The 68,896-nt window shown below is 37.6% G+C and overlaps 4 protein-coding genes and 1 pseudogene across 6 annotated transcripts in view; 4 read left to right on the top strand and 1 right to left on the bottom strand.

The window, feature by feature from the left end:
* Positions 1-903, top strand: part of POLH (Y-family DNA polymerase H) — a 9,303-nt gene extending 8,400 nt beyond the window's left edge. Inside the window, exons 9-10 of the mRNA XM_089985814.1 lie at positions 293-398; positions 501-903. Coding sequence (XP_089841940.1) covers positions 293-398; positions 501-784 — 390 coding nt within the window. The 3' untranslated portion in view covers positions 785-903. The remainder of the gene's footprint in view (positions 1-292; positions 399-500) is intronic.
* A 4,517-nt stretch (positions 904-5,420) lies between these two features.
* LOC149844673 (UDP-glycosyltransferase 88B1 pseudogene) lies at positions 5,421-6,851 on the top strand (annotated as a pseudogene).
* Positions 6,852-20,037: 13,186 nt separating this feature from the next.
* On the top strand, positions 20,038-21,575 carry LOC149844674 (auxin-repressed 12.5 kDa protein-like). Its single transcript, XM_089995074.1, has 3 exons — positions 20,038-20,198; positions 20,420-20,630; positions 21,264-21,575. The coding sequence occupies exons 1-3, from the start codon at positions 20,093-20,095 to the stop codon at positions 21,298-21,300; spliced, it is 354 nt and encodes a 117-aa protein (XP_089851200.1). The 5' UTR covers positions 20,038-20,092; the 3' UTR covers positions 21,301-21,575.
* Positions 21,576-28,436: 6,861 nt separating this feature from the next.
* LOC149844675 (uncharacterized) lies at positions 28,437-29,760 on the bottom strand. Its single transcript, XM_089985836.1, has 4 exons — positions 29,641-29,760; positions 29,070-29,288; positions 28,872-28,928; positions 28,437-28,670 (listed from the first exon to the last, which is right to left on the bottom strand). Exons 1-4 carry the CDS (start codon positions 29,758-29,760, stop codon positions 28,437-28,439), a joined length of 630 nt encoding a protein of 209 aa, XP_089841962.1.
* Positions 29,761-51,036: 21,276 nt separating this feature from the next.
* Positions 51,037-53,539, top strand: LOC149844676 (uncharacterized). 3 transcript variants are annotated; one of them, XM_089997297.1, is made up of 6 exons: positions 51,037-51,357; positions 52,056-52,140; positions 52,489-52,640; positions 52,724-52,799; positions 52,904-52,965; positions 53,232-53,539. In XM_089997297.1, exons 1-5 carry the CDS (start codon positions 51,163-51,165, stop codon positions 52,918-52,920), a joined length of 525 nt encoding a protein of 174 aa, XP_089853423.1. In that variant the 5' UTR covers positions 51,037-51,162; the 3' UTR covers positions 52,921-52,965; positions 53,232-53,539. The 3 variants fall into 3 exon arrangements, with proteins under 3 accessions (XP_089853423.1, XP_089853422.1, XP_089853424.1); XM_089997296.1 differs by having other exon boundaries at positions 51,039-51,357; positions 52,056-52,405; XM_089997298.1 differs by having other exon boundaries at positions 51,044-51,357; positions 52,056-52,098.
* The last annotated feature ends 15,357 nt before the right edge of the window (positions 53,540-68,896 follow it).

A 68,896-nucleotide genomic window follows, 5' to 3' on the forward strand; every position in this document is an offset into this window, starting at 1 on the left:
TCAGAGGCCATGCATCACCCATAACGCCAGTAACTGGAATGCGTGTTTTCTTGAATCTTTTAGGGTTATTATGATGCACTTGTTGTTCCCTTGAAAAGTTAGTGTTCTTTTATGTAATTTTTCTTTTCTAGTCATGTTTTGAACTACAAAATCTAGAGAAAAGATAAAAATAGTGCTGTGGAGAGCACCTGTCAAATACATTATTCTCTACATGACTCGTATGGTATTTCTTCATGGAAAATTTGTATGATAAAGTGCTGTAGCTGGTTCTTTATACGTCTTCAATTCTCAGGGTGTAAAGCCAATAACAAAATATTTTCATGGCTGCGATCCTGTATGCTCTTCATCAAAACAGCCCTCAGATGCTATCCAAGAATCTTCATCCTTGTTAAACTTGGGTATTTTTTTCTCGTTGCAAAAACTACCTCCTTTTGACATTTGAGTAATGCAGCTTTGCTTCAGAAAAAGAGAATTTTGTAAAGTGTAACATTTCCGTGCAGTAAGTGATGATGAAGCTGGAGCAAATCAAATTGAGGAAGAGGCACTGATTTCACACGAAGTGGTCAGCAATGTCAGTGACTTGGTTAAATCCAATGAAGTTTCAAGTGACAGAAACAGCTCATGGGAATATAGCTTGGATAATATTGACCCATCTGTACTTGAAGAGCTCCCTTTGGAAATCCAGGAAGAGATCCGTTCCACAGTCCGTCCAGCTAAGCGTGCTAATAAGGCTAAGCGGGGTTCAAGTATTGTTCACTACTTCTCACCTGTGAAGAAGGAATAGGTCATCTTTCTGCATAGTTTCTGATCACCTTGGAAATGATTGTCGGCTTTTATTATTTACAGAGAAATAAATGTTTGTAAACTTTATTCTGTGGTGAGGCTGTCAATTTAAGTTTGGATGACCAGAAGGCAGTGATGGCTAAGCAAAATTAAGGCCACCTCTATGGGGGTTTCAACTTGATTGGTGAATGGATGAAGGTGGAATATAAAACCCTCAAACTTGTCAATACTATGGAATACATGAGACGAGGTTGAGATGAGGTCTTGGGTGCACAAATCAGATGGCATCGTCTGTATTAATGCTATTTATCTGTGCGAAGAATTTGCAGAAACACGAGGAAGAAACCAAATTATGTTCATGGTCAGTGTGGTTATCTATGCCAGATCACCCATAAAGAGTAACATTTAGAAATCTCTTATGGTGCAAAGGTGATTGCATATAGAAATTGACATGGCGCCAATTTGACTGGTCTGTAAGTAGGGAAATTCTTCAAATGTTGTATTATTCATTTTATGGGTAGCGTAAAGCAACTCTACTGATTCGGTACATGTCACTGATTGTATGTATTCATACTGCTGTTAAAGCATTGACTTTACTGAACCCCATGGTGTTATTAATGTCATAAAGTTTTCTTTGGTTGCATGTTATGGGAGACTTGCTTTGAATATAACATGTTTGCAATGGAATAGATAAAAGTATATTAATTTACACATGCAAGCTGTGCACTAGGCTAAGGAAAATCTCACAAAGTGTGGGTGCTGAAGGTCTAAAAGATAATAGATGATTGACTGGGTCAGGTCACTTATTTATAGGTGTAGGACCGGGTCCTGGACCTAGATCTAGGAGTTTCTGAGCCAAAAGAACCAATCCATGTGCTATGCAAGAGTATGAATATGATTGGCTAGAAGATTGACGTGGTGAGCTCCATAGTGACAAGCTTTTTTTTTGGCAAAATCTTGTTTTTCAAAAACTCGTGAGAAATTGAAAAAAATTCATTAATCTTGTGTTTTTTGGGCAAAATTTCGGCAATAAAAAAATAAATTAAAAAATATAAAAAAATATTTTTATAAGAAAATATTAATAAATTTTATTTAAAAATAAAAATACACAGTTTTTCATGATAAATAACCGTTTAAAATATAAATATCGTATGTAAATCATGGTATTTATGTTTTTTCATAAATCTCACGATATTTTGAAAATCTTGCAAGAAAATCACGAGATTTTCCATAAATCTTGTGATATTTGTCACTATGCTGAGCTTTTATTGGTTATTGATCATTTGATCTAGTTTAGAGGCTAACTTTTGAGATTTATGAAGGTTTGAGGGCGATTTTCAAGGTTTTGGCAAGTTTTTAAGTCCAAAATACCTATCAAGTGTGAACTGGGCTCAATATGATAAGTTTTGGCTTGGGTGCCACCCTGACTATTTGGGCGACAACTGAATAAAATGGGTTGGGCAACAACTTGGACTACACAAGCGGCAACTCATACTGAATTTGATCCCGATCCAAACATCATGAACGACAACCTAGTCTGGATGACAACTAGGCTTGGATCTAATCCCGATTCAAGTAGCAAGGGTGCCAAGTGAAATGGATATGATCTAAGTCCATTCAGTTCCAATAACAATTTGGGTCAATCCATGCTTGAAATGATAAGTAGCGTCCAGATCCAAATATCAATGATGACAATTGGGGTTTGGAAGACAATGTACAGAGATAATTGAGCTTGGGTGACAACGTAGAATGAATCTGGATCTAGAACTAGATCTAAACATGCTGAAAAACCTTGTTTTGTCATAGCTTTTGATTTCAAAGTCCGTTTGAGACAGTTTTTAGTGCATTGAAAAGCTTACGATGTCCTCTTCAATTCTTATTTTGGATAAAATGCCTGAAAGCATCATTTTATAAGCAAAAACTGCATTTGAATTTTGAAGTGGATCTAATAGTTTTGAACAAAATATATGAGTGTTTTGAGAAAACAAACATTTTGGACAAAATCCATGAGGCAATAATTAGTCAAAAAGCCACTACTCTGATACCATACTAAAGCCAGCATGAATCAAGAAGCATAAGACAACTCTTAACATGGTTCGACAGAAGTGCTTACATCCACAATCTCTAATGCCTCTCTATCTCTCTCTCTCTCTTAACACTCAACGTGAGAGATAGAGGTTCCTTTAATATATGAAACATTACAATCCTTCTTGTTTAAGACTTTCTAAAAAACATGCTTAGATACATGAAGTATAATCTTTAGAAACTCTTTTTACAGGAAGGACTATTTCCTTCTCATTCTCAATAGAGAGCTAGCTTGCCTTCTAAAAAAGAATTCTTGGGTTCCAAGTTTCCTTATTCTAGACAAATATGATGCTTAGGATTTTGGATCATTCACACATCTTGGGTTTGGACCACATCTTGGATTTGGATCATATTGACAAAATATCGTAAGATTTATGAAAATCTCATGATAATATCGTGAGAAATTGCTTGAAAGTTTAAAACGGCAATTTCTCGCAAGATTTTTGAAAAAAACATAAATACTTTATCGTGAAACGGCTATTTATCATGAAAAAACCATGTATTTTTATTTTAAAATATTTTTTATTAATATGTTCTTATAAAAATACTTTATTTATTTTTTTATTGACAAGATTTTGCCAAAAACATGAGAGATTTATGAAATTTTTTCAATTTCTCACGAGTTTTTGAAAAACCAGATTTTGCTGAAAAAAAACTTTTGTCACTATGGTTTGGATGGCTAACAAGATGAACCTCTGTGGCACTGTATCCATTTAAAATTGGCAAAATCTGTTCATTTTTAAGTGGAACAAATAAAAAGAGAGTCAGATTAATTAGACCCGATCCAGACTTGGATTCAACCATATTTGCTTATCCAGTTTTGACCAGGATCCTATCAGCTGTGGGGCCTAACATAAAATGGTGGGTGGCTGGGTATGGCAGCACACATTTTGTTGCAATGTGATTGCACTTGATTTCGGTTCTACATTCTCACTTAGTTGTAGACTGATTGTAGCTTTCCATATCAGAGTTGTCAGTCAGAGAAACGGAAGCGAGAAGCGATTCGGAAAGCAGAAGCGAGATACTTTTAAAGTTTTAAGAAGCAAGAAGCTCAGAATAACTTAAAAGTGAACCAAGAATTATCTCGAAAGCAACTTAGGAAATGAATCGAAAATGGCCTAAGAAAGGAGGAAAAGGAAATAAAATAAAATAAAAGCACAAAAAAATGATAAAAATAAGGAGAAGTGAGAGGGAAGCTAGCTTCCCTAAATGCGAAGCGCACTTTTCAAAAAAAAAAATTTGTGCTTCTCAACACGTTTAAGAAGTGCCATATTTCGTGGTTTGAGAAAGTGCGTTTCTCCATGCCCTATGACGCTTCGGATAAATCTGATCCAGATGCATCAGCTGGACAACTAGAATGGACATTTTGGTATCCTGATGGGAACCTTTTTGCTAATTTGGGCTCCAAATCCCTCACGAGAAAAGCTAACTGCAAGGGACAACCCAACATAGACAAACTGTGCAAGGCTGAAAAAAACGACTTAATAAAAAGCTACTCATTTTATTCATGGATGCTAAAAGAAACTGAACAAGACTTCCTAGAAGGAGCAGATCAAGGTGCAATGTAATTGCACAAGGTTAGCGTGCTACCTCATTTCTCTTTGACACGTGTCATGTACCTCTATAAAAAATGTTTAAATAGTGGGACCCACATGTCCTATGAGGAGATGGCTCGGCACATTGCACCGGATCCTCCTAGCACCGTAATGGTGTATAAGGGACCTTATACTACAAACATTTGACTGGCACAGGGCTGTCTCAACCTGAACCAAACCCTATAGGGTCTGAGTATGGTGACAAATAATTAAGAAGACCCGATTAAGACTCAGGTCCAAACCCGAAGGTCCGATTAATACATGGACCCAAGTATAGTTTGTGAAATTTTATACAAGACTGAGGCCCGACCCAAGTTTTGATTAAGGCCTGCAAATTTTTAATATAAAAATGATAAAAAAATTATTATAGTCAGGATCTGCTGGTTCATGTAGTTCTTATCGGGTTCGGGTATGGTTTCTCTTATAGCATACCTGATTAGACCTGGATCCGGACCCAATATATATCATACCAAAAAAATCTAATCCAATTTTGATTTCACTTGGGTACGAACCAAACCCTACCCGTTGACACACCTAGATGTAGCTCACAATGTGAAAAATGTTTACAGACTATTGCTTTTCAACCTCACCTTCTGCCATTTTCTTGAAAGACAAGTAATGAAATTCTGACTTAACATATAAGACAAGAGCTTAGCCCGCCAGACTATGGCAACATTTTGATGCGTTACGTACTTTATGTAAATTGTAACGTTTCATTTCTGTCAAAAGAATCAAACTATAACGTCCGATATGCCTCTCTATATATATATATCTCTCTCAAGCTTGACAAGATTACAGTATCGATGAACACGTTACAGTAGGCGGAGGGTGACTTGTCCGAAGCTCATACTGGAAATTAAAGTCATCACCAGACTACTCTTATAGAGTGGCCATTTCCTTATCTCAAACAACAGAAGAGAGGTTGTTGTTAGGTAGTGAGAAGAAAAAGAAATGAAGATGGAGAGAAGCGTGGTGATGTTCCCTGCACCCCTAGTCAGCCATCTAGTCCCAACCATCCAGCTCGCCAAACGCATAGGCCTCCGCAGCCCCAGCCTCTCCATCACCATCCTCCTCATGCGCCACCCCTTCTCACCCACCGCCACCTCCTCCTTCATTGCGGCCGCCACGGCCGATGCCACCGCCTCCGGCCTCGGCATCTGCTTCATCGAGCTCCCTCTGATCCAACTCGCTGATTCGGAAGGCATGCAAGGCCTGACTCTCCTCTCGGTTTACTCCAAAATGCACAAGCCTTATGTTCTTGATGTACTCCGATCTCTCTCTTGCACTGCCACCATCTCTGGCTTCATCGTAGACTTCGTCTGCACTGCCATGATCGACGTCGCTGAAGAGCTCGGCATCCCCGCCTACGTCTTCTTCACTTCAGGTGCGGCACTGGTGGCTCTCATGCTCCACCTTCCTTACCTCGACCTCAAAACCGAGTTTGAATATAGAGACTCAAGAGAGAGTATTGAAATTCCAGGTATATCACCCGTTCCACCTCTGGACTTACCATCTCCTCTTGTAAATGGTAGGGAAAGTGAGGACTACAAGTGGTTTCTCTACCACTCTCGTCAGTTGTCCCATGCAAAAGGTATTCTCATCAACACTTTTGAAGAGTTTGAGTGCAAGGCCATGCAGGCTTTGTCCCAAGGAAAATGTTCGCCAGATGGCTTGACCCCGGAATTGCACCCAGTGGGTCCTTTGTTGGCTCTCGAAGCCGGGCTTGATTGTTCGGACCACGACTGCATCAAGTGGCTCGACCAACAACCCCACTCGTCGGTCATGTTCTTGTGTTTCGGTAGCATGGGCGTGCTGTCGGTCGAGCAGGTGAGGGAGATGGCTCGCGGGCTCGAGCTCAGCGGGCACAGGTTCTTGTGGTCGGTCCGGTCGCGGCTCGGTCAGGGTCATAGGTTCATGCCATGTGACACGGACCTAGACGAGGTGTTGCCGGCCGGGTTCGTGGAGAGGACGAGGGAAAGGGGGTTGGTCTGGCCGAGGTGGGTGCCACAGATCGTGATCCTATCGCACCCGGCGGTCGGCGGGTTCGTGTCACACTGCGGGTGGAACTCGACTCTGGAGAGCATCTGGTTCGGGGTGCCCATGATAGCTTGGCCGCTTGACGCCGAGCAGAAGATGAATGCGTTTGTGTTGGTGAAGGATATTGGGGTGAGTTTGAACGTTTGGAATGAGGGTGATGAGGTTGATGGGTTGGTGAAAGGGGAGAAATTGGAGAAGGTGGTGAAGAGTTTGATGGAGGGAGAGGAGGGCAAGAGAGTTAGGGACAAGATGAAGGCAATGAAGGTGCTGGGGAGGGCGGCAATGGAGGAAGGTGGCTCCTCTTTCTCCAAGCTGGTGTCTTTGGTGGAAGAATGGTCAAAGGTTGCATGAGGCTTCTGTTTGATCGCCATTCATGTCCCTTTTGTTGTGTTTGTCTTAATTGCTTTGGCTCTTTTTTTTTTGAACATTTTGGTTTGGTTGATGTTTCCCCTTTAAAAAGGTATAATTCCCTTTCATTGAGCACTAAAAGCATTTCGTTCCTTGAGAGAAGGTAGGCTCATATTGTATATAAATGATCGTTAGTTATATTTAATCCTCACCGCACATCTTACCTAAGATATATGAGAGTGGAGCCCATGCACACTGAGGTGCAGTGCTAATGGAATATATAGCCAGTAGTTTGGTCATATATGGTATAACCGTAAGATTATGCTGAGAGATATGGTGGACCAATCTACAAGGCATTGCAAATAAAATGTGACCTAAGACATTCTTATTTAAATGAAGACCATAGGAATATAATACTGTTTAAAGAATACCACTGTCCTTCAGCAGTATCAGTGGAAGATTACAAGTGTTGCAATCAAACTACCACTAAGCTATTTGCCAAAATCAAACTAGAACAACCAACATGATTTAGGCAACAAGGAAAATCATGACATGAAATAAGCAACAAGTTATAACGAAGGGAAGATTCATGGTTGCTTGCTAGTTGCTACAATGTTAGGCTCAAAAAGGTTGTTGCAAGAGCGTGTTAACCCTCTAAAATTGTAGAGTACTTTCTCTCAAAATTGTCCCAAAACTTTGTTAATCTCATGGCTGCCTTCAAGACCATGCAAGCATGTAGTCAAGGCTGACGATGTTTTCTCGAGCATCACAATTTTCAAATTCAGCTGCACACTTTCTGAAAGAAGCACGGCTGCTACTACATGATATTTTCATAATTTTTAGTTAGGGGTGTCAATAGAAAGGAGCTTCATGAGGCCAGAGTGAGTCCAGGCCCAGATCAGTCTCTGAGGTGCTGGCACGGGGTCTGGACTTGGATCGGAAGAGACTTACCATAGAAAAAACATATACAGGTTCCATAAGGATCCAGTCCATACCTGGTTCATACCCAGTAAAACAGTACTTTTATGCTTTTTACATTGAAAACTTGCAGATCTTAAGCGGAACTCAGGTCAGACCTGGGTCTGGTATGAAATTTCATAAACCATGCTTGTCTCCATATACTAATCGATCTTTATGAGTCTGACAACTCTGACCTGTATTCTTAATTAGATCTCCTTCTTTATTAAGAAACCCGGATCATTAGGCCTTTCCCTACTGGGACTGAAATGTGGGTTCCCTGTTTTCAAAGATAAACAAGGTGCACTATCTCTCCAGGGTGCCCCTTTCGTCGCTTTCAATGGAAAGTGGGTTCCCTAGGTGCGATATGTAACAAATGCACCCTTGAAGCTGGTCCTCAGAGAACTCAAGCCCCATCATAGTTTCATAAGCTAAAACAACATTAATGTATCCATTAATTAGTACAAGTTAGAAAAAATAGTCTTTGCATCTTCCTCATATCTTTGCTCCTCTTTTTTCCAAAAAAAAAAACTCCAGATCAAGTATTGCTATGCATTAGATCAGATGAGAACTGAACTTGGTACACTAATTTGGATAGGTTACTTTTCGATCGAATATCACACAAATTTAAGTTCTATTTTGTCTGTAGTAAAACTCATCATTGTCGTAGAAAGGGCTACCTAAGCTCGAGGTGAGACTCGTGTCCACATGTTTTCTTTATTTATTTGTTATTTTATTCAAAATAAGTATAGATTTGTCTAACATATAGTATATTCGTGTATTTGGAATCTTTTTCGAGTATTGACGGTGTTCCTACACCACCACTAGCTTACCTTTCTCTCAGGATTCACTTACAAGGTATGGTACTGCACACTAAAGCCAAGATCAAAGGAGTGCCGACATTCCTAGTGAGGTTGATCCCTTCTCACCTAGGATCCAAAATTCGGTTTTGTCTTGTATTTAACTGTGCACACTTTGCACAACCATATCTCAATGTTTAGGTGTACGTTATTCACTTTCTAAGAGTCATTAAAAATCTTAGTTCTCGTACTTTCTCTCTTTTTTTTTCTTGTGAAGTCAGATTCCTGCTCTAAGGTGCCCAAAATTGCATGAAAATCCATAAAAAAAAACTTTTTTTTTTATGATAGTTTCTATTATTTGAATCATATCTCAGCCTCTATTTATCTTCTACCCACATTTTATATCTCGTTGTAAAGTTGAGATTCATGGATTTCTCTTTTCTTTTGAGTATTTTTTCAAAATCATCTGTTTTACCCATATTTTCTGCACCCAAAGATAGGTCAGAAATATGTCCTCTGCTTCTGTCATAACAAAATAATTTGTCTTCCTGACCCTCTATCTCAACAATCCTTGGACAGAATACATTGATTTGGAAATCTAAGCTTATTGTGATCTTCACGATCTCTACTGTTAACCTGACAGACCTTTTTTCTATGGCTTTTGATGCTTTTCTTGATTATGCATCTAGAGTCATATTTTTGTCCTTTTTTGTTATGGATAGGCATTTTATTGCTTGTATTTTCCAGTTTTAGGCACATAAACTGAGACATGTCTCTGTCCTTATTTATCATCCACTGAAGAAGCTAGTGTAATTGGAAAGATTAGAGAGTTAGCTTTCCTTTTTTTTTTTTGGAAAGTTTTGTCAAATTTTGTCTCTATTTGGTGTGATAGCAGCGAGCAGTTTGCTATCAGTTTCTAGACTGCCATCATTTTTATGCAATAGTCCTCTTTCTAAGACCGGAATCCGGCAACCCAACCACCAGAATCTGGTGATTCTAGTGGCATTTGACTTTTGGTTCAAATTTTGATATTCTCTATTTTTGGTAATTTTTGTGCTGCATGAAATATGTTCCTAATTTGGGAAACAAGTTTTGATTTGGTAAAAGTCTCGCTTTTGAACCACTTTCCTAAGATCAATTGCAACTCCGGTCCTATGACTTTCCTTAGCCATGAAAGAAAATTTTAAATCAAAAAACTTATTTTCTTTTTCAAAGTCTTTAGTTTTTTTTTTTTAAAGAAAATTTTGTGGTGCTTTAAATGCCTTTTTTAGGTATAAACCCTTGCGTAGGATAGTAGGTGCTTTAAATGCCTTTTTTAAAAACTCGTTGAGTCAACCCAGTGACTCGGTTGACTCGAACCCAGTAAATGACCCAAAAATGAACAAAACTTGGTCGAGTCATGGGCGTTCTAGGAGTCAGCCAAGTTTTAGCATGACTTGGCCGAGTCATACATATTATATTTTGTATATAGTTGTATATATTATATAAAATATAATATAAATATTATGTACATTATATATAAAAATATGGTTATACATATATTAATAAAATTATACATTGAATATATTATAAAATTATTATATAATATAACATACTATAAAATATACATGGTATATACATATATTTACATATTTTATATAACATATAAAGTTAACATCACCCGGCCAAGTCACGACTCAATCAAGGACGAGTCACTGGGTTTTAAAACTGTTGGACATATATAGCGTGGCTCTTCATGTCAATTTATCACAAGGACAACACATTTCGAAATACTATTGGGCTAGATGAAGGACAATTGTGGCTCTTCATGTCAATTTGGACCTGTCAGCCTCCTATATGTGCAAAATTGCAGCCTACTGAAACATTGTTTCAATATCATTAAAAGAAAAACTAACCGAATTATCACAAATACCTACCTAACATTTTATTACATCCAATTTCATTAGTTGTATAGCTTCTATCTCAATGATCTAGTTCGCTCAAAAATAATCCAGTTGGATTTTAATGCATTTGTGTTTGCAATGAGATACTAAGTGTTTATCACAAATACTAAGTATTTTTTTAATGAATTTTCAAGCTTTTGCTTAAAATGTGTTGTTTATCATAAATACTAGGTGTTTTTTTAATTAATCTTTAAGCTTTTGCTTAAAAATGCATTGTCACGTATATGCTTTGTAAAAAATACAAGTGGTTAACAAATAACTGCAAATGTGATTTAAAAATAACATTAAAAGTTCATAAACAAAACATTTGTTTATACTTGGTTCCATCATTTAAAATTTTCCTTTAAAATTTAATATTCTATCATATAATGGTTTTATAAAAAATACTCTTTATTTTTTTTATATGAACAATGTGTTTTGATAAGAAAATTTTGATTTCGTATTAGGGAAAGCGATTAGTTTTGTACTTTTATTTTTACAATTGTACACTCTTTCAATTAACTAAATTTTCAATATCCTCAAAAGAAAAAGTGTAATTTAAGAAACACTACCTGAATGATCACAAATACCTACCTAACATTTCAATTATTACATGTAGCTTCCATAGTTGTATAATTTCCATCTCAATGATCCAGTTGGCTTAAAAATAATCTAGCTGGATTTTAATGCATTTGTATTTGTAATGAGTTACTAAGTGTTTTTCTTAATGGATCTTTAAGTTTTTGCGTAGAAATGTTTTATCACGTATATGTTTTGCAAAAAGACACATAAATTGTTAACAAAAATTAACATAAAAAGTACATAGATAAAACATTTGTTTTTAATTAATTGTATTTCTTAAGATTTTTCTCTAAAAATTAATCTTCTATCATATCTTAGATTTATAAAATACACATTTAAAAAAATAATTTTTCATATGAACAGTGCATTTCAACAAGAAAAAATTTGATTTCATATTAAGGAAAGTGATTAGTTATGCACTTTTATCTTTACAATTGTACACTCTTGAAAATAAGTTTTCAATATCTTAAAAAAAAACACATACTTGATTTACATAGTTCTAATCACCAAAATCAAAATCTGACCTTTGGATCATGTTTAACATGATCAATTTACTATTTTCATATAAAGCTAATGCCAACATGATGTTTTTTTGTTGTTTTAAACCACTCTTATCTTCATAAATTGTGAGATGTTGATTTTTCTTTTTTTCAGAGAAAAGAAAATATTTCATTCTCAAATAAACATCTTACACAAAAGGTTGTGTTGATGAGAATTCAACAAGAAGAGAGTTAAACAGCTGCAGAAACAATCTAAAGAATGGGTATCCTGCTAAGATTATAAAATAGAATATTGTGGTACATCTAGCATAACAAAACCTCATGTGTTAAGTACATATGTACTGTTAGATCTGACATTGTGTCATTAGATCCATAAAAACAAGAGTATGCTTAGAAATACGTGAACTGAACTATGTATTTTCGGTGCTATTTTCGCAAACCCTAATTGGTAGATGTGTTCAGCATGGTCCATTTGCTAAGAATTGACTGTTGGTTTGTGTATTTTTTTTATGAAAAGTGTGATTTTTGAATGCTTGAATACTTTGTGAAAAATTTGAGCCATGGATTTTCAAGTCTTAAAAATCTTGCTTATGCATCGTAATCAAACAATCTAAGAGCCGGTTCCCATAAAACCAATCATGTATATCGCATACATACGGTGAAATTTAAGAAAAAAAAGAATGAGATACATAAAGTTCGATTTACAACAAAAAAAATCCAAAAAAAATATTGAAAGGTGATTTATACTCAATAGTTTTGTAACTTCAATGACACCAATATTAACTCTCTCTCTCTCTCTCTCTCTCTCTCTCTCTCTCTCTCTCTCTCTCTCTCTCTCTCTCCGTGCGGGAAGCACCATCGCCCGACCAACTCTGTAGCGACGCCCATCGCCGCTCAGGAGCCACCGTCGCCAGACCTCCCCTGCACGACGCCCCTTGTTGTGCCAGAGCCACCATCACTCGACCTCCTCTCCAACTACGCCCCCATCGTCGCCCAACCTTAGGATCATCCTCTGCAGTGTCGTCCCTCACCACATCGGAGCCACCATCGCCCGACCTCTGCAGCGTCGTCCCTCACCGCATCGGAGCCAACACCAGCTGCAATCGCCCACCATCCCTCAGGCATCAAGTTCTTTGGTGTTTTGGGGGTTTTATTACTACCGAAGAGGTTGACCTCCCACTACAACCGTCCACCATCCCTCCGGCAGCCGAATGCTCTCTCTCTCCTTTCTTCCTCATGAGTCGCTCGTCGCGTGTTTTTTAGGGTCTTGCTTCTGATCGCTCTTTAAGAGCAAATCGGAGGGCCCTCCATATCATTCAAGATGCTCTTAATGACTGGAGCGCAACATTCGTCCTTCGACGGTGGGGTTTCGATGTTGACCTGTCGTTCAGACTCAAACATCGATTATTTTTCAATCTCTCAGATGTCTTCAGTTCATGCCTGGATGCGGGCTCTCTTCATATCTCGAACGTCAGAAAATTTATCTGTGCTGTTAGAAGAGAGTCTCTCGAAGCTTGTTCTGTCATGGCGTTGCTTGACTCGACTTTCTTTTTTCGGGAGCTTCAGCATTGGGTCACTGATCGGGGCTGGCAGCAGGTTCAATCTTCATGGCAACACTCTTTTTGTGCCCTTCACACAAGATCTCAGTTTCATCGCGCTAGACCAGGATATTGGTGGTGTGCATCATATTTTTCTCTGAATTTTCAGAAACGCTTTGATTGTCATAGGTCTGGTTCATCTTTTCTTGCTCGTCGTCATCCTTTTTGGAAGTCAAGGCGAATAAATGTTCCTTGCCACCATTCAACCGGGAAGCCTCTTGACTCGAGCGAATCTTCTATGTTGGGGAGCCAATTTGTTTGGCAGAGTTCTAAGCGACTTTCGCGACATACTTCTTTTTCGCCATGGGTGCAGATTGGAGATCTTCAGGAGCTGAAGATTTCTTTTCATGCCATCAAGATTGGGACTATCTGGGTCTCGGTCTAGTTATCACATGCTCTACCCAGACAGCTCACCGGAAAATCCCTTTCGACTACGGTTCCGACTATATCACCTACATCTCCGACGTACGTTGTCATACCCAGTACGTCTGTTCGACTTCTCGTATCTCACTTTTAACAGCTGTCGAACGTGCTGCTGGGGGGGGCCGAGATATCTGCCGCAACTAGTTTTGATTATTATCCTACCGGTGATAATTCCATCATTATTCTCCATGCTCATGCCCATCATGGTTTCTCTGTCAGTGACTCTGTGCCTTACACGACTAGCGCCCCTTCTCGAGGTGGATTGGCAGCTCGGTTAAACAGTCATGCAAAAGGTGGGAAAAGGTCAATTTTGCCCTCATCCTTCATTATTTTTCTATTGAGGCATTTTGATTATATGGCAGTTCACATTATGGTGTTTAATGCTTGTTCCACTGAGGCTCACAGATACATGATTATTGGTCTATCGGTTCCTTTTCCTTTATCGTCGATCGTCATTGAGGCCGCTACTACTGTCACTACTGTCATTGATTATGTGTGTAGTTCTTGGAGGTGTGTGGCTCTCCCTTCCGCTCCACTCGTTCCTCGACAGTCCCCATTTGTTGCCTTTGGGTGTTGAAGTTGAAGAGGCAGTCTGAATGCTTAATATTTCTCTCTCCTCATCGCAGCTGCTTCATATAACTGTCGATATGGTATCTACCATTTCGGTAGTCTCTACTATCCTAGGTGGCTCCTTAGGTCCTTCACTTGATGTTGTCTTTAATCTAAGGGGTGATTCTCTCGATTCTTTGAGGGCTACTGAGCGTATGGGGGTTGTTCGGCACCGGCACGTTAGCAGTGGTAGTAGAAACAAGAGGAGCAACCCACTTAATGTTACGACTTTAGATGGCAGGTCTTCATGAAGGTCGACGAGGCCACACACTCCACGGATTTTTTCAGATTGTGTGTCATGAAGTCGCTTTGTTGGAATATCAGGGGCTTGAATTGCCCCTCTAAGCGTAGGTTTCTGGCTAATTGGGTTAGACAGAAGAAGCCTGACCTGATTGCTATTTATGAAATTAAGATGGATGAAGTTTCTCGTTTTGTTGCCTCTAGTATATGGAGGGGTGCTGACTATTTTTTTAAGCCTGCGATCAGCCATGCCGATGGTATCCTTATTTTGGGGAAGCAATCTTTAAATATTTCCCAACTAGACATGGGTTTGTTTTCATTGTTTGTTGCATTCACTTTGCAAGACAGTGGCAGGAGGGTTGTGGTCATTGTTATGTATGGCCTTAATCACGCTGTCATGAGGCTTGCTTTCTGGAATGACTTAAATAGAATCATCATCTCAAATGGGGAGTTTCATTTTCTTATGGGGGACTTTAATTGCCTTTTGTCTATTCAGGATTCTAATAACCATGTTCTTCCTAATCCATCTATGCAAGGTTTTCAAGATTTTGTTCATCAGCATCACCTTTACCTAAATCCTTTTATTGGGGAGCGTTACTCTTTGTCAAATAGGCGGATTCGCCCATGCTGTAGAGTTCTTGACAGGATTTTTGTCACTCCGAATTTTCTGGACCTCATTCCCGATGTCAAGTGTGTCTTGTTGGCTCCTTCTATCTCAGACCATGGTCAGTTAATCACTATTTGGGAAGATGGTTTTAAATACGCCAGGAGTTTTGTGTTTGAACAATGGTGGCTCCCGGAGTTAGACTTTCACACTATTATTTCAGACACTTGGAACAAGCCCTCCAATGAGCAGTGGGCAGCTATCCGATGTTATGAGAAGTTGTCTCGTCTCGCTAAGGATATCAAAGCTTGGCTTCATAATCGAGATATTGTTAAATTTCAGCAAATGGCTGCTTGGGAGCAAGAGATTTCAGCATTGTATCAAACTATGTCTTCCCCAAAGTCTCTATCTGATTCACACCTGTAGAGTTTGCAAGCCAGATCTATTGAGTTATCAACGCTTTTGAAGAACTAGAAGGTCAAAGAGGAAATTAGATAGAAGCAACGGGCATGGGTGAAATGGCTTGCGGCCGGAGACGGTAATACTAAATTTCTTCACTCATATGCTTCTCATCGTCATAGGAGGAATGTCATCTCATCAATCACCATTGGGAGTGTTTTGTACCTTAATCAACACGTTATTTCAGTTGTCACTCAGTATTTTAAAGATTTATATTTTGTTTCACTTACTGCAAAGGGTGTCATTGGTTCTGTTTCTGTTGGTTCGATTCGGCAAGATCAAGCCAGAATTATGCAAATGAAGTTCTCTGAAGATGAGATTTTTAGGGCCATCAAAGGTTTGTCGGGGTGGAAAGCTCTAGGTTCTGATGGGTTTCATGTGGATTTCTTCAGAATTTTTTGGTCTTGTGTGAAGCCTGATGTTATTAACATGTTTGATGAGTTCTATCGCAACTCCAGATTGCCTATTCAATATTTCTTTAATTTTCGAAAGATGATGTTGCCACTGATATCTCTAGGTTTCACCCGATTTCTGTTATGAGTACCCTTTATGGAATGATTACCAAGGTGTTGGCTAATAGGTTGAAGGTCGTGGCTCACCAAATTTTTTTGAACTCTCAGTTCGCCTTTATCCACAATAAGAGGATTCACCATTCATTCATCTTGGCCTCTGAAGTCATTCACTCCTTACATCTTAGTAGTCAGCCCTATTTTTCTCTTAAATTAGATTTTTATAAAGCCTTTGATTCTGTGCATCAGCCCTTCTTATTTCAAATGTTATCCAATTTTGGCATTGGTCATCGTTTTTCTGGGTGGGTGAGGGAATTGGTCTCTAATGCTCAGGCCATGATTAAGATTAACGACACTAGAGGTGGCCAGATCAAGTTGGGGCATGGATTAAGGCAAGGTTGCCCTCTCTCGCCTTTGTTGTTCAATGCCATTGCTGAGGGTCTCATGGTGTTGCTCAAGCATGCTGCGAAGAAGTGCCTGATAGATCCTCTAGATGTTCCAGATTTCTCAGACCATATTCTTATTTATGCTGATGATATGATTATTTTTGGGCGAGCAAATGTGCAGCAGATACTTAGATTCAAACTTATTCTCCAGTTCTTTCTTTCTTTTTCTAGATTTTCCCTAAATGATAGCAAATGTTCTCTTACTATGTTCAATGTTCAGTCTCCTATGCTTGCAGTGGGTCAACAGATTTTTAATTGTGCAATCTCTGAGTTGTCGATGACGTATTTGGGTCTGCCGTTACAAGTGAAGCGCCTCTTTTTCGTTGCTTGGGCTCCAACTATTCAAAAAGTGAAAAACAAGTTTTTTTTGTGGCAGGGGTCTTATCTCTTCATCGTTGGCCGTCTCACTTTAATCAGACATGTTCTTTCTTCTATCCTTGAATTCTTCATGTCAATGTTCGTGATGCTTGTGGGCGTGGAGAAGCAGATTTGTCATTTAATGACGAATTTTCTTTGGTCTGGGTGTCAACTTATAAGTAAGCGTCATTTGGTTGGTTGGCGAACGATGGTGTTACCTAGGCGTATGGTTGGCTTAGGTGTTTTTGCTCCAAGATAGAGGAGTATTGCTCTTGTGGCCAAGCAATGTTGGATGGCCCATCAACCAGGTTCTCCATGTGCTCGTTTGCTTCATGCTAAATATGGTGCTCCTGATTTATTTCATTTTTGTTATGTAACCCGGGGGTTGGCGATCTCGCACTTGCGAAGCATGTGGCTGAGAGCCTTATCGTCCTTCAGATATCAACATGAGGATGCCAGAAATTATGATCAGTGGTTGCAATCGGCGATTGCACCAAACGGTACGTTCCACACCCACAAAGTGTATAGATCGTTGCTCCTCCCAGGGGCAGATTGGTTCCCTGAGTGTGCGTTATGGGGTAAGGGCCCTTCCCCAAGATCTCGGGTCTTGGCTTAGTTAATTTTGCATGACAGGGTTCAGACTCACAGTTATTTAAAGAAGTTGGGCTTTAAGTTTTCAAGTTGGTGTGTGTTGTGTCAAGCTGCTGAAGAAACTACTTTTCATTTATTCTGGTCCTGCCCAATCTTTGTGGCCCTATTTAATAGGACGTGAAGATCTTCAGACGTAATTGTCAAAGAAGAGTCTTTTGCGCTTGATCTGCTCCTAGGCTCTATTGAAATTAGACGATGCAAGCGGTGGAGACTGGTCTGGAAGGCATGGTTGCTTACTACTTGGTGGTTTGTTTGGATGGCACGCAATGATGCTACTTTCCGTCAAATTTCGGTCATCCTTAATAATCTTGTCCATAAAATCCTGGTTGATGTATATTGATTTTACGTAGAGACCTCTCTTTCTGGCTGAACAACGTTCACTCATCGGTGGTTTCTTCTAATCGAGCGGATCCTGGTTGAGCTTGGCTTTGTTGTTTGTTGCTAGTTGTTTGTAGTTTCTTTTTCTTTAGCTTTTGTTTTTCTATATTTTAGTTTTGTTTCTTATTTTGTTCGGTTCATGGGTTCAACATTTTGTTGATCATGAGTGATAATGTTGATCTTCTTTCGGCTCTCTCTCTCTCTATATATATATATATGTGTGTGTGTGTGTGTGAACATTTGACAATGTTACCATTTCATACAAATGCTTCTGGAGCCGCATGGCATGGGTTGTTTTGCTCCAATCAATCTGGCCTCGTGGATGTATTTAGCATATTTAAAAGAGTGAAAACTGGCTTTTGGATTATGAAAAAATCTGAACTTATTATTTAGAAAAGTATTGCACATTTTTTACCATTGATTTTTTATCCCTGTGCCATAATCAAACGATATATAAGAGAAGATTCCCACTTAGAAAAACATGTTGATCACATATGTTCGGTTAATTTCATGAAAAGCAACAAAAAAAATGACAAAAAAATAGGTGGTTGTACCTCATGTAGCTATTACCAAATGTTTATATTAGTAAAATATGTCTAGGAAATATGTTTACCGGAGCATAAAATAGGTATTTCTGATGCTTTTTCGTGAATCTGACCCTACAGATGCATTTGACAGTCTGTTTGATAAGAATTGATTGTTAGATCATGTATTTTTTATGAAAAAATATGAATTTTTAGATACTTGAATATATTTACAAGAATTCTAATTGATTTTCAAGGCTTACAAGATCTTATGCATTGTAATCAACTTATCTGAAAATCGGTTTGCATAAAACTGAGCTTATAGATTGCATTCATATGGTGAGATTTATGAAAAACAAAAAAACCCATGAAAATTTTGCTTCATATGGTAAACATATATATATATATATATATTCTTTTCAAATTGAACCTTTGGAAATTGGAAACTGGAAAAATCCTTCAAGGGTGCATTGGAGTGCCATAAATATCTAAGGAGATTCATGAGCATGCAGATCTAGACATCAGCCCTATGCCTTGAATGAAAGATGTCAGATCCAAAGTATAAGGAATCCTAATTTTAGCCTAAAAGGCTTCAAATCCACAATTCAGTAGTCCAAGAGTAGGAGTGGCCTAGCGTAGATTTAACCATGAATCGAATCCTCTTGGGTATTAGACCAAGAGATGATGCCCGGATGGACAGCACCGTCAGTCGATTGAACAAACTGTTTCGGTGAACCGGTTCGGGCAGGGGCTCCCAGCACTCTAACCCGGATATGAGTGTTTTGGGTTCGAATTCGAGCCAGTTTTGACCCACATCACATCGGTTTCGGGTCTTATGGGTTCGATCCAGGCGGTCCCACCTCTATATTGGGCTCAGTCCTTTGATTTTGGTTTGAGTTATCTGATCCAAACCCAAACTGGACTTAATTGGATCCTCAAGTTTCAATTTGAACCGGGTCAAGGTCAGACCCAACACAATTTTATTTGGATATGGATTGGGTCTTAACCGATGCCTGGCAACATTGGGTCCGGAAATGAAGGGGGTAAGATGTAAATGAAAAAGCACTCGAGGGTACACTCGTCCAAATCGCTTGTAGGAAGATATTTCAGTTGATTCGTACCGCCTTACAGATACGTCGAACAGATCCAATGACAGAGGGGCCCACCGGCCGGGCCCGCGCCTCGTTAACAGCGCTACCGTAAGTGTCTGCCCACAGCTTTCGGTAAACTCCGCCACATGCCAGTCAACCTCAAAGCGCGCCGGTGCCAGCGGGGCGTCCTACGGTGTATGTGGTCATCCTTATCCACCACCTCGGCTGATTAACCAGACGCCGAAAGATTCTTTTATTCGAGACCGCATTTACAATTGAACTGCCTACTTCACCGAAAAAGACTACTATGCCCCCTACACCTCGAGTGCACACGTGGAACCGTATTCATTTTGTCAGGCTCAAGCACACTCTTCAGCCGTTGGATCATTTAACTCGACAAATCGAAACAGGAAAGAGCACAGTCCCGGCAATCTGATGGATGTCATTTAGCGGCGCCGGGATAAAATAACATCTGTATAACGGTATTTACGATATTTTCTTTGAATAAACTTTTTCAGATGCTATAAATTGAGGGAAGGGAGGGGAGGAAGAAGGTGGCAGTAGTGAGAAAGAGTGAAAGCCAAGGAAGGAAGGATGGTTCTGTTGGAGAAGCTCTGGGACGATGTGGTAGCCGGTCCTCAGCCGGACCAAGGCTTGGACAAGCTTAGGAAGCTCAACACCAAATTTTTTGCAACCAAAGGTCTTCATTTTTTATTTGTTTTTTCCTTTTGTTCCATTCTTCAAACACTTTCTAAGATCTAAACCTACTCTAAAACACTTGACAAAGAAAAAAAAAGTTGAATTCTAGTGCTCCGTTGCATATTTGGACGTTGAATAGTGTTTGTTATGTTGGTGCTAACTCTATTAACATCTCTGATTTTGTGTGATGTTTTTTTTTCTCTTGTTTGTTGGTTGAAAAAGATGAAGGGGAGGGAAGCAGCAGTAAGTACCAGAGATCGCTATCCATGCCGACGACGCCGGCAACTCCGGGGACGCCGGCGGGCTCGCCGAGCCCCAGGAAGGAGAACGTGTGGAGGAGCGTGTTCCACCCGGGGAGCAACCTCGCCACCAAGAACCTCGGCTCCGATCTCTTCGACAAGCCCCAGCCCAACTCTCCTTCCGTCTATGACTGGTGTGTTCCTTCTTCTCCTTCTTACCACTTTTTTCATGTATCATGGGACATGAAATGGAAGAGTAGATCCAGGGCTCGAGACCAAATACTCAACAAAGTACTGGGTCCGCACAAACAACAGAAGATCGCTGAGTGCAACTCGCAGCAAACACAAGAAAATCACTGAGCGAGGACGTTCATTGCGTCGTAGTGATTTTATTCCGCCATTTTGTGTGTTTCACATGAGTCTCGCTTAGCGCGTTTGTGTGGGCTGAATACTGATACTTGGTTTCAGTAACTGGATCTGCCACTGTGGTGATTACTCTATGTGGTCACCAGAGTCCTGTGTCAAGCTGAAGGCCCAAGGTCGAATCTCTGTGGCAGCATGGGAGCTGCCGTTGCTTTATCACGGTTGGGGCACGACGTAATTGTCCTCAACTCGGAGTTTTACCTCGCAAGAAGGCAGGTCCATTAAGTGACCCTGTTCTCGGTGAGGGTTCTCCTTCATCATAAAAATAAAAAATAAAACAAAAGAAAAATCACTGGATCTGCTCTCTATCTGGTGGGAAAATTGATACTTTTCTACCTCTTTTTCTATGAAAGATTCTGTTGTTTTTTTATCAACTGACTGTTGTGTGCGCGCTCGGGTGACAGGCTCTACAGTGGGGAGACTCGAAGCCAGCACCGTTAGAAGCTGATGGATGCAGCCTTCTCTTTTGTTCCTTTTTTTTTTTTTGTCAGTTTTATAAATATATTAGTAAGTTGAATGAAGCTTGTAGCTTTGATGTGATGTCGTTCGTAGTGGCTAGTTAGTTGTTTCCAGATTTTGTACATAAATATGGGACAGTTTGCTGGGATGTGGACATGATGCTTATCTCCTTTGCTTTTTTGTCTGCGAGTAATAATTGTACGAGTTTGTTGTTGATGTGATAATGGAAAAATATAATAGACTTGTTCACTCGCCAATCTTCTGCCTAGCTAGTTTGTGAATGTTATGTGGTTAAAAAAGCTAAGTCCGGTTGATCATAATTATGTGGTGCGTAATATGACAGATCTGAGACAAGATATTATGTTCACGTTTCACGTGGGATATGGGTCCAGCTAGGGGTGGCAATTTCTGACCCGACCCGCCAACCCGCCTCTTAGGCGGGTTCGGGTTGGGCTTAAGCCAACCCATTTAATAAATGGGTCGACCCGCGTAACCCGTTTATTAAACAGGTCGGGTTCGGGTTGGGGGTATGCCAACCCGCCAACCCGGCTGACCCGTTTATTAAACGGGTTAGGCGGATGGGTCAACCCGTCTGCCCGACCTGCCAACCCGACCTGCCAACCTGAAAACCCGTTTACCCGACCCAACCCATTTATTAAATGGGTTGGCGGGTCGTGTCGGGTTACCCGTTTATTAAACGGGTCGGGTTCGTGTTTGCCACAGCCGACCCGTTTATTATAAACGGGTTGGGTTCGGGTTGAGGTATGCCGACCCGCCAACCCGACCCGATTGACACCCCTAGGTCCAGCTAGTGATCGAAGAAATTATACGAGGCTCCTTGAACATCTCGGCTCACAAAACTTGGCGAGCCTATTACGAGCTAACTCGTGTTCTCTAAAATACTATTTTAAAGTTTTTTTTAAACTTGATAATATATATAATATATTTAATACATATAATAAATATATATATAACACATGTAGAGCATGGTTTTGCAGATCCGGCCCTATAAATGTGTGGTTTATGCCTCTATATTGGGCATGGTTTATTTACTAAGAATCTACGCTTGAGTTTAAAAAATTTACAAAGATTTTGAACCGTTGATTTTTTTTTAACTTTATAAAAGCCCAAAGTACTTAAAATGCTTCAAGAGCTGATTTTTATAAAATCAAGTACATAGATTACATCTTTATGGTCGTACCGTAAAAATAAAATGAAAAAAAAGCTCAAAAAAAACCTATTTAGTAAACGATTTAGCACCAAATGGGGTTTATCACCGACCCATTACTGAACACGTGTATATTATATATACATATAATGTGTATAAAATATATAATATTTAAGATATAATTTGTAAAACGAGCTAATCCTAGCTAAGCTGAACCGAACTTGCTTTGTTTAATCTTCGCTCTTTTACCTAAACGAGCTGACTCGCTCTGGGCTTGTTGAGCTTAATTTCTGAGCCAAGCCGAACAGCTAGCTTCAAGGCTTGTTTTTCAGCCTTCAATCCTCCTCCATAGGACTTTGGATCAATGGATTGGATGGTTTTGGCTTGTTTTAATACTTTTTTTTTGCAAATTCAACCATGTAATGTGTTTGGTATGGTGAATTTGTTAAGGAATAAAACTGGAATGCTTGAATGTTTCTGAAGATCATGAGCGGTTGATTTTAAATCATTAAAAAGTCTTGTTTGTTTATGCATCATAATCGGATGATTGATGAGCTGGTTCTTATAAAACCAAGTGTGTAAATCACATCTATAGACTTGAAAAGATAAAAAAATTGGCAATTCATGAGGTAGTTCAATGTCTCAGAACATGACGATCTAATCATTTTTGTTGAGTGATGTATCTGCATAATTGTGGATCTTCTCAAAGATCCATGGCAATCAAACACCTTTAGAATACATTATTGCTATTTCACTTTACGGAGTGGAGGCTGTCGTCAGACTCAGTTCTGGCTCGGAGTACATTATTGTTGCAAGTTGTTTTGATCAAATCTGTTGAGTGAACAAAAACTAAAGTAATAGTCCATAAAAATCACGTTTTATTTGTATTAAAAAAAAAAGACAATGCTAAATCGAAGGACAAGGTCAGATTTGATCAAAGAAACTTGCAGTAATGAGATCCTACAAAGGGGTATGACAATAAGGATGATTTTTGGAATGGCTGGATTCCTTTGGGACAATATGGGTTGAGCCAGGGTGCCAAGGCACAGCCAAAGCTGGAGGGCAGCTCTTTTGGGCTGGACTAACAGTCAGGAATCAAAGTAGCCTTTACAGGGAACCTCTGTGGACCTTAGAGCGCAGATTGATTATTTCCTAGACTTGGAAAGAGTTGAATATCGCTGTAATACTAGCTAAGCAAAGTGATCTAGTGTGAAAACAGTGATTAGGGTTGCAGTTGCTTCAAATGTCCCTTATTCACATTACGGGCGATTGCGCTAAATGGTGTGTTTCACACCCACAAAGTGTATAAATCGTTGCTTCTCTCGGGAGCAGATTGGTTCCCTGAGTGTGTGTTATGGGTTAAGGGCTCTTCTCCAAGATCTCGGGTCTTGACTTGGTTAATTTTGCATGATAGGGTTCAGACTCAGTTATTTAAAGAAGTTGGGTTTTCAGTTTCTTAACTGGTGTGTGCTTTATCAAGCTGCTGAAGAAACTACCTCATTTATTCTGGTCATGCCCAACCTTTGTGACCCTATTTAATAGGACGTGTAGATCTCTAAACGTAATTGTCAAAGAGGAGTCTTTCTCGTTTGATCTGCTCCTGAGCCCTGTTAGAATTAGACAATGCAAGCGGTGGAGACTGATATGAAAGACATGGTTGCTTACTACTTGGTATATTGTTTGGATGACACGCAATGATATTATTTTTTGTCAAATTTCGATTGTCCTTAATAATCTAGTCCATAAAATTTTGGTTGATGTATATGTGATTCTAAGTCTGCATCTTAGAGACCTCTCCTTCCCTCTCACTCATCGGTGGTTCCTTCTAATCCAGCAGATCCTGGTTGAGCTTGGCTTTGTTGTCTGTTGCTGTGTCACTAGTTTTTTTTTCTTTAGCTTTTTATTTTTCTATAGTTTTATTTTTGTTTTCTATCTTGTTCGGTTCATGGGTTCAACATTTTGTTGATCTTCATGGGTGGTAATGTTGATCTTCTTTCGTCTCTCTCTCTCTCTCTCTCTCTCTCTCTCTCTCTCTCTCTCTCTCTCTCTCTCTCTCATGTGTGTATCTATATAAGTGTTAAATAGGCTCACAAGGGCTCAGCACACTTGGCTACTTGGGTTGGCTTAAGGTGTTCACGTCCTTTGCCATAATGCCCTAGGCTAAAGGAAAATATAAGGACAATATTGATGAAGTTTTGTACTACTGAGATTGAATCAAAGCTACAGTAAGGTCATGTTTGGGAGGAGGTTGTCTTGCAGTTTTTGCCATGCTCTCATGCTCTCATACTCTCTTGCTGTTTGGGAACAGTGGCATCGCTGAAGCACTGCATTAGAAATGGTGTTGGGAGCTCTAACACCATTCACAAGAGAATGTTTTTGGCAACTCCATCTCTCAACATCACACATTGCCAAAACAATATTTTGGCTACACTGAAATCTTGTTTTTTTTCCAATGCAAGGCCCCCAAACATAGCCTAAAAGTGACCAAACCAGATAAAGTCTTATTCTGTTGCAGTCACTGTTTTATTTTTTATTTGGATTTTGCAAACATGATATCAGAACCATCAATTTGTCTACCCCTAAATGGCTGTTAACCTCAAGGACTAATTTGCAAGGGTTAATCAAAAGGCAGGAAATTGCAAAATCTCATAAAGGACTCTTTTGTAAATCGCGAGTAAGGCAGAGACTATTTTGCAAAAAAATCCAAGACTAAATTAGCATTATCTGCAAAGGGTAATCTGTATGAAAAAGATGGCCACTAGGGTCTTTATCTGCAATCATATTAACAAAACTTAGGGCATGTTTAGAATCTGTAGCTGGGATGGGCGTTTATGGAGTTTATGCATTTGAAGAAGTGGCAGCTGCCAAATCCATGATTTAGTGTAAAAATACAAAGGAGAAAGGACCTCACTTCTCATCCCAAATGCATAAACTCCCATCTCAAGGCCGAGATTCTAAACAGGACAACCAAGTTAGTTTGACCAAGATTTTATCTCCGGACCACCAAATGCATAAACGCCCATCCCAACACCCCCTTAAGTATCGAACAACAGCGTTTGGCTTTTCACTTGATGAGGAGTCAAGCCTAGTCTCACATAAACAGTTATCGACTTCCATTTTACCAGATCAAGTCTTGTTTTCCACTTGGATGGAATTGTAATCCGATCTCATGAATAATACATGGGTTCAATAGGTAGACATGCCATCCGTTGCCATGTAGCTGATAGATCCTCTTTCATATATTAATTTCTTTTTTTTTTATAGGCAAGCCTGGGGATAACCATTCGAGTCTTGACAACCGTCGGTTTTGATAGTGCAACTTAACCAACCAGCCATCTCAAATCAATCCCCCAAATTAGGGATGCAAACTGACCGGATCCAGTATGCCACTTTTATGATTTTGGGCTGTTCCAACCCAATCCGCATTCGACTTTCCTATGTATTCACCTGATCCTATTCCTGATCCTGATCCGATCCATTTGCAGCCCTACCTCAAATACTAAATCTTTGTTTGGATGCATTTCACTATTTTTCAATCAGGTCTAGTTACGTGTGGGGCTGACAGTAGACATGACCTGCTGTGGTTACAATCAGAAATGCCAACCGGGCGCCTTATTTTTCCATGATACACAAGTCCCAATCACTAGTGATGAGTTTTATAAGTAGGCAAACCTTCATATCTCTCACTCTTTCATGACCTGGGAATCGAGATCTCCATGCCTTCATGCGATGGATCCATTTCTTATTGTTAGAATGGACCCAGACTTTCATGTGGGGCGCAGGAGCCATTTGGAGAAGTTCTTCCATTATCGGTATTTGGGGATGGATTAGGTCCTCAAGGAATTGGCCAGCGCCAATAGCCAAATGATTTCCTTTGGTAGTTGCCCCTAGGCTAGATGTTTAAACAGTTTGCAGCGGCTTCATGGATTATTTGCATCACTGGTAGTGCTTTAGTACCTTTTTAAGGTGAATATATTAACCCAAAGATGTCTCCCATTTTCACATATCCCAAGGTTCTCAAAGTGTGATGTGCGGTGGGGATTGAATATAACGTCATATACAATATGACAGTAACTGCTGTCGATGGCATACATACCCCTTGATGGTGGTAATTAGTTTGTAAAACTTCCATCTAATTGTATTGATCATCGAGTTGCACAATTGCACTACACCTCTCCTTCTCAGTTACTCTTACTAGTGCTACATGAAACATCATAAGCTTTTTGTTGCATTGAATGTCCCCACCCAAGTCTGAAAACTGTCCATCTCTTATGTGTCTTATGCATTTTTTATTTTTATTTTATTTTTTTCAACAGAGAAAGTTGGGGTTAGGCAGACCGCTATCAGTTATACAACCATGTACCATTGAGATTCGAACTTGCAACGTCCCAACACAAGGTGACGTGCACTAACTGCTCCTGCAAGACAAGCAGAGGACCCGTTGGTGTTATGCATAAATTAGTATTAACTTAATTAGGTTTCTTAAATCATTGACCTTGGCTGTGATGCTGTTGCCTCTTAGAATGGTTGCTTTATGCCGAATGATAAGTAGGATGATTTGTGAAGAGAACAGTTGAAAACTAGACAATGCGCTAGAATATTCCATATTGATGAGTTACACCTTGTGATCCATAGGTATGTAGCCTTTGTTTTCAACTTTGTTAAGGCTTGAAATGGTTTTAAAAAAGTCCTTTGTTTCTCATGTTTTTCTATTTCATCTCATAGTTTCTAAAGTCGGTTTTTCATTTAGGAAGATGTTCATTAGTGGCTATCATAGAAATAAGTTCGGTAAGCCGAACACAACAACGAGTATTTGTCTCACATATAATCGTTAAATTTATTTTTACGTATATTTGATATATTAGAGTGTAGATGGTTAAGTGTTTGGCTTGCAAGAAATAAGTTTAAGAGTTCAAATCCTATTTCTTATAGCTTTGAAACAATATATCAATTTGTAAAAGAGTTAGTTTGAGCTTAGCTCAAAAGGTTTAGAGTCCAATTTATATTATTTTCAATCTCAAAATATGTTTTTTCCTTAGGTTAACAGGCTAACTCGAGCTTGTCCTGAGCTTGAGTTATTGAATCGCCACAAGAATGAGCCGATCTTGATTACCCTCTATTCTGTTTGTTTGGCTTATTTACCACCCTTAGATCCCAATGTCCACAAAGCAAAAGAAGGTACTCCCTAAAATCAACACACTTTCAAATATGTACGGCTCACACACTGTCATGGGCCTATTTCTTCAATAAGCCAGTGTGGCGTAACGGTCCTTCCTTACCACTGTAAGCCTATCCGGTCGCTCGTTTGCCGTTGCAGAAGCTTTGAGTATAGAGTGCAAGAGAGCGAAAGAGAAGAGAGGAAGAGAAATTGCAATCACTTGAAGGTAATCAGAACGAGGGTGAACAAAGAAAGCTCAATGCATTTGCATTCATTCACTATTTTGCTCGAGGGCATCTTACAGTTCAGATCTACGGGCTAACCCTTCGGGGTATTGATAAGCCTAAACCGAGAAACAAGGGTGGTCTGGAGAAAGTTACAAGTGACTCAACCCTTACATCATGACTCAACCAAAAAGCAAAACAGACTCTAAACACAACTGTACAAAGTAGGTCACACGAGAACATGCTCTCCCATTCAAATCATACGCCGTCCTCGGTGCCATTTGCTTTATGGTAAGCCCTGACTTCATCTGGATAGCGGCTCTTCATACGAAATGTTGGCTCCCATGTCAGTTCTGCTGCCTCCTCCCACTACGCAAAATACTTCTTTGCTTTGCCCAAGTAGTTGACATTATGACGAAGGATCTTGCTGAGATACTTTTCGACTCGTTGTGTTGTCGGGGCCCTCTACAGAATAGGAGTACATTGTGGCATGCTATGTTCTGGATCTCCCATCCGCATAGAACGGTTTTAGGATGCATACGTGAAATATCGGGTGCACCTTGAACTCTCAGGGCAGGTCCAGCTTGTACACCAACTTGCTCACTCTCTTGGTGATGGTAAACGGTCCCTCATACTTCCTGATCAATCTGCGGTGCCATCCACGGAAGATGCATGTGTGATTAGGATAAAGCTTCACCAACACTTGGTCCCCGACACGGAACTCAGCAAGTCGACGACGCTTGTCTGCCCACTTCTTCATTCTCTTAGCCGCCTTGTGCAGAAACGCCTTCGCCGGCTCTGTCTGCTCATGTCAGTCTCAAACAAACTGATAGGCAAAGAATGGACTTCCCTTCTCCTATACGGCTAGAGTATGCAAAGTCAGTGGTTGTTGCCCCATGGCTATCTCAAATGGGTTGTGGCCAGAAGACTCACTCTTCTAAAGATTATAGCAGAATTAGGCCACGTCTAGGAGCTTCAGCTAGTCTTTCTGATTGGCACTAACAAAGTGCCTGAGATACTGCTCCAATAGTCTGTTGATGCGCTCTGTTTGCTCATCTGTCTGTGGGTGAAAACTTGTTGAAAATAGTAAAATAGAGCCAAGTAGCCAAAATACTTCACGATAGAATTTGCCTATGAAGTGAGCATCACGATCGCTTACAATGTTTCTTGGTACACCCTAGTGCTTCGCAACATGCTTTACGAAAAACTCTGCAGTCTTCTCTATAGGGCACTCCTTCGAAGCTGGGATGAAGGTGGCATACTTAGCAAAATGATCCACCACCACTACTAGGATAGATCTGAAGCCATCTACCTTTGGCAGACTAACAATGAAGTCCATGAAAATGTTTTTCCAAAGACGTTCTAGAATAGGCAGAGCCTCAAGGAGGCCGACAGTCTTCTGGTTGATCCCCTTGTCTTGCTAGCAGACGAGGCATGTCCACGCATAGCTCTCCACATCATCTCTCATTTGTGGCCAATAGTAGTCACGCTCAAGGAGTGCTAAGGTTTACTCCTGACCTAGATGATCGACCCATAGTGTATCATAGCACTCCTTAAGCAGTTTGCGATGAAGGTTTTCCCACCACATCATGAAGAAGCATCTTCCTTTTATCATGAGGAGGTCATCTCATAGTCAAAATCATCGAGTCTTCTTCGCTTACGCAAGAAAGACAAGGTATTGTTCCATTATGTCTTGTTGTATGCATGCCTTCGCAAATACGGTCCAGCAACACACCCTCCAAGTGAACTTCGAATGGCTTAGCCCGCACAACCGTCAATTCAACTTTGTGACTCAAGGTATCAGCAACAACATTTATCTTTCCCACCTTATACTCTAACGCGAAGTCGAACTCTACCAGAAACAATTGCCATCGAGCTTGCTTGGGCGTCATCTTCTTCTGTGTTTGAAAATAGCTCGTGGCGATATTGTCCATCTTGACAATGAACTAAGCACCCAGAAGGTAGTGTTGTCAGGTCCTGAGGTAGTGCACGATGGTCGTCATCTCACGTTCGTGCACTGTGTAGCACCTTTCAACATCCTTTAACTTTTGACTCTTGTAAGAAATCAGATGTCCTTCTTGCATGATAACTCCACCAATGGTAAAGTCTGAAGCATCTTTATAAACTTCAAAGGGTCCTGTGTGATCTGGCAATCGCAGTACAGGTTCCCTCACCAAGGCTTTTTTCAATCCATCAAAGGCATCTTGGCAGGCTTCTGTCCAGAGCCATACTTGATTCTTCTTAAGCAAATCCATGAGGGGCGCAACAATGAGGGAGTAACCTTCAATAAACCACCGATAGTAGTTTACCAAGCCAAGGAATGACCGCAACTCTTGCACTTTGGTTAGCGGACTCCATTCCTGAATGGCTTTTATCTTCTGCTCGTCCATGCACAGCAAACCACGCCCCACAATGTGGCCAAGGAAATTGATCTTCTCTTGTCCTAAAAGATACTTCTCTCACTTGACACAGAGGTCATTCTCCTTCAGCACCTGAAACACTGTTCGCAAATGCCTGACATATTTCTCCATGTTGTTCATGCGCTTCTGAAATGTCCTGATGTAATCTATTAAAGCTCCAGTGTGCTTCAATTCTGACACCATTCGATATGATTGTCGTTGTACATTTTGTGGTGTAAAGTAGTTTCATAGCTCAATTTTGAAGGCCTTAAAAGTATCAATGACGCAATGCCCTCTTTTCATGTCGCTACATTTCTTTCTCCACCAGGCTATAGGATCTTCATCAAGGAGAGTTGTTGCAGCCTTCACCCTGAGGTCATCGGCTAATAAATTCTACTACAAGAAAAATGTTAATTAGTGATGGACATTTGCGATGGATTAGCAAGAGAAAACTAGTCATCCCTAAAATTAGAATTAGTTACAGAATTTGAGACAGAAAAATTCTATCTCAAAATTTGTCGCTAATTAGCAACAAAATGTAATCCAGCTTAAACTCTATCGCAACTTTGCGATGAATGAGCGACAGAATTTTTTTGTCTCCAGATTCTAATTGGCGATAGATTTTGAGATAGAATTTTTTTGTCGCTAAGTCGTCGCTAATTTCCCCTGTAAAACCATAATGCAAGTCCTTTTCTTTCTCTTTTTGTTTCATCCCTCGCACGTCGCACGTCGCACGTCGCACGTCGCACGTCGCACGTCGCCCGTCGCCCGTTACCTCCTTCTTCCATCATTTCTTCTCTCTCATAGTCGTGTGCCACCGTTGTGTGCCATCACCGCCCATCGCCCGTCACCTCCTCATTCTTCCCTCACTCCTCTCTCATTGTCGTGTGCCACTGTTGTGTGCCCTCGCCTCCCGTCCCTCGATTTCTCTCCATCACCTCCTCCTTCTTCCCTCACTCCATCTCTCTCGCCACTGTGTGTCAACGATGTGTGTCGACCTCCTCTTCTTCCTCCCCCAACTCGAGTTCATACTGCATGAAGGATACAAAATCTTTTAGATTGACGCATAAAAGGAAGTCATGCTGGTTTGATTGTCACCATCAATTTCTACCTAGCGACCATTTGTTTCGACGATAAAGAAATGTGTTCCAAGCATGCACAATTGAAATAGAAGGTCCACCTACATGGTTGTCTGGCATAGAGATTTTAAGACAATTGTGATACTTTCTATATCGACTGACAGATGCTCGTAGTCCGACGCCCTTCCTTGGATTTGGAAAGGATCATAATTAGATAAAAAATCTATATTTTGGGAACTATCATATTGGTCGACCTTATTGATATGACATAATTTGAATGTGATGCATGTATTGAAAAATATGTTTGATAATGTGTTCCATACAGTAAGGAATGTCAAAGGAAAAATGAAGGATAATTCGAAGGCTCGTATGGATTTAAAAGTAATATATAAAAGACCAGAATTGGAACTCCAAAAGTACAATGACAAATGACTGAAACCAAAGGTAAGGTACGTGCTTGGACCAGATCAAGTAAAGCAGGTATGTCAGTGGTTGAGATAGTTGAGATTTTTAGATAGATACGTCTCTAACATTGTTTGGGTTGTAAAGATAGACGAGGGAAAATTATATGGGTTGAAGAGCCATGATTGTCATGTCATTATGTAACGGTTGATTTTCCTAGCATTCTATGATATGTTAGACAAACCTATATTGTGTGCATCGGAAGTTGTAGTAACTGACGTAAAGAATCTCAAGGATTCTGTCGACATTACTATTTGTCAGTTAGAGAAGATATTTCTGCCAGTATTTTTCAATATTATAGAACATGTGATCTTACATTTGACATATGAACTTAGAGTTGGTGGTCTTGTGCAATATCGGGGGATGTACCCATTTGAAAGGTATATTTTTATTTATACTTTTCTCTCTAATGCTATTAAGAATTTATTGTATTACGAGATATATATTGTTGACAGATGCATGTTTGACCTCAAAAAAATGTTCGGAATAAAGCAAGAGTGCAGGGTTCAATTTGTGAGGCGTACACATTAGAAGGGATTTCAAATTTCTCATCTATGTACTTTGAACTTCACATTCCAACACGTTACACTTACCTACCTTTTAATGATGATGGAGAACAATTTATTATGGCTGACAAACTATCGATATTTCAACCACTTGGGCATGCCTTTGGCAGTTGTCGGTCAAGACTCTTGGAAGATCGAGAGCAAGATGCATCATAGATCTATATCCTTTTTAATTGCTCAAAGATCGACCCCTACATCGAGTAAGTATACTTAATATGTAACACTAAGTTCTATACATGCGTATATGGTTCGGTAATATAAATATTTGTTAAGTGCAGACGATTTGATTTGAAGTTGCGAAGAGAACTTCCACATCTCACTGATTTAGAAGTACAGAAAGAACGTGAAAATAAGTTTGGGGCATGGTTGAAAGAGTTGGTAAAGATGATGACATGCATTCTTTTCGTGTAAACAACAATATGTTACTTAATTGGTCGTGATTGCAGTCATTGTTTATGCTTGTAGGTCCGTCGTGGTGATGTTAATGATCAAAAAGTATGTGATTTACAAAATGGTTCAACCAAAGTTGTGCAATGTTACAACGGGTACATCGTAAATGGTTATCAATTCCATACAAAAGAGTACGATGTAAATAAGTCAACGATGAATAGTGGCATGTGTGTCAAGGGTAGTAGTTATGGTGAAAATGAACTTGACTACTACGGTGTTATTGAAGAAATAATGAAATTGACTTACTTTGGCATAAATAACGCGATAACTTTATTCAAGTGTCATTGGTTTGATCCCACAGCAACAAGAGTCGACAATGCCTCAAGCATTGTGGAGGTGAATCATAAATCAAGGTTTGAAACATATGAACCATTCATATCAGTCTCGCAAGCTCAACATGTTTATTATACTTTATATCTGAATACAAAGAAGTCAGATAGAAATGAATAGTGGGCGGTTTGCAAAGTAAAGTCTAAACTATACCCCAAGTATAATCAGTTACAGGAAGACAAGATTGCTGAAGAGGGTGATTACTATCAATCAGATGATATGTATGACTTCTCTTATGGTCACGATGTCACACATGATTTGTATGTCACATCTCCATTGTCTGATGGCACATATATGAAAGAATATGATCCAAATGATATACCAAGTGGATGGGCTCTCAATGAAGAAGACGACGAAGAGGAGGAGGAGAAGGAGGAAGAATAATATAAAAGTCAAACAAGTGATGAGGAAGCATACTCGAGCTAGTGAAGTACATCTTGTAATACATATCACATCACTTTCTCATATGATCTTATTTTTGTAGTTCAGAGTCTATGCTAGTCATGGTTGTAGTTAGCGGAATATTAGAGTGTGTTTGTTGCAGGTACATGTTTGACATTGTTGTGATTTGAATACATTGCAATGTTTGACGTGACTATGTCTATGCTTGTATGAAGTTATTTTTGATTTGATTATGTAACCATGTTCATGGAATTGCATATCATTTTATATTGCATGCATACTTAGCATGTACATGCATACTTAGCATGTACATGCACAGTTATAAAACTGATTCATGTAGGACCTTTAAATCTTTACATTTCATGCATATGTCATGTTCATGCTAAGTTCAAGAGTTATGTAACTGATCCAAATAACATTTTTAATTGTTAGAATATGGTTCATAGAGGTCACAGTGGTCAACCACCTAGTGGTCGAAGACCAAGTGGAGGTCGTGGGACATCATTAGGTAGATGTCTTTTTGCTATATTTAAATATAGGAATTCATTATGTTTTTTCTTATATGTTGATATAGAAATTGTTATTTGTTAATTGTCTTTATAGGATCCCAACTCAGTGATAGTCAGTATCAGCCTTCGTCTTCACGTAATCCTTCAATAGGTATATCATTTAAATAAATGTACAGTTGATTAGATTATATGTGCATTGTGTGAATTTCTAACTCATTGTTTTATAGATGATGTTTCGTTTGCACATGACCCACCTACACCAGCTACTCATACGCATCACGAGACAATGTCGGATGCAGGGTCTTCTCAGTCTGACACATGATGACTCATTCAAATAGTGTATATCGATAGTCGATTGTAAGTATTACATTGTCATTTGTTCAATACTTATATTATAAATAGTGTATATCTATAGTCGATTGTTAATGTGTATCAATTCATGTACAACGCGAGGTTTGAGTCACAAGAAGTAATACGAGAAATTAGAAAGTCACTACTTCAGCATCTATCAGGACCGGTCGCTCAATGGAAAGAGTACCCAAAGGAGGTGTTGGAAAGATTATGGCCATCATTCATGGTATACAATCATTTATCATAGCTAATGTGTTTCATATATAATTTTTTGTTATAGTCATGTGCACTAACTTTCTAAAATTATTTTTAGGCTTCGAATAGCTTTGCAATCGCAAAGGATGAGCAAGACGCGAGGATAATATGGCAGAAGATGACTGCACAATATGAAGATTGCAACAATAAAAGCAGCTGGTGGGATAGATGATCCACTGCAGTGGAAGAGTCATGGCCCTTCTACTGTCATGATAGATTATTGGGATGCAATGTGCGACAAGTGGGCGAGGCATGAATTTTGAAACCGCTCAACAAAGGCTTCACAGAACCGAGTGAAGATGCTCGATGTCCATCTACACACAGGTGGTTCTAGGACTTTTGGGAGCCACCAGAAGAAAATGGTAACTCGTCAATATATATATAGTCAAATTTATAAGTATTTTTGTATACTTTTTAATTAATTTTTTATCATTTAACCTTACAGAAAGCTGAAAAAGGAGACATTGTGCCTTATAAGGATGTATTTGTTGAAACACATAAACACAAGAGCATGAGAAAGTTCGTATTAGAGAAGGCGAGAGCGACAACAGTATGTATTTATTGTATTAATAAACATTATAATATACAAGTTATCATGATTTATATTATCATAAATATTATAATTCTTAATTATTAATTCTTAATTATTAATTCTTACTGTCATCATTACTTTGTAGGAGTCATACGAGCAACAGATGGTAGAGCGATATGGCAATAAATCCACTCAGCACCGGTCTTTTAATCCTGCAGCATATATGACTGCAATTGATGAACCCAAAAAGGGTCGTGTGTTCGGGTTTGGGAGTAACATTAACACCACATCAGTCGTTGCCTCCTGTAGTTACAGCTCTCAGAGTTCTCTCTCCAACATCAACTCCCACCGTCTGATTAACCCTGTTGTTTCTTGGGATGGTGTCCTCCAGATTCTTCAGGACACAATGCATGACTTTTTACATGAAGTCATTTTCAACCTTATCCATAATGAGTTGTGCAACTTTTGGGGGGACAGGAGAACTTCGTCTGCATTCAACATGAGCTCTGGTGCCCGTCAGGTTTGAATGATTGAATCACAATAAATTTTTATTGCTAGCATTAGAACACATGTATGCAAGATTGAATCACTATAAAATTTTTGACAACCTTATAACATATATATGCACAATTGAATTACTCTGAAAGTTTTTTGACAACCTTAGAACACATATAAGCATGATTTTAACACTATAAAAGTTTTTTGACTGCCTTATAACACATATATGCATGATTGAAATACTATAAAAGTTTTTTGACAACCTTAAGACACATATAAGCATGATTTCATCACTATGAAAGTTCTTTGACTGCCTTACAACACATATATGCATGATTGAATTACTATAAAAGTTTTTTGACAACCTTAGAACACATATAAGAATGATTTCATCACTATGAAAGTTTTTTTACTGCCTTATAACACATATATGCATGATTGAATTACTATGAAAGTTTTTTGACAATCTTAGAACACATATAAGCATGATTTCATCACTATGAAAGATTTTTTACTGCCTTATAACACATATATGCATGATTGAATCACTATGAAAGTTTTTTTACTGCCTTACAACACATATATGCATGATTGTGATACATAACACATTTATTTGACAGCCTTATAAACCATATATGCATGCTTGAATCACTATGACATTTTTTTGACAACCTTAGAACACATATCTGCATGATTGAATCACTATGAAAATTTTTTGTCAGCCTTAGAACACATATCTGAATTCTGTTAATGTTCTTCACTTTATTACTAGTCTATGTGTCATTCAGCCATGTTACATTCATTTTCTTAGATTAGGTGCATTGCATATAATTTATTTCATTATATTTTGTTTATCAATACTAATATTTTGGTTCTCTTGCAGAATGTTGGAGATGATCAACGTAGAGGAGCTGATGCATGCATGGATGAAGGGGCAGATCAAGACAATGAAGAGGATGATGCTCCAAATCTTGGCGATGATTAAATTCATGTATTGAATTTGTTGCACGTACTTGTTGTTTCAAACGAAACTCTTTGTATATGTTCACTTGTAACTAATTAGTACTTGACAAGGATTATAGTAGGTTGTTAAATTTGTTTTACTTATAGCTTATGCTAAATTTATTTCACTTGTTTTGTATATGTCTTTTTTATGTGCAGTTTGTCTTTTATACACAGGTTATATAAATTGTATAACGAGAAATTTTTTCTCGATATTTATATTTCAAATAAAAAAAAAATTTAAATTTTGCGACGGATATTTTTCGTCGCTAATATTTATGGCAAATGTAGCGACGGATTAGGGATGGATATTAATTTGTCTCAAAAACTGAATGTGCCGATGTTTTGCGACAAAATGTAATCTGTCGCTAAGCCATCATTAATTGGGCGACAGAATTTAGTGACAAAAACATATCCATCATAAAATTTTAGTGATAGCTTAGCGATGGATATGTATCTATCGCAAAACCAAATCAGTTCTTAATTTTTTAGCAACGGATCATAACATTCTCTAATCTACCATGAATTAGCGACAGAAGTAGAGACAAATCAGTTTTATTGCTAATTAGCAACCAGGAAATTGTGACTAACGCTATCCATCGCTAAGTCATTGCCAATACGTCTCTAAACAAATTAGCGATAGATTTATGACAAATTATCGATGGATAGCTTCTGTCGTTAATCCGCAGATTTCTTGTAGTGTTCTGAATATCCAAATAGTCTTCCATCTGAAACAGAAAATTCTCAATGACCTTGTTGTCTTTGGAACCATTGAACTTTTTTGGCCTCGGAATATCTATCTTTGATGGCCTATCGCTACTTCCACCATTTAGGGTCATTGTTCGCTGCAACGTGCGGTTCTTCAATTGAAGCTCTCATACTTTAGTCTGCATGACAGTTATTATCGTAGTTAGTGACGTAACCTACCCTATCAACAAGTTCACTTGCTCTCGCAGGCTTGTTACCTCATCGTTCAGCCCTTTGAACGACTCCAATGGGCGTGAAATTGCTTCTTCATGCAAAGATACCAGTTTATTGACAATCTCAGTCATCTGCTCATGGCCCCGAGATGAACCCATCTCTTTGGTCTCGACAACTGTCTTACCTTTGATGTTGCACAAATTGTATTGGGGTGGCACGATGTCTTGCTCACAAATCGCGGTCTGTCGATGCGTCTTTCGACACTGACTCTGGAGTTCCTTCTTTAGCTCGAGAATAAGCTTTGATACTACTTTTCACGGGTCTATTTCTTCAATAGGCTAGTGCGACGCGATGATCCTTTCTTATTGCCACAAGCTTATCCAATCGCTCACTTGTCGCTGCAGAAGCTTTGAGTATAGAAAGTGCAAGAGAGCGAAAGAGAAGAGAGGGAGAGAAATTGCAATCACTTAAAAGTAATCACAATGATGGTGAACAAAGAAAGCTTAACACATTTGCATTCATTCACTATTTTGCTCGAGAGCATCTTACAGTTCAGATATAAGGGCTAACCCTTCAAGATACTGATCAGCCTGAACCGAGGTATAAGAGTGGCCTTAAGAAAGTTACAAGTGACTCAACACTTACATCATGACTCAACCAAAGCAAAACATACTCTAAACACAACTTTACAAAGTAGGTCACAAGAGAACACACACCATTATTAGAATAAAATCAAGAAAACAACCTTAGAAAGAAGATGGATTAGCTCTTGAAATTAAGGCAATCCTTTGAGACAATTTCAATTCAATGTTCTCTACCAATGAAGGCGACTTTATCTTGTAGATATTTTGAAGCAGATCCATTGATCAGGCCCGATCACTTTACAAAGTACAGAGACCACACAAAATATCACAGTGTGCATAGTCATTTTATGTTGTGTGGTTTACACAAAAAATCACTGCACGTTTAGCTATCTTTTATGTTTGTATTTTAAAGAGTCACTACATGCATTAGCTATTTTCTGTGTTTTGTGTGGCCAGGGTACTTTGTAAAGTACTCGGGCCGATTACCTAACCATGTCTCTGGCTATCAGCCCACTCATCCATAAACACTTCCATGGTCCGTAGATCTCAAAAGCAAATTTGTTTATTCTATGATTCTTTACGAATTATGATCATAATTATATTGAAAGGACCATGGGATGCGCTAGTCAGGCGCTTCTAGTGGGACGAACGGGCTTCGCTTGTCTGGTAACTGATGGGGGATAAGAAAGCAAGGGCTCGTGTTCTTTAAAAAAATCATCACCGAGGATGTCCACTGGTTTGCTCACTTAAGAACATGAGCATAGTACCTTGTGGGCGTTTTTCTCAACATGACAACTTCCACCACTTGGCACACTGTGTGTAGAACCACAAATCTTTGAGAAATGACATCTTAACTAATAATGCAGATGTATGCCCCTACCCCCAGTCTACCACGAACAAACGAGTGTTTTCAGATTGTTTTTTAGCAAATCTGACTCTGTAAATGTGTTTGATTTTGCTAGGAAACAACATATGAATCATGTTTTTCGATTAAAAAATATGAATTTTTAAGCTTTAAATCTTTATAAAAAATTTAGACCACCGTTTTATAAACCTTATAAAAACCTACCTCATGTCAGAACAGAAATGATTTCAAGAATTGATTCCTATAAAATCAATCATGTAGAATATAACTGTAAAATCAGATTTACGAAAAATATGAAAAAATCCTTCAAAAGCCCACAGATTGGCGGTGGGCTAGAAAAGTTGTAGGAAGCTATATATATATATATATATATATATATATATATATTCATCATAATTTATAAGACAGGAGTCGTGCCATGAATCGCTTTTTTAGGCATAAAAATAGGATTTCGAGTCAATAAATTTCGATACATTGTGGACTTGAAGATTTTAAAATGCTACATATTGTCATGATTATGTGATCTTAGACTAGTTTCTACCAAAACATGAACGATCATATCTATAGATCCACACAAAAACAAGTGAAATAAAGTATTTTCTATTGGCTTGTTTATATGATTAACTGAATAAAATACCGAGAGAGAGAGGGCTGTCAACGAGTCTGGTTTGTATCCGGTACCCAACCCAGAACCTGAATTCCCAGTATGGGCATGGAAAGTGCAGAGCCAAATAATACTCAGGTTGATCCGCATCCGATGCCAGGTATGGGTCATGATTTTGGCCAGGTACCCGACCTGACCAGACCCAACATGAACCTGAATTCCCAGTATGGGCATGGAAAGTGCAGAACCAAATAATACTCAGGTTGATCCGCATCCGACGCCAGGTATGGGTCATGATTTTGGCCAGGTACCCGACCTGACCAGACCCAACATGAACCTGAATTCCTGAGTATGGGCATGGAAAGTGCTGACCCAAATAATATTCAGGTTGATCCCCATCCAACCCAAGCAATATGGGGGCCAGGTATGGGTCATGATTTTTGCCCGGTATCCGACCTGACCCAACATGAACCTGAATTCTTGAGTATGGTCATGGAAAGTGCTGACCCAAATAATATTCAGATTGATCCGCATCCAGGCTAGGTATGGGTCATGATTTTTGCTGGGTATCTGACTCGACCTGACCTGTTTTTTTCCTGGGTACCTGATCTGAATATTATATATATTTTTAATAAAAATAAAATTTTAAAATTATATGGTTATAGGTTTGAGATTCTATTTTGGTGACCTGACAAAACTCTACCCGATTATTAGTTATATGGGTGGGTCCGGATTAACCCTGACCCGACCCAGTGAGAGAGAGAGAGAGAGAGAGATATGAAAAACATGAAAATATCATATTTTCTTTTGGGGCCTATGTTTGGTACTAATATAAGTACACGACTATCCACTATAAATTACTTGATAGTTCACGCCTTCATTAGCACCAAATACAAAACCCTTTCTATTGGTTTGTATAATTAACTATATATATATATATATATATAGAGAGAGAGAGAGAGAGAGATTTTGGGATTGGGGATATGGTGGATCCTCCAAAAATTTCAGCAACCTTTTGTGGCGATGTGCAGCCGAGCATATCCCTAACTTCTGACTCGATTGTTCTAGATATTCTACAACTCTCTGGTACATGTGCAGCTTGGTGGTTTGAAGCCAATCCATAAAGTCAAAAATAGGGAACACATGGGACCCCCTTTGACACTTTGGTTGGCCGGTTAGCGTCCCACAAGTCACTTTCAATCTGAAAATCTTTATACCATGATGTTGATTTTGTGGGAAAGGAATTCGTGGAGAAATTCGCTACAACTCTGTCAAAAATGTTCTAGACATAGGGAAATTAAGCCTTCGTCATCATCAATTTTTATTTTGGGATAATATAAAAGTCCCATAAAAATTTTCTTTTTAACCTCCAATTAAAAAAAACAAAACTTTCGTTTTAACCGTTGTAATTGCAGAGTACTCAGCCAGGCACCATTGCAAGAAATGGATGCCAAGCATCCATTCATGACCCCGAGGGGGTTTGGCATAGTGGGGTTAGGGTTCGAATCCTGCGGACGTCCTATTTTTTTTCGACAGAGAAAGCTGGGGTTAGACAGAACCCTACCAGTTATACAACCATACCATTTGGGATTCGAACTTGCAACGTCGCGACGTAGACAAGTGTGTCAGCGGTCATATATTCTTTTTTTGCAAGCCGATGCCCGGCATAGGCCCTGGGGGCGAGGGTCCTAGCCTTGGAGTTTTCTCTAGAGGGTCAATCTATGATCTATCATCTAACAAACTTCGCAAACAGGGTTTCTCTCCAGGGGGTCAATCTATGCTTCTTCCTGACTGGATTGCTGGGATCACAACTTGAATTACGTCTTTTTACTGTAAATGCATCATCTTTTGAGGTGTGAAAATTTTCAAACATTGTGAGCACTATTTTTCTTTCAGGCCCTTAAAAAACCTGCTAACACATTATATAATTGCACAATCTAATTAAAATCAGTTTTCTGTTAAACAAACCTTGAGGGAGTTTTTGATTGCACGAACAGAACTTTGTAAAATAGTCTTGTTTGGACACTGCTGGCCGAACTCAGAGTTGTCCTGGACAAGATGAGATGTGGTACACTTTGTGTGTGTGTGTGTGTGTTTTGTTTCTACGTGTATACGGCATCCAACACAATTGGATTTCACTATCCCTATATTATATCCATGTTATTGAATGCCTTTATTCTAATAAAATGCTCAGTGAACCAATCAACTGGGCATCATAAAAGTGTTTTGAGGCATAAAAACCACTGCACCCTCTAAGAATCATACACCTAACATTCCCTAATTTTCTTTAATATTCTTCAATGAAGATTATATCCTTTCCTATTTAAAATAGTGTCTCCATATCTCATCTTTTTCGCAAAAATCATATTCTTCCTTCTTTTCCTGTTATTTCTGCTTTGCTTTGGTCCTCACATATTGTGAAAATTAAATGTGTTGTAAAGGAAAATTATTGGCTACGCTGTAAAGTACTGTATTCTCTACTTAAATCACATACCTGCAAGCTTTATTTAATGAATCTAATTCTGCAGATGGTCTATTTATTAGAAAATAAACTTTGGTTCAAGTAGTTTCGACATAAAAATACAGTTTTACCATAGGCCCATGTGGTCGGTGGGGTCCTGTGTCAAGTTGAAGACTCAAGATCGAATCCCACTGGTGCATGAGAGCTGTTGTTGCTTTATCATGGTTGGGCACGTAAGGTTGGGTGGTCGTGTCCTTAACCGGGAGTTTTATCTCGTAGGATGACAGGTGAGGGTTTTTGATGCAGGAGCGAGATCAATTTGTATCCAGTTTAGTTTGGGATGATTTGAATTTGTTTGTTTTGGATTTAGATATTTTTATCATGTACGTAATTAAAATTAGGGTTTCTTGCATGGTTTTAAATCGTCACTCAGCTAGTCCTTGCATGACTCAAGACCCGGCCAGGTCATGTTAATTTTATATTTTATATAAAATATATAAATATATGTATATATATTATTTATATTTCATAGTATTTTACTAATATATATTATATATAATATACATTATATGATATTTTTATAATATATTTATTGTATAATTTTATTAATACATGTATAATTATATGTTTATATATAATTATATACATAATATATTATATGTGTATATATATGCATGACTCAGCCAAGTCAGCCCATAACTCGACCGAGTTTTGTAAAAACATAGTTACCAATGTTTTTTGACCCAATAACTCGGTGTTCCCGCCGAGTCACTGGGTCAACCCAGCAAGCTTTTAAACTATGGTTTCTTGTATTTCCTATAAATACTTGTTATTAGAAGGCGAATGAATGAAATTATGAGTATTTTCTTTAATTTTATGCCTTCATTATTTGCTTATTTTTAATTAATTCTGTTTTGATAGCGTAATTCATAGGAGCGTAACTTTAGTCATTTTTCTAATTTTATAGCCCTTTACAATTTTGCTTATACAATGTGATTGGACGATCTAATAAATGTTTTTGACTGTACAAATCACATAGATGTTATCAGAATCGACTTGTCGGCCCAAAGACGATTCAAAAAAGGGCGCAGATCAGGTCACGCTGAGCATGAGCGTTTTTGCTCATGCGGACATCGTGGCCGTCTGTTTGCATTTTGGATGAATGCCACGTGGTTTTGTTGAGTTTTGATCTTTTTAAAATGCAAATCGGACGGCCATGATGTCAGCATGAGCAAAAACGCTCATGTTCAGCATGACCTGATCCGCTTCCTTCAAAAAAGAGCTGGTTAAAGGTTTGATTCAATTGGTATATATATATATATATATATATATATATATATATATATATATATATATATATATATATATATATATATATATATATATATATATATATATATATATATAGGAAAAGGTTTTTGTTGAGCTTAGGCAAAAAATAGGAAAAAATGCAGCTTACACACTTAAGAGTGATTTTCATGCATCTCCAAACAAACCATTCTGATGAGATAAGCATCTCACCAACTTCTTGATATTTTCATATATCTTAACTTATCTCAGAGTGTTTCTGATCCTTATCACGTCAATGCATGACTTCCACTGCTGAACCTTGTTATTTAGTGTACTATTAAATTTCATGAAACGGCGGGGGTCGCCTGTGTGGCCAGTGGGGGTGGTTGTGAAGGTGCTGAGATGAAGGCACTGGATCAAACCCCACTGGCACACAGGTGTGTCCATAGCTTTCAGAGGTGGTCAGGTGGGCCACGTAAGGCAGGGTGGTCATGAGGATCTACCCGGGGTTTTTCTCGCTTTTGTCAGGGTTCCGCATCATAAAAAAAAAAAAAAAAAATCATGAAACTGATTATAGTCTTGGTGAAAACCTAGACGCTTCATGTTCACAATGGAGCAAGCTGAGATTTATGAATCAACTTTAATGTGGAAAGTTCATCTGAATCCAACAAAGTTGCATCTCATGTGAGGTAAACTGAGGTAATTTGGCAGACCCCAACCAGTTACTCAACTGTATCACTGGGTTTTGAACCTGCAACGTCCCACCACATGTAGACGTGCACTTACAGCTCCTACCAATCAATGGTAAATCACGTTTAGTTAGCTGTACAAATGAGATTGATCCTCTCATTTGCATGAGATTTCAATTCACATGTTTGGTTAGCTGTGAAAATGAGATAGTATTCTCTCGTTTGCATGAGATTCGAATTTACATTTGAGTGCAACCAAACATAAGATAAGTCTCTTGTATCGAGATAGAAACTTGGAGGATAAGTTAGTCTGAGATGTGGCTGGTGTCATACTTGTCTACACATCATCGATGCTTGGCCATTCTAAGGCTCAGTAGGTGCCCATATCTGATTGGACCAAGCAATGGCTTTTTATCCAAGGCCCACATCTTGGGTTATCATAAACTGAATGCATGGTGCATTGTTAGCAGCCGTGCCACCTGCCATCTAGGGTGGGTATCACGGCGACACGAGTCAGACATGCTAGATATGCTGCTAAGATTTTGAGATACTGAAGTTATTTTAAATCTTTTTATAAATTTTAAATAAAAGTTTTTCAAACTCAAGTCGTGTCTCAGGTGATACTTAGCCTTGTGATAAAAAAAAATGGTAGCAATCAAAGATGCAAGTATGATCTGACACATGTCACATGTTTGAACTGCATGTTCAACTTTTCGAAAAGGATCCCATAGACATAGGATGGGTAGGACGGTCCATCTTGTGTTGATCCTAGCCTTCCAATTATCAGTTCACATCCAACGGAGAATGTAGATCAATCATAGTCATTGATCTATGTCAAATGATGGAACCCATACTCTTTAACCTTTTGAGAACTATAAGACACAAGGACACTTGTTTTTTTATTTAATTAATAAAAAGTATTTTCATATATTACTAAATAATAAAAAATGTAAATATCATTAAAATTATTCAAAAATATTAAACTAATATCTACATGTGTCATCATCTATACCAATGTTTTCCTTTATCATTATTTGATATTTTATTGCCTTGTAGGCTTGTCCCTTTTTATCGTTCCCTGTCATACCTTCATCACTAGCAGGCAGCATGATGCATGTGGCTTATGTGTTTGGATACCATGCATTATCTTGGAACGATTTCAAAGACATGATAGAAGCAAAAAAAAAAACTATAAGTATGTCATAACATTGATGAGCAATATAATTTATTTTCCACAAAACTAATATATGACATGATTATCTTGAGACCTACTACCCGACGACTGACCAAAATTATTTTTTTGATTTGAGAAATTATTTTGGAAATCTTGTCGTCTATTACTACCTCTTCCTTGACCTCTAAAGGGGCCGTCAATTTGGTCAAAAAGAGAGCCCACAGCTAATATTGTAAGGGATACTGCAAGCATTTGAGCACCCAGAAACATTCAGCTAAATTAGAGAGCCATTTGGTAAGTGACTTGTTAATACAACTACGCCTTCATCTCAAAACAATTGGGGTGGGCGATATGAACCAAAAATGAAAATCATTCTGGGTCTTCCACATGAATCCTTCTCCAATCATTTCTATCAAATGTCATGTCCTCGGTGAGGTTCAAAGCATTCATATCATTTCCTATCATCTTCATTAATGTCTTCCTAGGCCTACCCCAACCTCTTTTAACTAATATATTTTTTTATTTCTTCATCCTTCTAACTTGAGCATCATTAGGCCTTCGCCGAATATGTCCAAACCACCGTAAACGATTCTCTCTCATCTTATTTTTAATAGGTGCAATGCCTACCTTCTTATGTATCTCCACGTTTTGAATCTTATCTTTTATTGTATTTTTACACATCCATCTAAGCATACACATCTCAGCTACACTCTTTTTTTGAATATAATGTCTCTTGGCAGCCCAACATTTCGTACCATATAATAAAGCGAGCCTAATAGTCATCCTATAAAACTTTTTCTTCAATCGTAATGGCATTCTACGATCGCACAATACTCCAATTGCACTCTACCTTCTTACGTAAGTGACTTGTTAATATTAGAGGAATTTTTTGTTTATAAGCTAGGGTTTGAACTTGCAACATTACAACAGCACAAGGTGAAATGCACAGACAGCTCATGTCAAATAAGCGGAAGAGGTGCAGCAAATATTTGAGGTTGCACAAAAGCACATTAAGATTATGTTGTTAAAATCGGTTTCACTAGGTGAATTGGTTTCTTAAATATATTGAAAAAAAGAATCAAATCGAATTGGGTTGAATTGGTCATCTTTTCATATCAAATGTCACATGTCATTTGAAAATAAAAATAAAAAAGTACAATTATTTCAAAAAAAAACTAACTCTCTTAAAAAATATTAAGAAACTGAATTGAATTGGCCCTTTTAGGATTACTGTTGAGCCTATTTGATCAGAATCGATCGATTCAGACTGATTTCAACAACATGCATTTAGATAATTCGGCCACCACTCTAATTAAGGATAAGGATAACTTAATTTTTGACTTTTATTGACTAATCATCCATATAAATATCGTAGTCTAATCTTTCAATTTTAGGCACTCAAAGTTGCTGCTTTAGGCATAGGTAACATGTCCCTATAAAAGAAGAATAAGTGGTACATGGGTACTGAGATGAAGGCACCATATCAAACCCCACTGGTACACGGGTGTGTCCGTAGCTTTCAGATGTGGGCCACGTGAGGCAGGGTGGTCATGGGGCCTCACTCGGGTTTTTGCTCACTCCATCAAGGGTTCCTCATCATAAAAAAAAAGTGGTGTGTGTGCACACACATGACTGGGCATCGGGTCGAGAACTCAATGGGTAGTCCGGTACCTAACCTGACATAAATTTCTCTGATAAGGGTCGGGCCCTATCGGGCTCAACTAAGCCCAAGTGAGTATCCCATGAAGCCCTGGCATATTCAGCTCATTTATTACTAGTACTTAAAAAAGCAGATGCATAGATGTTTGCTTGATCTAAGACTTAAAGGATATTTGTCTCTGTAATTTATATTGTACAAAACATGCTTTAGGTGGGGTAATTTCATGTTTGAATATACTTTTAGATCAATGAAAAAACAGCAGCTCATATTGTAGTAAAACTCGTGGTGAAAATATCAAAATATTTATCAAAGTGATTAAATTCAAAGTACAAAAATAATGATAAACATGAACGCAGGTTTATATAAAGAAAAAAATGCTTGTATTATATTTTTCTAAAGTGTTTCTAAGAGATTAATCTATGAATAAAGTTTGGGGTATGATGATTTAAGTAGTTTTGAGTCAATCTAATATAACATATGTGTTTAGCATGAAAACCAAGGTGTAAGTCCGCTCTCCTCTGCCCCTATATTCGCCAGGCAGCTCTTGAGGTGCGTCTTCCTTCCTCTCTCTACTTTTCGGTCTTTAAACATTTATTTTGTATAAAGAACCTAATCTTGGCTCTTTTTCTTTTTCGTTTTATTTTGAGTTTTTTGTATTAGGTGTTATTTAGTGTGTAGAATATGTTTATGTGGTCTGATCATTTTCTTGATGGTGTTTCGTTTGAGTCTTGAGTCATCTGGGTTCAATAATTTAATCGAAAAGGCTCATCGAAAAAGTTCTGATTTGTAAAATTTATATGTATAGATTCGTAACGTAGTTTATTTATATTTTTGCTTTGATTAAATTAAGTTTAGAGTAGATTTAGATCAGATCTGAGTTTCTTGATTTTTAGATTTTGGTTTTTCTAAAAATAAATTAGGCAAAAACTAGGGCTTTTCAATGTTCTTGGTTTTTTAGACATAGTTTAAGGTTTTTCTTTAAATCGTTAGGTTTAGATTAGGTTATTTTTATTATTTTCATGACTTTTGATTAGTTTAGGTTCAATTTAATTTAGAATAGTTTCTTTAATTTGGTATTTGTTAAATTAATTATTTAGATTAAAATAAAAGTAGTTGATTTAGTGTTTTTTGTATATTTTTTATTCTTTTTAATTTTTGGTAATTAGATCTGAATGTTTCTTGAGTATTTGCATTATAATATTAGTTCTTTATTGATTGAATTACATTCTTGTTATGTTTCTTGCATGTTAGTTTTTGTTGATTTTAATTAGTTTTTATTTAATTATTAGCTTAATTTAGAAATCGATAGTATAGATATTTAGTCATTTTAATTATTTTAATAGATTGGATGTTAGTTGTTTAAATTCAATTATCATTTTTAATTAATTAAGTTTATTCTAGCAAAGTAGATACTTGTATTTATTTTCTTTATTGCAGTTTTTAATTCATATAAAAGTTCATTTTCACAGTAATTAATTAGATTAGTGTTAGTTCAACTTAATGATATTAGTTTAGATTAGTTTAATTTACAATTAGTTTATATTAAAAATAATTTAGCCGATTTCTTCCTTTTTCTTAACTATCATTTTCTTTAGAATAATTTAGATTATTTTTCAATCACGTGTTGTTGCAGCTTAATATTAATTTATTCCAGTTAGTCAAAGCTAGCATTAGTTTAAATTACTTTACATCATTTTAGGTTTAATTGTTTAGTGCATGTTTTGAAATTTTCAATCTTGTATAAATAAATTAGCATAAAATACATATAGTCAGTTCCTTGTTTTGTTCCTAATTCATTCAATTAATTAGATTAGACAATTTAGTTATTTTCTTATTTTCATTTCGTAGTTAGATTAACTCAGTTTTTAAAATTCATACAGCATGTTAGCATAATTATAAGAAAGGTTAGTTAATTAATTAATTAGTTCAATTCTTGTAAATTCGGTTAGCTTTCTTTTTTATTGTTTATTAATCAATTTTCTTAGATAGTTTGAATTTCATAGAGCTGAGTTAGATAAGTTAGTTATTAAATTAGTTAATTTGTTAAGTATTTTGTTAGCTATTTCAATTCTTGATCTTTGTTATACGGTTAGTACTTTTCTTGTTAAAGTTCATGTTAAATTAGTTAGTTATTTCTTGTTCTTGATCATTTAGGTTAGTTCTCTTAATTTGTTAGTTAGTTAATTTTTGTCTTTTAGTTGTTTAGTTGTAGTTAGATTCATTCTTTGAATTAATGTTTTTACTTATTTGATTAATTTAGTTAATTTCAATAGGGTAGTGAATTAAAATAATTAATGTCTGGCCTCTTTAAGAGTCCTTCATAATTTAGCTTTCTTAATTTTGTAAACCTTTAAGGTAAGCCTCATTTTTATTTATTGCCCCTCTTAATTATACTATAATTCATTATTTAGTTTGAATATATTTGAGTAGTATTTTCATTAGCTTTTTATTTTTATATATTACAGGTTTCTATTGTGCTAGCATAAGGAGGAAGGTAGGCTAAGGTGGACGTGTTAGACTATTCTCTTAAAGCTCTCTGAAATTTATTTGAGGGCCCGAGCATAATTACAATTTTTATTGTTTTTGTTCTCTTTTTATTTGTATTAGCTTATAATTAAGAAATAGTATAATTTTATTTTTTCAGTTATTAATAAAGTTATGTTTAGTGAATTTATTTTGCCTAAGTTATGTTTCCTGTGGAGACGATCCGACTTGCTACTCTGCAACAAGTGCAAGAACTGGTTTTTAATTTATTATGTGATGCACGATTCTTGATTTAAAAATTATCACCACCCCTTTTTCGTGTATATATATATATATATATATATATATATATATAAGTTCCAAGCCATTTGTCTCTCATATCATCCTAGATCCTTTTAAAAAATATATTTATATATTTTTTTACTTAATCTAAATGCATAGATGTGATTTCTATGCCTTATTTAATAGAAAACATGTATTGGTTTAAACATTTTTTATGTTTAGATGTATTTTTAGTTGAACAAAAAAAATTAACAGTTTGTATTATGCTAAAAACTTGATTAACTATAAATCAACTAATTTTATTAAATTGATTCAATCCTAAGCATAGTTTTAGTGAATAAACAATAATAAATACATCTACAAGTTTGAATTAAGTATTAAACACATGCAAGGATATTTTCTAAAATGGTTTGAAATTTACGGGATTTTCTTTCTCTATTTCTATATAAAGAGAGAGAGAAATGGGTAGGTGTGAAAATTGTTACATGCTAAATGGTTTTTTTTTCCTTTTCTTGTTTTTTTCTCTGTTCTAACCCCATAAATGTGTTGGGCATGGAGGATTTATGAGGAATCTATAACTGGATCATGTGTTTTCATAAAAAAAAATGATATTCGGATCCTCAAAAATTTACAAAGATTTTGGATCGTTGAAAAACCCACGAACAATTCAAGAGCCAATTCCTATAAATTTAAGTACATAAATCACATCTATATGGTCAAAATGTAAAAATAAAATGAAAAACTCATTTAGCACCTACTCAGGGTCGATGATAGTGCTAAATGAGTTTTTTAGGATTATTTTATTTTATTTTTAAATACAGATGTGATCTATTTACTTGAATTTAAGTGTTCGATTCTGAGGTAGGTTTTTATATAATTAAAAAAAATAACGATAAAAAATCTTTATAAATTTTTAAGGCACCAAACATTTTTTTTTATTCTTCATAAAATCGATCATGCCCAACACATTTATAGGATCGGAAATGCAAAAAAACATCCGATGATTATATATATATATATATATATATATATATATATATATATATATATATATATATATATATATATATATATATATATATATATATATATATATATATATATATATATATATATATATATATATATATTGTTTTTTCCTTTTTTAGAAAACGGTTTTTAAAGGTAACTGTCAGCACATAGAGAAAAAGTGAACAGGGATTCCGAACCTCATCCGTTATAAATTCAGGGGTTCGCTCTGCAATCTCCTGAGGAGAGTCGGTCATAAAGAGTCGTAAAAGAGTTGGGTGAAAAAGAGCAAAAAAACAAAACAGTGGGAGAAAGAGAAAGAAAAGCCAAGAGGCCAGTTGGTTGCGTGTTGCCCTCTTTTTCTTCCCCGGTCGGTTTGGGCAGTTTGTGTTTTTCTTATTTGGAGGAGGTTGGTGCTTAGTTTCTTGTTGAAATAAATGGAGAGAGAGAGCGGCAATCACCAGGTTGAGGCCCAAGATCAAGGCCAGGGGCAAGCCAGGAGAGCTAGCTCTTTCTCTGACCTCTTCGGTGACAGGGACTCCTCTGCTGCCTCTCCTAATGGTGTCTTTCACTCTGTTTTTTCCGCTCCCTCTGTGCCACCATCATCGTCGTCTCAGTGGTCTTCTCCCAAGGTTGGCAAAGGGGCTCTCTCATATTTTTTATGGGTATTGTCTTTTTTTAGTTTTCAGGGAATAGCCAAATGAATATTTGTTGATTTCATGGTCCACCTTTTGATTCATTAGTTATTTTGGTGCCAAAAATTATTTTCTTGTTGGAAACAAATTTTTTTTTGAAAAACACCAATGATTGTTTTCACGGACGTTTTATGAGAAACACCAACGATTGTTTTCACGGATGTTTCTTGAGAAACACCAACGATTGTTTTCACGGACGTTTTTTGAGAAACACCAACGCTTGTTTTCATGGACGTCTTTTTTTAATAGTTTTTATTTTTATTTTTTTATTGAGCATTTTGTAAATAGGCAGGATGCAGTTAACTTTGCTGTTAATGGACATATAGATTAAAGTGGGTTTTCGGTTTTGATTGAGGCAGTTAAATTTTTATCTATCGGTGTTTGATCAGAATCTTCGAAGCAGCTTGATTATCGTCTGATTTCTTCTTTTTCTTTTTGTTTCTGAGTAATGGATTTTCGACTTGGACGCGTTTTCCTTTTTGTAGATTTTTTTTGGCATGTTGTTTTCTTTTCTCTTGTGATTACGTTGATCCATATTTTAATCACCATCTGTTTTTCTTTGTCCCATATCTGTACTTATACCCTTTGCTTCATGTTTGAGTGTAGTTTGATTTTGATCACCTCTATTTTGACAGGGAACTGGGAGCTCTCATTCGGAGGCCTCATGGAGGAAAGATGGTAATGATCAGTCAGTTGAGAAGACCAACTATGCTTCTTCTGGTGCTTGAACAACCCTGTTTTATGCTATTTCTTTTTTGTAGTGCCTTATTGGTGTTCTTGATAAGATGTGTTTGTTGTAGTTATGATTGTCTTATGTTGTGTTATGGGCATGAGATTCATGGTGCCAGAGTTTCCTACACAGCTTTAACTTTTATTTCAGCTGTGCTACCAAAAATCTCAATCTGGGATCAAAGTGACTGTAAACAACACTGTGTTCTACATCTTCATATTTCAACCGTTCAAAGTGTTTGTAAATCACTTCACAGTTAGTGATAATGTCTACCAAGTTTGTTTATTTTTATGTGTTCTATTTTTAGTTTTTAATTTGCATTTTCTTTTCATTCCCAGAGACCAGGAACCAAATTGATGACAATCAGGGGGTGAATGTAAAGCATGTGGAAGAAGCAGAGCCCTTTTTTCTCAGCTCATCTTTGTATTATGGTGGGCAGGACATTTGTGCCTGTTCGCCGACTTCCCGAGCCTCTGGGAACTTGAATATTGTGAGTGCCGTGCATTTTTTTTGTAGCAATATTTGATGAATTTCTAAGCCTGAAACATTTATCTCTGTAATGGCTTAATCCAGTTTACAAAAGATAGCAGTGAGGATGACCCAAATTCTAGTGGCTCAAACAGTGTTTCAAGAGGAAATTGGTGGCAAGGTATGTGTTGGTAACCAGAATTTGAGAAGGAATTTTGTTGTGAATATGGATTTTACACTGTAGGTGATGGCTTTCTAATCCAAAACATTGCTTCTACTTTTCAGGTTCGTTATATTATTGAACCATTTGCCTTACTAGAGTTTTTGAAGATGCATGCTCTTGAATGGTAATACTTTTGCACCAGCCAAAGTTTTTAGCTTTCCACTCTTCATTATCTCATAAACAGCTGTATGAGCAGGCATATTGCTTTTTCTTCTTCAAAGAACTAATGAGATAACACAATTTGCAGAAGAATTGCAATCTGCATGTTTTCTTGCACAAGTGTCTGCAGAGTGTTGTTTCAACCTTGGCAGCTGATTGCTTAGTACCATGATCACTGACTAAAGCTTAAGTTGTGATATACTGCTGATGACTCTAATTCTTCGATTTCAGGGGCATGTGCTGCTTAGCTGGAGAGGGTGCATAAATATTTCAAAATATAGTTCTTTTTTTTCAGGATATATATACATATATATATAGAGGCTCCGGTGTTTGGTTTGGGATATGCAAAAGCTCAGTCTTGCAGTTTGTGAAACATAAAAGTACCAAGTATGAGAGTTGCATCAGGCACCGGCTCTAGGCTTAACTTCTATGTTACTCGAGATTGTAAACTTTTGCTTTCTCGTTCATGTAAATTTCTTCTAATGTTGCAAAGAACAAGTTTACGTATGAATGAAATGCTTAGTTTACATGATCTTTCATTTTAATTTTTACATCCGTTTCCTTTTTCTTTTTATTTGTGAAACATAAAGGATGAACAGTTTGTTGTATCAAGCGCATCTCAAACTATTGGTGGCTCAATAGTTTTTTTTTTCCTGCAAGCTTGTGATTGGTGGATTGGAATAAGAATCATACCTTCATATTTCCCGTGATTACCTGCTCCATGAAAGATAAAGTATAACCCTTCCCTTCGCCATGTTGTACACACACAGAAGAGGCCATTTTTTTATGCAGCTCCACTACTGCTGACCATCCATCTCGCCATGTTGTACACACAAAAGAGGCCATTTTATTATGCAGCTCCACTACTGCTGACCATCCATCTCGACAATTATCGAGATGGAAAACACACCCATCTGGAGAAATGCCAAGATGGATGGTTGTCAGGCAGGTTGCTGCATTCCCACTATTCTGAGACCCTGCATATAATGTGAAGTCCACACACAAAATATACTATGAACTTCAACGAGCCTGATGCTTCCTACTTGTTAGTAATTGTTGATTCAATTGGATAATTGTTGATTAAATTGGCATACATTTGTTGGTGTGCCATTATTGTGGAAATTACAGCACAGATGTTGGCTTTCTTATTAGCAAAAACCCGGACTTATCATTTTGACCAAGGGGTTGCCCACATGCTCTCGGGCTCATGGATTGAGAGGTCTTCCCTACCATTTGTAGGGATCATTGCACATTTGAGTGTTTGATCGTGCAAAACAAGTCTTATGGTGGTAGGGTCCTGAAGACTAGACAGGATTTAGAATCTTCTTCTGCCCTTGCTGGCTCATGGATGGATATGATGTAAATGATCTTAGGAAACGTTTTTTTCATATTTTTGCCTGGGAACACCGCATCCAGGACTGGAGACAACGTCGCCATCCCTGCAGCATAAAATGCCAGGACAAGGACCCTGGCAGCGTAAAACACCAGGACTAGGACCCTCACTCCCAAGGCCTACGTTGAGCTTGGGCTCGACTGCCTGTCTACAGCTGAGGCACCAACCCCTTTGGGGTCGACCTTGGGAGACCTTGCCTTCACTTTTTAGAGCACATTATGAACTTTGTTACCTAGACAGAACCCTTTTACCATGTGGAATGGTGTGGCTATGTTTGAAATATAACATACTGTATGCTTGCTCTAAAGGGGTTTGGCGAAGTGGGATGGGACCTAGGCCGCTTAGGCAGGTGGTCTAGGCTCGAATTCCATGGGTGTCATCCTTTGTGCAAGCCGAAGTGTGGCGACTCTCTGAGGGGCAAGGGTTAAGCTCACAGAGTTCACGCTGACAGGACAATGTTCATAAGTACAGCAGGCAAAGCCAACGCGGTTAGATCTCTGATACTGAAGGGGGTTTCTTCGTGTAAATATAAAAAAAAAATGGACTCTTCAATGTTTAAGTCATAGTGACAAACCTTTTAATCGGCAATTTCTCGTTTTTCAAAAACTCGCGAGAAATTGAAAAAAAATCCATAAATCTTGCATTTTTTGTCCAAATCTCGGCAATAAAAAATAAACTAAAAAATATAAAATTTATTTTTTATAAGAAAATATTAATAAAAAATGTTTAAAAATAAAAATACATGATTTTTTTGAGATAAATAGTGTTTAAATCATGGTATTTATGTTTTTTTCATAAATCTCGCAAGAAATCACCATTTTAAACTTTCAGGCAATTTCTCATGATATTATAGCGAGATTTTCGTAAATCTTGAGATATTTATCACACTGGTTGAAGTTGATCAACTTTTGAAAAAAGATGGTTTTTTCAATGTAAAGTTCGAATAGGATAGGGCACCTCAGGAAGGTAAATTTTGTACGGAATTGGGAAAATTTGAAAAAATCGGATCTACTCTATCTCTCTCTCTTCCCCTTTTGGATTCCAAATTGTCTAATGAATAAATTTTTATTTTTAGCACATCTGATGTAAAAATCAATGGCCTAAAATGTATGAAGATTTTAACCTTCAAAAAAACTTGATTTTATATTGAAAAAATGTTCCTTTTTTGGGCTTTGGAGAAAAATATGATCAATTTCTACAATTTTGACCATGTTCTTCACATCCATGGGGTCAGACTAGTTTCTTATGAGTTTCACAACTAGAGAATTTGGAACGCATGAGGGTCGCCAATATTTTTCCATACACACTCTTTGCTATCGATATATATGGTAAGAGTTATTTTAGATCGTAATTTTAGTTATATTAGACATTTATGAAGTGATTGTGAAAGGGCAAGCTACCAAGTTTAGGGCTTGTAAACAAATGACTCTGCCCGGTTTGTCTTGTCATAAACTCGTTCGTGATCAGTTCGTATAATTAGTGAGCTGAGTTACAAGCAGCTCGCTCAGCTTAAATGGGTACAGCTCGAACACAGGGTGTTCTTCTCAGTTTGGCTCGAATAAATAAAATATGTATACACTTTGTGTAGTATATAAAGAGAAGGATGCATAGAGAGCACACACCCGCGCACACATACATATAAAGAGAAAGGTGCATGAAATATATATATATATATATATATATATATATATATATATATATATATATATATATATATATATATATATATATATATATATATATATATATATATATATATATATTAGTGATATAAGCTAATTCTTTTTTCATGTTATTTTTAGAATTTCAAGGTAGTGGATCGTCTTTAGGAATCTAAAGTACAGAGTTTATGAGAGGGTTATGCATTTCCATGTTTTTCGCCCCTTGTGAAGCCTAAAAGGCCGTAAGCTCAGAAACTTTGGTAAAAATGGTAAAAACAGTTATTTTGACCATTTGTTACAGCTTTGCCAAGCTGGGTTTGAACCTGCAACGTCCCACCACGTGGAAACGTGCACTGACTGCTCCTACCAACCAGGCGGAACCCGTTGGTAGCTGTTTTGACTATTTGCTAATACATTGAAAAGGCTGTTTTTAAACCGGGTCGGGTTGGTATGAATTGTCTGATCCAACACTGATTTTTTCCCATCCAGGAACTATAGGGCTTTGATCGTTTGTAATTTCAGTATGGCGCATTTTATTAAAATAAAAACTTTATAAGTTGGCTAAAGTTTTTTTTTTAGTGGAAACATAATTGAATTTCACTATTTAGTAAGAGGCTCCCAAAGTCCTATAAGATCCATATATTGAATTCTATTATTATTATTATTATTATTATTATTATTATTATTATTATTATTATTATTATTATTATTTTATAAATTCGTTTTCAGCCAGCACGACTAGGTCTCTGAGCTTCGCGGTGGTTTCACGGTGGTTTCACGGTGTAAATATACAAAAAAAAAAAAGTTAATCCGTTTTTTCAGCTCACAAGGGCTCTAGTTGTTTGGACAGGTGGATGCTCCAACATCACCATCGAATAGGGGTGTCAACGAGTCGGGTTTATCCCGGACCCGACCCATACCAAACCTATAGGGTCTGGGTATGGTGATAAATAAAAAGACCCAATTAAGATTTGGGTCTGGACCCAAGGGTCCAATTAATACCTGGATCCAAGTATAGTTTGTGAAATTTTATACCAGACTCAAGCCCGACTTGGGTTTCGATTAAGACCCACAAATTTTCAATGTAAAAAAAATAAAAAATAGTATTTTATCGGGGCTGATTCATATAGTTCTTATCGGATCCAGGTATAGTTTTTTTATGATAGGTTCGATTAGACCCGAGTTCAAACTCGATACCATACCCAAAAATCGAGGCCAAGTCAGGTTCCACCTATGTCCGAACCCCTAACAAGGGACGTCATGTGTTTGAAACACAATGTGTGTCACCTGTCGCTAGGATAAAACTCCTTCGCGGGCAAGGGAAACCTGAGCTCTTACCCTAACAAACTTTGTAATTGTTCTTCTGATGAACATAAATTTGATGGTTTTTCTTCAGCCATGAAAATACTATCATTTTATCAAAAAATATTTAGTATATTTGCAAATCTCAAAACGAAAACATAAACTTAAAAAAAGTTACAATTCTATTGACGTGAAAAAGACATTTTCAATATCGAAGTTCATTTTTTTTAGGGGGCACAACTAGGTTGGTATACCTGACCAAGTCTTCCGTTCTGAACCGATCTTAGTAGAACCATCCATGGGTTTGGATCAGATCCAAAATATAGACTAATTGAATAAACATGTCAGTTTTTTGGTTCGGTAATTGTAGACCCGTTTAGACCCAACTTGTTTTCATTCCCGACCTAAATCGTTCCATACAATTTATACCCAAACCCGAACATAGTATGCAACGAGACACATTTTGTACCTAAAGCCATATCATTCCAAAACCGTGCAGAATCCAAACCCAGCATGTACCCAAACCTGAGTCCGTTTATACACAAACTTATACTTGATCCAAACCTGAACTCAGTAAGACCCGACCTGCTGTGCCAACCGCTACACAAGTTGTCGGCCAATGGCAATGGCAACCGATGGTAGTTGTTGTCACTGTAGAAGCAAGAAAATGAGTTTCATGTTTCTGCAGTCTTCCAACCGGTGGCCGACGGTGACTGGTTGTTGCCGATCGATCGTCGTCGTCAGCTGCAGTGATCGGTCGTCAGTGACAGATGTAAAAAAAAAAAAGAGCTTCCCCTTAGAGGGTGTTTGTCATCGTCACCAACGAAACCGTCGATGCCGATGGCCGTAAGTTGAAACGGGTGGGAGCGAGATTTTAAACCAAAAGCCTTCGGTTTCTCAAAAATCGAAAACCATCGATTTTTTGGTGTTTTGGTCTGGGCGGTTCGGGTATCCCGACCCGAGCGTATGACCTGATCCGAACCTGGTCCATGCAGATCAGGTATCAGATCCGCATACAGGGGCCGACCCGATCCGGGACCTAGATTTGTTATGGACTAGGTGGATCAGGTCTGGACCCATATCCAAAGTCCAGATTGAACCAATTTGGGGTTTCAGGTCTGGGTCCGACTTGGACAGACCAGACTTAGGATCTGGATCCAACTCGAATCCTTTATGGATTGGGTCTGAATATGGACCGAGTCGAGGACTTAGATCTGACCTGGATCCTGTTTGGATCAGGTTCGTTTTGGATCAGGGTCTTGATCCGAATCTAACTTGTATCCTTTATGGATATGGATTAGGTCGAGGACTCAAATCTGACCTGAATTTTATTTGGATCGGGTCCAATTTTGGATCGGGTGTTGATCTGGATCCTGTTTAGACTAAGTCTAGATTTAGATCGGGTCTAGATTGTGGGATCCAACCCGGGGCCCAATAATAAACAGGTCTGGATCTAGACTAGATTCAGATCAGGGGATCTAGCCTGGGATCAATTGAAACTGGATCTGGATCCAGATTAGATCTGGATCCACATTGGATCAGATTAGATCTAAAATAAAGTCCATGTACTATTTAACCCTTTAAAGGACTAAACCAGTTCAGTGATCGATACAGGACATTTCGAGACCGGTTCAGAGTCCTTTTTAACCAATTTCTATCAGTTTTTCGCCAGTCCTTAAATGTCGAAACTTTGTTTTCATGAATTTGTGAAGGAAAGGGATTTTTTCATTGGGTTTTATGGGTTTATAGTCTTTTATACATATTTTGGACCAGTTCGACTGTTCTGGGATCCATTCAGGGCCTTAGTTGACCCGTTCGGGGCCGTTTCAGACTAGTTCAGAGTATTTTTAGACTGGTTCCAACATAAGGACTCAAGGTTTTAGCCATAAGATCATGTTTTTATTATTAATTTCATGCTTGATAGGTATTTATTATAATGAAAGTATGACTTTTTCATGTCTTATACATGTATTTTATGTTATTTAAGTTATACATGATATTTAAATATGAATTATGACTAAATTCATGACATATGTGATGTATTTTCATCAAATTTATTTATGCATATAAGTTGAAACATGAGTCTGTATTTTTTTATTATATAATACATATTTCGTCATGAATATACATGCATTATCATGTGTGTATGAACATATCCCATAATACAAATATATTTACTGTAAAAGATCTCGATTAATTGACTCATGCAATTACCAAAGTGATTTGAGTTGTGTCGATTGAGGATTCTTTAGACTATATTAAGATTTGGTATTATGATTATGTATAACTTTATGAAAACAATTATTCTACCCAAATGTAGGTCATTGTATTCCAAATTCATATATGGTATAATAATAGATGGCTTGAGAATAAAGGTAATAGGTCATTCATTTATTATGAGTGTAATTTAATCCATGTTTCATTGCATAGTTGGTGGATTGATTCTACACGGTGCACATTGCCAAATCTTTACAGACATTTGTGAACAAAAAGGAACCAACAGAGCATGAAAGAAGCATCTTCTCATAAAATAAGATGTGTTTGCATGTTAAGAATCACACTACAAGAAAAACACTAATTAGTGACGAACATTTGTGACGAAAAAAATTCATCGCAAATTGACGACGAATTAGCGAGAGAAAGATATTCGTAGCTAAAATATCATTTATTTACGATTTTAGCGTTGAAAAATATTTTGTCGTTAATCTGTCACCAATTTGCGATGGATTAGCGATGGATTTTATTTTGTCTTTGTATCCGTCGCAACTTAGCGACGGATCAGTGGCAGAACTATTCCGTCGCTAAGTCATCGCCAAATAGCAATGGCTTAGCGATGAAATTTGGTCATCGCTAATCTGCCGCTAATTTCCTAGTAAATCCCTAATTTTTTCTCTGTTCTTTCTCTTTTTGTTTTGTCTCCATCGCGTTTTCCCGGCCCACCTCCCTTCACCCCCCATCCCCGTCTACTATCGCCCCCCGGCCCGCCTCCTGTCGGCCCCCAGTCCGCCTCCTGTCGGCCCCAGTCCGCCTCCTATCGCCCCCCCCCCCCCCCCCGGCCCGCCTCCTGTCGGCCCCCAGTCCGCCTCCTGTCGGCCCCCTTGGCCCACCTCCCGTCGCCCCCTGGCCTGTCGCCCCCCGACCCACCTCCTATCGCCCCCCAGCCCGTCGCCCTCCGACCTGCCTCTCGTTGCCCCCCGGCCCACCTCCTGTCGCCCCCTGGCCTGCCTTCTGTCACCCCCCGGCCCGCCTCCTGTCGCCCCCCAGCCTGCCTCGTGTCGCCCCCCGGCCTGCCTCCCGTCGCCCCTTGGCCCACCTCCTGTCGCCCCCCAGCCCGACAACATCGTCGCTGACCCTCCTACCTACCTCACTGTTACCCCGTCCCTCTCCGGCAGCCTTGCCGACCCCCTTCCGCCACGCATCCGACCTAGGCCGACACCCTTGTCCGGACATCCCCTTTCCCCCTCTTTTTCGCTCGTGTTCCGAACATCCCCGACGCCTTACCCCTATCTCCAGCAACCTCGCAGATAACCTCCCGACCTGTCTCCCTGTATTGTACTATATATTTGTGCTTCGCAGGTACGTTGTTGAGCGCGATGCTTAGTGCTAAACATCACATTTGGCTAAAAATGCAATGCAAACAGAAATAAAAAAAATGCAAAGGCATAAGCAATTCAAATCGGGTAAATGTCAGTGGTGAGTAAGTGATGCAAGCGCATCACATGTTATTTAATTTATTGAATGCAACGCTTTTCTGTTCACACACTCACTTAGCTATGGATATCTAGGACTGCTTTGATGGAGTTTGGAGATCATGTTGAGCATGGTTTTAATGTATGAGAATAGAAGTGTTCTTATTTTTGGAGTACGAATTTCATTCTCAGCATGGTAGTAGTTAGCAGGATATTGGAGTGTGTTTGGTGCAGGTACATGTTTGATATATGTTTTGATATGAATGATTTGAATGTATTGCAATGTTTGATGCGTCTGTATCCATGCTTGCACGAAGTTATTTTTCATTTGATTATGCCTTTCATGTAAAATTGTATCCTGAAAACATGTTTCAAATAAATGTATCATTTTATGAAATGTGATTTCATATTTCTAAATATTCTCGTGATGTGTATAAATATGATGTGATGGTGTTACACACGAAAATTTACGCATTCAAAAAATTGCTCACAAACAATCACCAAACAAGAATTAATAGATAAATTAGATTTTTTTTCATCATAGGATTATTAAGATTCTCTTTTAACTAGTGATGATAATATCTATAATATTATAGGACAAAATCGCTGCAAACCGTTAATGGATGTACCGTAGGATAGTTGATAATGAGGTGTTGCATGAATATATGGATGATGTTGACAGTTTTATTGAATTCGCAATGGCAAGTATTAGTACAGTGGATCGCATCGATCGGATCAGATGCCTCTGCACGATGTTTAAGAACAATCGATTTGCAGAACCTCATGGCGTTAGACATCACCTATACATGAAGGATTTTGCTAGTGGTTATCAGAATTGGATACTTTATGGTGAAGAATTTTGAAATAATTTTGATGCTCGGGTAAAGGTGGTGCACGATAATCCATATGAAGATTTGATATTTGATATCGTAGGACCATAAATAGGTTCTGCTATGGGACATAGTGATGCAACAACTAGGGTAGAGGAAGAAGCAACAAACGATACAACTAGTATATTTTATGACTTACTTAGAGATGCTGATGAGCCACTGTGGAATGGTTGCGAGAGTCACACTATCTTGTCTGCAGTTCTTCAACTATTGATTTTGAAGTCAGAGTATAATTTGAGTCAATCATGTTTTGACCGTCTGTGCTCTATTGTGAAGAGTATGCTGCCCAAATATGAGAAATTGCCACAAAATCTCTACTGTGTGAAGGTTATGGTCAATGCTCTAAGTATGCGGTATCAAAATATAGATGCTTGTCCCAATCACTGCATGTTGTATTTCAAAGATCAAGAAAATAGCAGATCATGTTCATCATGTGGACATCCTCGGTTCAAGCCAAAGACAAAGAATAATGACAGCACAAGGTCAAAAGAGGTGTCATATAAGTCACTCTGCTACTTCTCTTTCACCCCTAGATTGCAACGACTTTATATGTCATTGAGAACAACTAAACAAATGATATAGCCTGCAAATAAAGTTCGACATGATGAAGATAAGATCACACATCCTGTTGATGCAGAAGCTTAGAGGCACTTTGATCGTACTCATCAGAACTTCGCTTTGGAAGTGAGAAATGTTAGGCTAGGTTTATGTACATATGGATTTAATTCATTTGGGGGTAGATCAACCCCATACTCATGTTGGCCGGTATTTGTCACCCCATACAACCTTCCTCCAAGTTTGTGTATGAAGAGTCAAAAATTTTTCTTGTCTCTATTGATCCCTGGTCCGACGTTTTCGGGCTAAAATCTTGATTTATATTTAAGGTCATTGATTAATGAACTGAAAATACTGTGGGATGACGGTGTTCTCATGTACGATGCCTACAAAAAACAAAACTTCAATATGAAGGTTGTTGTTCTATGAACAATCAATGACTTTCCTGCATATGATATGTTATCTAGTTGGAGCACACATGGGAAGTTGGCATGTTCGTACTGCATGGAAAATACAAAATTGTTTAGATTAACGCATGGAAGGAAGTCGTGCTGGTTTGATTGTCATTGTCGAATTCTACCTAGCGATCATATGTTCCGATGACAGAAGACTGTGTTTTGAGCAAGCACAACTGAAATGGAAGGTCCACCCACATGGTTGTCTGGCATAGAGATTTTAAGAAGATTGCAATACTTTCCATGTAGACTGACAGATGCCCGTAGGCCAATGCCCTTTATTGAATTTGGAAAGGATCACAATTGGACAAAGAAATCTATATTTTGGGAACTACTATATTGGCTGACCTTATTGATAAGACATAATTTGGATGTCATGCATGTGAAAAAAATTGTGTTTGATAATGTGTTTAATACGGTAATGAATGTGAAAGAAAAAATGAAGGATAATTCAAAGGCCCATATGAATTTAAAAGTAATATGTAAAATACCAGAATTAGAACTCTAAGAGTACAATGACAAAGTACTGAAACCAAAGGCAAAGTACGTACTTGGATAAGATCAAGTAAAACTGGTATGTCAATGGTTGAGACAGTTGAGATTTCCAAATGGATACGTTTCTAACATTGCTCGGGATGTGAAGATAGACGAGGGGAAATTATATCGGTTGAAGAGCCATGATTGTCATGTCATTATACAACGATTGATACCCCTAGCATTCCATGATATGTTAGACAAACCTATATAGGGTGTATTGTCAGAGTTTAGTAGATTTTTTAGAACATTGTGCGCATCAGAAGTCAGTATCTGTGGTAAAGAATCTCGAAGAATCTGTCGTAACTACTATTTGTCAACTAGAGGAGAAGATTTTTCTACCAGCATTTTTTGATGTTATGGAACATGTGATCATACATTTGTCATATGAACTTAGGGTTGGTGGACCTGTGCAATATCGGTGGATGTACCCATTTGAAAGATATATGTTTAAAAAAAAAAACAAGTCTATTGAGAAATTTATTGTAATCCGAGATATATATTGTTGACAGATGCATGTTTGACCTCAAAAAAAGGTTCGGAATAAAGCAAGAGTAGAAGGCTTTATTTGTGAGACGTACACTTTAGAAAAGATTTTAAATTTCTTATCTATGTACTTTAAACCTCACATTCCAACACGTTACACATGCCCACCTCGTAATGATGATAGAGAATAATTAACTGTAACTGACAAATTGTCTATATTTCAATTACTTGGGCATGCATTTGGCAGTTCTCGGTCAAGACTCTTGGAAGATCGAGAGCAAGACACAACACAAATCTATATCCTTTTTAATTACTCAGCAATCGACTCATACATCGAGTTAGTATACTTAATATGTAATACTAAGTTCTATACGTACGTACATGATTCGGTAAAATAAGTTTTTGTTAAGTGCAGACGATTTGATCTGGAGTTGCAAAGAAAACTTTCACATCTCATTGATGCAGAAGTACAGAAAGAACGTGAAAATAAGTTTGTGGCATGGTTGAAAGAGTTGGTAAGGACGATCGCATACATTTTTTCTCTGTAAACAACAATAAGATACTTAATTAGTCATGATCACAGTCATTGTTTATGCTTGTAGGTCTGCCATGGTGATGTTAAAGATCAAGGAATATGTGATTTGCAAAATGGTCTATCTAAAGTTGTGCAATGTTACAACGGGTACATCATAAATGGTTATTGATTCCATACAAAAAACTACGGTGTCAACAAGTCAACGATGAATAGTGGCATGTGTGTCAAGGGTAGCAACTACGGTGAAAATGAACATAACTACTATGGTGTTATAGTAGAAATAATGGAGTTGACTTACTTAGGCACAAATAATAGCTTAACTTTATTCAAGTGTCATTGGTTTGATCCCACAGTAACAAGAGTCAACAAAGCCTCAGGCATTGTGGAGGTGAATCATAAATCAAGGTTTGGAACATATGAACCATTCATATTAGCCTCACAAGCTCAACAAGTTTACTATACTTCATCCGAGTACAAGAAAGTCAGATAGAAATGAATGGTGGGCAGTTTGTAAGGTGAAGTTTAAACTATACCCCGAGTATGATCCGTTATAGGAAGACAAGATTGTTGAAAAGGGTGATTACTATCAATGAGATGATATGTATGACTTCTCTTATGGTCACAATGTCGCACATGGTATGCATGTCATATATCCATTGTCCGATGACACATGCATGGAAGAATATGATCCAAATGATAAAACAAGTGGATGGGCGCTAAATGAAGAAAAAAAAGATGATGACGAAGAGGAGGAGGAGGAGGAAGAAGAGTATGAAAGTCAAACAAGTGCTGAGGAATCATTCTCGAGCTAGTGAAATACATCTTGTAATACATACCTGTATTTGATGTGAATGATTTGAATGTATTGCAATGTTTGAATGTATTGCATGAACTTGTTTTTGATTTGATTATGTATCTTCGATAGGTTTCAATTACTGAATTAAATGTATTGTAACATATTAGAATTATTTAAATGTATTGCAATATTTGAATGTCTTGCATGAAGTTTTTTTAGATTTGATTATGTATCCATGAAGATATATAGTTATGTAACTGATCCAATTGTATTGCAAGTTAAGGACAAATATTGCAATATTTGATATCTTATGTTTTAATATAGATCCATGAAGATATCTTATCTTTTAATGTATTGCAATATTTGATATGAATGATTTGAATGTATTGAAATGTTTGAATGTATTGCATGACATTTTTTATTTGTTAGAATATGGTTCATAGAGGTCACAGTCGTCGAGCACTCAGTGATAGCCAGTTTGAGCCTTCATCTTCATGGGTTGCTTCGACAGGTATATCATTTAAATAATTATATACTTGATTAGTTTAAATGTGCATTATGTGAATTTCTAACTCATTGTTCTGTAGGTGTTGTTTCGCCTACACATGACCCACTTACGCCGGATGCTGGGTCTTCTCAGTGTGACACACGACGAGTAATTCAAATAGTGTATATCGATAGTTGATCGTAAGTATTTCATTGTCACTTGTCTAATACTTAACTTATAAAAAGTGTATATCGACAGTCGATTGTTAATGTGTATCAATTCATGTATAGTGCGAGGTTTAAGCAGCAAGAAGTAATGCGAGAAATTATGAAGTCATTATTGCATTATCTTTCAGGATCGATAGCGCAATGGAAAGAGTACCCGAGAGAGGTGTTGGACAGATTAATGTCATTATTCATGGTATGCAATCATTTATCATAACAAGAAGTGTTTCATATTTATGTGTGCTAACTTTCTGAAAGTATTTGTAGGTTTCTCATTGCTTCGGGACTGCAAACGAGGAGAAAGACACGAGGGTAGTGTGGCAAAAAGTGACTGTCAATCGATTTGCCGACATGCTGCACAATATGAAGACTGTAGCAAATAAAGCAGCTGGTAGGATAAATGATCCACTATAGTGGAAGGGCCATGGGCCTTCTACTATCATGAGAGATTATTGGGAGGGCATGTGGGACAAGTGGGCGAGCAATGAATTTTGAAACCGCTCAGCAAAGGCTGCACAAAACCGAGCGAAGATGCCTGATGCCCATCTACACACAGGTGGATCTAGGACTTTTGGGAGCCACCAGAAGAGAATGGTAACTCATCAATATATATATATATATATTGTTAAATTTGTAAGTATTTCAGCATACTTATTAATCAATTTTTTTATTATTTAACATTGCATGAAGCAAAAAAAAGAGACATTGTGCCTTACAAGGATGTGTTTGTTGAAACACATAAACGTAAGAGCACGGAAGATTTTGTATCAGAGAATGAGAGAGCGACATCGGTATGCATTTATTGTATTAATAAACATTGTAATATACAAGTTACTTTGAATTACGTTATCATAAACATTGTAATTCTAAATTATTAATTCATATTCTAATCATTACTTTGTAGGAGTCATACGAGTAGCAAATAGTACAACGATATGGCGATGACTCCACTTAACATCCGCCTTTTGATCCTGCAGTATGAGTGACTGCAACTGGTGAACCCAAAAAGGGTCGTGTGTTCGGGTTTAGAAGTAACATGAACACCACACCAGTCATTGCCTCCTGCAGCCATGACTCTCAGAGTTCTCCCGCCAACATCAACTCTCAATATTCGATTGACCATGCTATGTCTTGGGATGGTGTTTGTCAGCGTCTTGAGAACAAAATGCAATATTTTTTAAATGAAGTCATTTCTAACATTGTTCGTAATGAGTTGTGCAACTTTTTTCACAACAGAAGAACTTCGTATGCATTCAACATGAGATTCGGTGCCCGTCAGATATAAAGATTCATGTCATTTGTTTCATGTTGTTAGATTTCAAGCTAGTATATGCATGATTGAATCACTATGATTTTTTTTTACATCTTATAACACATATATGCATGATTGATTCACTATATAATTTTTTTAACACCCTTATAACACATATATGCATGATTGAATCACTATGAAAGTTTTTTTACAACCTTACAACACATATATGCATGAATTCATCACTATAAATTTTTCTTAGTGCCTTATAACACATATATGCATGATTTAATCACTATACAAGTTTTTTGACAACCTTAGAACACATACAAGCATGCTTTCATTACTATGACAACCTTAGAATACATATGAGCCTGATATTAGCATATATGAAAGTTTTTTAATGCCTTATAACACATATGAGCCTGATATTAGCATATATGAAAGTTTTTTAATGCCTTATAACACATATATGCATGATTGAATAACTATAATTTTTTTTTACTACTTTAGAACATGATAGGCATGATTGAATCATATATAAAGTTTTTGGACTACCTTAAAACACATATAAGCATGATTTCATCACTATGAAAGTTTTTTTACTGTCTTGAAACACATATATGCATGATTGTGATACATAACACATTTATTTGACAGCCTTATAAACTATATATGCATGCATGAATCACTTTGAAATTCTTTGACAAACTTAAAACACATATCTGCATGATTAAGTCACTATACATTTTTTTTCCAGTCTTAGAACACATATTTGAATTTTGTTAATGTCCTTCAGTTTATTGCTATTCTCTGTGTCATTCAGTCGTTTACTTTGTTGCATTAGATTAGGTGCATTGCATATAATTTATTTCATTATATTTTGTTTATAAATACTAACATTTTTTTCTTTTGTAGGATGCTGGAGATGATCAGCGTAGAAGAGCTGATGTAAGCATGGAGGGAGGCACAAATCTACAAAATGAAGAAGATGATGTCCAGAATCTTGACGAGGATTAGATTCATTTATTTAATTTCTTTGACATACTTGAAACTAATTATAACTTGGCAAGAATTGTATTTGGTTGTTAAAGTTTGCCTAACTTAGAACTTGTGTTATATTTGTTCCACCTGCATATGTATTTTTTATGTGTATTTTATTTTTTATAAGCAAGTTATATGATTTGTATAACAAGAATTTTTTCTCGAGTTTAGAAAATTTCAAAAAAATATATTTTTTATTTTTAAAAACTTAGCGACAGATAATATCCGTCGCTACTCCATCGCCAATTTGAAGCAGTCGTCGGTTTGCTACGAAATTAAATCTGTCGCTAATGTCCATCACCAAATTAGCGACGGATACGTATCCCTCGCTAAATAGTAGCGACTGATTAGCGACGGATTAAATTTTGTCGCATAACCAAATCAATCTCTATTTAGCAATGAATTAACGACGGACATCATCTGTCACTACTTAGCGACGGATTGACGACAGATAAATTCTGCCGCAGTTTAACGACTAGGGTTATGCGATGGATGCTATCCATCGCAAAATCCATCGCTAACTTATTTAGCAACGGATTAGCGACTACGTAACGACAGATAGCGTTCGTCGCTAATACACATTTTCTTGTAGT

Source organism: Nuphar pumila, chromosome 2, assembly GCF_984573655.1.
Source record: "Nuphar pumila chromosome 2, dmNupPumi1.hap1.1, whole genome shotgun sequence".
NCBI lineage: Eukaryota > Viridiplantae > Streptophyta > Magnoliopsida > Nymphaeales > Nymphaeaceae > Nuphar > Nuphar pumila.

Coding starts and splice junctions, on each gene's coding strand:
- LOC149844674 (XM_089995074.1), top strand. CDS start 20,093: ATGGTTCTGTTGGAGAAGCTCTGGGACGATGTGGTAGCCGGTCCTCAG. Junction 20,199..20,419: donor CAAATTTTTTGCAACCAAAG/GTCTTCATTTTT, acceptor TGGTTGAAAAAG/ATGAAGGGGAGGGAAGCAGC. Junction 20,631..21,263: donor TCTCCTTCCGTCTATGACTG/GTGTGTTCCTTC, acceptor CTCGGGTGACAG/GCTCTACAGTGGGGAGACTC.
- LOC149844675 (XM_089985836.1), bottom strand. CDS start 29,760: ATGACGCCCAAGCAAGCTCGATGGCAATTGTTTCTGGTAGAGTTCGAC. Junction 28,929..29,069: donor AGAAGACTGCAGAGTTTTTC/GTAAAGCATGTT, acceptor TTTCACCCACAG/ACAGATGAGCAAACAGAGCG. Junction 28,671..28,871: donor AGCAGTATCTCAGGCACTTT/GTTAGTGCCAAT, acceptor TGACATGAGCAG/ACAGAGCCGGCGAAGGCGTT.
- LOC149844676 (XM_089997296.1), top strand. CDS start 51,284: ATGGTGTCTTTCACTCTGTTTTTTCCGCTCCCTCTGTGCCACCATCAT. Junction 51,358..52,055: donor CTCAGTGGTCTTCTCCCAAG/GTTGGCAAAGGG, acceptor CTATTTTGACAG/GGAACTGGGAGCTCTCATTC. Junction 52,406..52,488: donor TGTTTGTAAATCACTTCACA/GTTAGTGATAAT, acceptor TTTCATTCCCAG/AGACCAGGAACCAAATTGAT.